This window comes from Myotis myotis, unplaced genomic scaffold, assembly GCF_014108235.1.
Source record: "Myotis myotis isolate mMyoMyo1 unplaced genomic scaffold, mMyoMyo1.p scaffold_m19_p_5, whole genome shotgun sequence".
In the NCBI taxonomy this organism is placed as follows: domain Eukaryota; kingdom Metazoa; phylum Chordata; class Mammalia; order Chiroptera; family Vespertilionidae; genus Myotis; species Myotis myotis.
Window position 1 is genome coordinate 429,825 of NW_023416357.1, and position 72,089 is coordinate 501,913.

General features: G+C 45.9%; 1 protein-coding gene and 1 pseudogene across 6 annotated transcripts; one reads left to right on the forward strand and one right to left on the reverse strand.

Moving 5' to 3' along the window:
• Positions 1-9,871: 9,871 nt before the first annotated feature.
• On the reverse strand, positions 9,872-58,159 carry GPBP1 (GC-rich promoter binding protein 1). Of its 6 annotated transcripts, none has more exons than XM_036307837.1 (14): positions 57,869-58,157; positions 56,167-57,116; positions 37,438-37,557; positions 30,608-30,731; positions 30,252-30,475; positions 26,862-26,928; positions 25,778-25,837; positions 20,313-20,497; positions 18,904-19,044; positions 17,187-17,354; positions 16,336-16,523; positions 15,126-15,221; positions 12,040-12,142; positions 9,872-10,341 (listed from the first exon to the last, which is right to left on the reverse strand). In XM_036307837.1, the coding sequence occupies exons 3-14, from the start codon at positions 37,498-37,500 to the stop codon at positions 10,183-10,185; spliced, it is 1,578 nt and encodes a 525-aa protein (XP_036163730.1). In that variant the 5' UTR covers positions 37,501-37,557; positions 56,167-57,116; positions 57,869-58,157; the 3' UTR covers positions 9,872-10,182. The 6 variants fall into 6 exon arrangements, with proteins under 6 accessions (XP_036163730.1, XP_036163729.1, XP_036163731.1 ...); XM_036307836.1 differs by having other exon boundaries at positions 56,187-57,116; positions 57,869-58,156; XM_036307838.1 differs by lacking the exon at positions 25,778-25,837 and having other exon boundaries at positions 56,187-57,116; positions 57,869-58,155.
• LOC118657256 lies at positions 14,118-14,253 on the forward strand (annotated as a pseudogene).
• Positions 58,160-72,089: the final 13,930 nt, after the last annotated feature.

Genomic DNA, 72,089 nt, shown 5'->3' on the forward strand with positions numbered 1-72,089 from the left:
ACCTAAAAGGGTGAACTAAACAAGCGGAATTAATGTTAGCAATCTAGGTTACTTAACCCGATAGACCCAGAGAGGATCAGCTACAACATGTAACTAATATAAAAATTATTGAGCTGTTTTACAGATGTATTTAGTCTTAAGTCTTTGAAATCAATGGTTTCACACTCTCGTCTCAATCTGGGATAGTCACGTGTCAGTGCTCCCGGCTCCGTGGTAAGAGGCGGCGTTGTGGGGCCGCGGGCTTTCCGGGCGGGGAACTGCTGTGTGGCGCGATGGTGGCGGGTACAGTCCCGACATGTGTGTCTGAACCCACAGGAGATGCATCCCAGACAGTGAGCCTCATGTCACCGGACTCTCGGTGAGGACGTGTCAGTGAAGGTCTCAGGTGTAACAGGTGCACCCCTAGGCGGTGTTGATAGGGGGGTGTGCAGGTGTGGGGGCAGGTGTATGTGAAAACTACCTTCTGCTCGGTTTTGCCGTAAAACCACTGGAGCACCCCAATCACTCCCTGCACCCCTAAGTGCCCTCTAGCCTGGAAGTCACCTGCCCACACTCGCCCAGACCAAACCCCCACTTTCTCCAAAGCCCGTGCCCAGGTCCCTCTCCTAGACGCCGGGCCTGGCTGGCCTGGGAGACACTCCCTCTGGACTTGAACACGCCCCGTCCCCCCCGCCCCCCCCCCGCCGTCTTCCTCATTTGGCAGATGGCGAAGCTGGTGTCACCCACCTCCGTGCGTGTGCGTGAGGCGAACTCCCAACCCTACACAGAGGCTCCGTTAGGGCAGGAGCTGACTCTACAGTCCTCCCAGCTCACACACCTGCCCATCAACGTCGCAGCGGGAGCCACAGTCACTTTTTTTAAAATATTTTTTTTTATTTCAGAGAGGAAGGGAGAGGGAGAGAGAGAGAGAGAGAAACATCAATGATGAGAGAATCATTGATCGGCTGCCTCCCACATGCCTCCCACTGGGGATCGAGACTGCCACCCAGGCCTGTGCCCTTGACCGGCATCGAACCCAGGACCCTTCAGTCTGCAGGCCGACGCTCTATCCACTGAGCCACGCCGGCCCGGGCACCATAGTTGGAAGCCACGCGTCTGCGATGGGCACGTGGGCTGCTCCCCGGTCTCAGCCGCTTCAAACTGTGCTGCTCGGAACACGGTGCACGTCCCTCCTGGTCGGAGCTCCGGGTCCCGTGGGCTCTGTCCCTGGAAGTGGGTCCCGGGTCCGACGGCAGCTCCATTTTGGACGTTGTGAGGAGCCTCCACGCTGTCTCCCCAGTGGCTGCACCCCCGGCCTCTCATGGTCTGTGTCAATAGCTTTCCCTCCGCCTGTGGCAGGAGAGCGAAACCTAAACTCAGGGCTTCCTTCCCGCTGGGTCAGTGGGTCACTGGCGGCCACAGGGGCCTCCGCCACACCCGCCTCCAGGGCCTCCACCGCTCCTCCTCCAGGGAGGCCTCTGTCGTCCACGAGCCCTCATCCGTCCGGAAAACCCTCGCCCGCGCCTGGCGCTTGGCAAACCCTCGCCCGCACCTACCCCACGGCCTCCGGCTCTGGCTCCTCAGCCAGCGAAGAGCCGGGTGCGGCCAGACGGTTACCTCAGCCGGTCCCGTAAACAGCCCGAGAGGCTCATCCTGTTTACACGCGGAACCCGGTCCCCGCGCGGGTGAGAGGCCGGCGCCCTGGGGGTCGGCTGCTGGAGGCCGTGTTTAAACAATCAGAACCAGTGTTTGGGGAGAAGGCGCTGTGGACCTGACCTTTCGTGCCCACTGGCAGGGCGGACGCACAGGGGGGCTCCTGTCAGTGCTCCCAGCCCTTCCCGAGGGGGGAGCCGCCTGCGTGTGATGATGGACCTTCTCTGGTGACCACACATGCACATGCGCGCGCACACATGTGCACATACACGCACATACACGTGCACAGACACACGCACACACGCGCATAGCGTGACCCCTGACCTCCGGCCTCTGGTCCGCACTTTGGACGTCGGACCAGACCCCTTCCTGCTGCAGGCGCCTGTGCCTCCACCGACGCCAGGAGCCCCTGCAGGTGTGACGTGACCACTGCCCGTGGAGGCAGCTCCGTGCTGCCTGAGTCGGAGCCTCTGAATTTCCAGGGACAGTTGTTCCCACAAAGAGGCCGAGCTGGGCACTGAGGCCCCCCCCCCTCGCTTCCAGCAGCTGCACGTGGTCTCCTCAGGGCCGGAATGTGATGGCCTGGCCACGAAACGTGGGGACACAGGCACTTGAGAGACTTTAAGAAAGATGCCCAGAGACCAGAGCCACCCCCTGAGTTCCCTGTGCCTGCCCCCCACGGCCCCCACGACCCCCACGACCCCCACGGCCCCCCACGTACCCCCACGGCCCCCCACATACCCCCACGGACCCCCCACCGACTTTCCCGGGACTGAACGGCTGCTGGACACAGTGCTGCCGCCCGGGCCTGTGCTCAAGTCCAAACCCGCCTGCAGACGCAAGGCCTGACCCAAAGGAGCCGGAGAAGGGGGTTCGCCGTGAACAGAGCGTGCTCACCGGCTTCCTCAGTGTCTGAGGGCGAATCCAACCGTGAGAAACAGGGGAGCGGGAACAGAGCGCGTCTCGGAGGGAAGGCCGGGGCGGTGGGGGTGAGCTGTGTGCATGGCCCGGGGCACAGACAGACGGGGTGCGGGTGGGGGTGAGCTGTGTGCATGGCCCGGGGCACAGACAGACGGGGTGCGGGTGGGGGTGAGCTGTGTGCATGGCCCGGGGCACAGACAGACGGGGTGCGGGTGGGGGTGAGCTGTGTGCATGGCCCGGGGGCACAGACAGACGGGGTGCGGGTGGGGGTGAGCTGTGTGCTTGGCCCGGAGCACAGACAGACGGGGTGCGGGTGGGGGTGAGCTGTGTGCATGGCCCGGGGCACAGACAGACGGGGTGCGGGTGGGGGTGAGCTGTGTGCATGGCCCGGGGGCACAGACAGACGGGGTGCGGGTGGGGGTGAGCTGTGTGCTTGGCCCGGGGCACAGACAGACGGGGTGCAGGTGGGGGATGAGCTATGTGCATGGCCCCGGGGCACAGACAGACGGGGTGCGGGTGGGGGTGAGCTGTGTGCATGGCCCGGGGCACAGACAGACGGGGTGCGGGTGGGGGTGAGCTGTGTGCATGGCCCGGGGCACAGACAGACGGGGTGCGGGTGGGGGTGTGCTGTGTGCATGGCCCCGGGGCACAGACAGACGGGGTGCGGGTGGGGGATGAGCTATGTGCATGGCCTGGGGCACAGATGGGGTGCGGGTGGGAGTGAGCTGTGTGCATGGCCCGGGGCACAGACAGACGGGGTGCGGGTGGGGGTGAGCTGTGTGCATGGCCCGGGGCACAGACAGACGGGGTGCGGGTGGGAGTGAGCTGTGTGCTTGGCCCGGGGCACAGACAGACGGGGTGCGGGTGGGGGTGAGCTGTGTGCATGGCCCCGGGGCACAGACAGACGGGGTGCGGGTGGGGGTGAGCTGTGTGCTTGGCCCGGAGCACAGACAGACGGGGTGCGGGTGGGGGTGAGCTGTGTGCATGGCCCGGGGCACAGACAGACGGGGTGCGGGTGGGGGTGAGCTGTGTGCATGGCCCGGGGCACAGACAGATGGGGTGCGGGTGGGGGTGAGCTGTGTGCATGGCCCCAGGGCACAGACAGACGGGGTGCAGTGGGTGCGGTGGGTGCGGGCAGCAAGGGGACACGTGTGGCCCTTCCAACAATAAAGACTAAAAACAAAATGAGTGCGAGGCCGGCGCGGGCGGGAGGCGGTCGTTTGGGTGTCGCAGCTGCCGGTCAGCTCCCGGTGGTGATGACGAGCAGGAGCCCCGCTCCAGGTCCCCCCAGGACCGTCCAGACCAGACACGTCAGAGCGGCCGCCGTCCTGCGAGGGCGGTGCTCCCGGGCCAGGGGCTGGGGTCCGGGCGGAAGGGCACGGGGTTCACCGAGGCCTCGCTGTTTTGCCGTTTTGACAAAACAGTTTATTTTAGATGTAAACACCCCCCGCTGCGCTAGAAAGAGAAACGGACCAGAAACCACGGCATAAACAGGCCGCTTGGAAGAGGCCGCTTGGAAGAGGCGGGTTTTCCGGCAAAACAGCCGCGGGGGTGACGGCAGGAAGGCAGCCCGGTGTCGGCGTCGGCGGGACCGGCACGAGGGGCCAGCCTGCCACCCGCCCACGGCACCCAGCGCCCGACCGGCCTCCGGCGCCGAGGGGAGGGTCAGGGACGTGGCTCCCAGCGCCCACCGGAGGGGCAGCAGCCACCCCCCCACGTGAGGGGTCTGTGCACCAGCCCGTCACCTCCCGGCCTCGCCCTGGGTGGTCAGCGCTGTCCTTACCTGTCCCGCCTGCAGGGGACGCCACCGAGGCTCAGCTCACGTCCCCGCACGGTCCCTCGGTCCCTCGCCCCGGGAGCTGCTGTTAGGAGCCGGTGCAGGTAGCGATTGAAGCAGGTTCCCGGGTTCTATAGGAAGCTGACAGGGCCCTAGTTGGTGTGGCTCAGTGGGGGGCATGCAGGAGGCAGCTGATCAATGATTCTCTCATCATTGATATTTCTCTCTCTCCCTCTTCCTTCTGCTCTGAAATCAATAAAAATATATTTTTAAAAAAGAAAACGTTGACAGAGTCCTCAGACACCCGCTAAAACGAATCCTGGCTGACACGGGCTTGTGCTGCACGCCCGTGATGTCACTTTTCACAAAGGTAAACATTCCTTCCTCCCAGGTCAGTCTGTGATGGACGGGAAGTTTACTGAGCTGGCCCTGCCTGCCCCCAGCTCAGGGGGTGAGGGGCTGACACCCCCCCCCCCCCAGCTCAGAGGCCACCAGGCTCATGCTGGGAGGAGCCTCTGCCCTCTGTCCTCAGCAGAGCTCGTGGTCTGAGAAAGCTGCCTGCCCCCCACCCGAGACTATCCCGAAAAGATGGGACCAGGGGGCCAGGGGTGTGGGAGCACAGGGCCACCCCTCCTCAGTGCTCTGGTGGTTCCAGAACCTTCCCCTTGGGTGGGGCCCTAAGATTAGGAAGAAACTGCCCCTGGGACGTTAGCAGACAGTGACCTGGATGAGGTCAGCAACGCCCCCTTCTGGGGGGGACTGTGAGAGGCAGGCACCTGGGCCTCTCCCCTCACCCCCCACCCCCTCCCCCGTCCACCCCCGTCCACCTGATGCCCACTCCTCTCGCAGTGAGTGCAGCTGTGCCAGCCTGGACCGCAACACACGGCGCCCAGGAAAGCAGGGCGGGAGGGGGAAGGTCCGGATCTCTGAGGCCGGGAGGCGCCCAGGGGCCCCGTGGGGACTGGGGGTGCCCTGTCCAGAGGGCGAGGGGGGATGCAGGACACGCTGAAGCCAGCGCCTCCCGGACTCTGCCGATTCCTAGGAAAGCTCAGGCCACACGTGCCAGAGCCCAGCTCACCACAGCCCAGCAGCTGCAGGGACGGGACAGCGGCCCAGGAGGTCCTGGCACCTGGTCCTCGGGTCCGTGGGGGTTGACCCCATGAACTCGGGGTGACGCGGGGTGACTGGAGCGCTGGCTGAGGCCCCGTCACTGTGGTTCCTGGAAGTGAGCACCACTGAGCAGGTGCAGGGAAACCGCCAGGCACCCGGCCGCCCCGCCCGGGGGACAGCCAGCCCCTCCTGCGCCAGGTGACCCCGACCGCAGGGTCACGGTTAGGGCTGACGCTTTTATAACTTAGTCCTCACCCTCACCCCTGGGAGAGCACCAGCGCACCCCATCCCCCACACACACACGCGCACACACACACACGCCAGGGCCCGGCAGCGTGCAGCCTCGGACGGTTCTAGCTGAGGCGTGTTCCGGTCGCAGGGGACGGGGGCCTGGGATTTGGAGTGAAATCTCCAGCCCAGCACGGCTTTCCCAGCCTCACACTGTCCCTCAGGCCGGGGCCTCGGGCGTCCGTGGACACACCTGGTGGACACACCTGGCTCCGGCTCCGGACTCTTCCCCTGTGGGGGCCTCAGCTGACCCTGTGAACCGAGGGACCGGGAGGGGGGGCCTCAGCCCCTCGGCCTCAGGATGCAGGCATCCGCCCTGGCCCGTGTGGCTCAGGGGATAGAGCACCGGCCCTCGGACTGAAGGGTCCCGGGTTCGATTCCAGTCAAAGGCCTGTATCTTGGTTGCAGGTGCCCCGGCCCTGGTTGGGGCGTGTGCAGGAGGCAGACAATCGACGTTTCTCTCTTTGGCCCCCCCTTCCACTCTCTCTGGACATCAATGGAAAAAACCCTCGGTGAGGGTGAACAAAAAATACATGAAAGTCAGATCTCTCAAAAGATGCAGGAATCCAACTCCAGTTACCTGTCTCGGGAGGAAGCCCAGGAGGCTGGGTGGGGCCTGGGGTGTGGCCGCCCACTCTTCCCGGGAGGCCCAGGCCCCGCGACAGGTGGGAGACGCTGGGAGACGCTGCCCCGTCCAGAAGGAACCTCCCAGGTCCTGCTTGCTGAGCAAACGCCCTTTGCCTACAGGTGTCTGCAGGCCCTTGGACGGTGGCTTGCTGCCCCCTGGTGTTCATTTCCTTTCATTAAAATAGCTGAACAAACCCCTTACTGGCGGGCCACAGGGGCCTGGCTGCGGCTGCGGCAGGGGAGGGGCGGCACCCTGAGCTCAGTGACAGGACCAGTGCCTGGGGCAGAGCTCGCTCTGGGTCAGGAGGCGGGAGGAGGACCCAGACCAGAGCCCAGGCACCGCCACGCCCTCCCCACCTCCCTGCCCAGGACCAGGTGATCCTCCACCCGAGAGAAACCGCCAGCGACCCCAGACTCGGGGAGCAGAGTTCAGAGACAGTCCTGGACCCCACTGCACTGTCAGGGGTGAGAGCCGCTGAGCACGGGTAACGGGTCCAGAATCGGCCGGGAGACAGGGTTCAAGAAGTCAGGTCTCCTGGCACAGACGGCGAGGAGGCCTCTCCTGGGGGTGGGGATGGGGTGGGGAGGGGCACCCACCCTCCCTGCCAGCCCCGGGCACTCTGGGGTCCGTTTCTCCCTTGGGTCAGGCAGCCACCAAGTCCCGTCAGACCCCCCCTTGTCTCTCTGGAACGTGAGCCTCGGCATCTGCAGCTCCCACTTCACCTCTGGAATCGAGGCAGGAGTGAGATCACAACAGGCACCTGGAGACGCCTGCTGGGGATCTGCACAGTGACCTTCTGACAGTGACGGGGGCCGGGGGGGGGGGCACCCCTTTCCGTGGCCACTGAACCAGGAGTGACCGGGGTCTGTGGACAGCAGCTGGGACAGGACATGGAGCCGTTCGTTGCTGGGCCCAGCCCGAGGTGCCTGTGGCCGGGCGTCCTCAGCGTTTGCTTTCCTAAGCTTGAGGCACGTACAGGCCGAGTTGGGTTTGCTTCCGTGGCCACAGGCATCAGAGCCAGGCACTCGGAGGCCTCCCTGTCCATTAGCACCTGGGCCCAGGCAGGAGGCCACAGGCACAGGGGAGAGCGCGGGCTGCCTCCTGCACACCCTCTACTGGGGATCGAGCCAGCAACAAGGGCCTGTGCCCTGGCCAGGAATCAAACCCGGGAAGCAAACCCGGGAGCCCACGCTCTAGCCACTGAGCACACCAGCTGGCACGTGTGCCTCTTCTAAGCCAGGTGTCTAAATTCTGCCGCAAGTGCATTCTGATCAGGCGCCGTTATGGAGCCTGTGAGGTCTAAGCAAGTGGATCAGGACATGCCCTCAGCCCTTCACACTGTTCAGACGAGCACGGGTCCCAAGACCAACACCACAAACACCCTCACAGGTGCTCCCCGAGCTCGTTAGGGTTCAGGCCCGTCAACACCCTGAATTCTAACTGGTCTAGAAGTCTGACGCCATCCAACCTACCTGACTATTGGTAACACTTCTACATTTGTTTCAACTTTAACAGAAATATTTATGAAAATAAAAATTATCCTATTAATAAACCTAACATACAATTTTTGAAATGCTACTTTAAACCCATTCCTGTAAGTTTTGCTCACACATTCCATGCTCCCCAAAAAGCACTGGGGGGAGGGGAGGTATTGTAAGAGGGAAGGATGGGGGGCCACACCAGACACCTTTTTGGGGTGAGACACGTTCACTACCTGACGGCCATGTTTCACAGGTCAACACTTGCCAAGCTACATGCCTTCAATGTGTATCTTACGTTCGTTTATACCTTGATAAAGTGGTATTTTAAAAAAAACTTGCCGCAAAAAGCTGAATTTAAAGTAAATGGCCCCTCAGGCCCCCGTGGCCGGAGGTCAGGTTTCCACACGATGTTCCCGTGCTGTGGCCATCCTCCTCTCGAACCCGGTCCAGACCCTGCCGCCCACTCCTGAGACAGCCCGGGACTCGTGGCTCTGCCACCCTGCCCTCCCGCCCGCAGGAACGGGACCCGCGGGGGCCTTTGAGGCGGACATGGCCGGCCCCGTGCTGACCCGCACCTGTGAGCGCCTGGCCACAGCCCGGCACCGCGTTCAGCATCTGCGAACGCTGAGAGGGGATTAGGGCAAAAGGCCCTGAACTGAAGGCAGCGTGCCAGAGACGAAAAGTGACAAAATCTCTGAGAGCTATTTAGAAAACACAATAGGTACATGTTAAATGGAAGCCACGGTTCTCGGTCCCTTCTGTTAGCAAACACCGTCTGCGTCTGGGAGGTTTCATTAACCCACTAACGACCCAACAGTGCGAGCGGAGCGCAGACACCGGTGCCGCCTGCGGCTGACGGAGCCGCAGCAGCCACGGGCTCCGCGCGGCCGACACTGCGCGAGGGGATGGGCTGGCGGCAGGTGTGACACACGGGCCTATTCCGAAGAGAACTCCAATGACTTTAATACTTTGTAACTCATCCTCCCAAGTTCTGTGGGATGAAACCGTGTCGTTTTAGCACCCTCACCACCACTCAGCGTGACAAATAATCTGGCTTCTGGTAAAAACTGAGGAGTCTAGGCAGGAGATGTATGTACTCGAGCGAGTGGAAAGGGAGAGAGGCAGAGAAAACATCGATGTCGGAGACACACGGGCTGGTTATCTAGGCAGGATACTGAGGTGGAAACAGCAGAAACACAGGAGTCTTCTGAAAACGCAATTTCAAAAAAAGAAGACTCTGACACGAAGCCTGGGACGTTTTTGCTGTGAGACTGCGCTCCTTACGATGAGGATATACTTACGCATGAGCGAGGGGAGGGAGGCGAACACAGAAACGTGAGCAAACAAGAGAGAAAAAATTCAAAATACAAACATCCTCTCCCAGCCAGCAGGGGACAGAGATGGCTGAAACCGATGTGCCGATGAGAACACAGGGTTCACCGGCATTCGACGCGGGAAGCCGCTAAGGCCGTTTCCCGACCTCTTGCCCTAAACTCGGAAAACGGCCGCCGCCTTGAACGAAGCAGCTGCCAGGACGAGCAGAGCGCTGTGTGGAGACCAACCCGGGACACTACAGAGCACGACAAGGTTCTGAAAATCCAGTTTATTTCCATGTTGGGGACAGATCCAGTCAGTGATCAGTTTTTCTGCTCAGGTAATAATTTATCAAAATAAGTTTTCCCACAACAACTCTTTCCATCAACTCTGAAAATCCTGGTCTGACAACATCCCCAAATAAAGCTCTTGAAAACCACGTCTTAAAATTTGGAAGAAAGTGTGGCGAGTCTTTCCTGTAAGTTACGGAACTACACATGGCTAAAGGGCAGCGTATGCTTTAGAAGGTGATAGTACGACAGCGGAGCTCGGGAGTGAATGTCTGAGTGCACTTGCTCCAGTTTAGCCGACATGCTACATTGTCTTGGGGGTGGGGCACAAAGTGGGGTGAGGATTTCCATTGTACGAACAGAGAGGCTCTGCAAGCAAACAGTGTAAGCTGCCTTTTTTCTTAAGACCCGGACATTTTAAGACAGAAGCTTTGCAAAACATTACACAATTTTTATTATTAAATGAGAACATCTCATCTGTTACATCGTCACATTGCTAGTCAGAGAAATGCCGTGGTGATGCAGAGTCCACGCTGGTCCACCACAGGCCTCATTTCTACAACATCCATGTACAAGAAAGAATGTTCAACACAGCCCAACACAGCATTCTTGGTTTTCTTCATACCGAAGTCCCCCAAAAACTCTCTAACGGGGCGTTTACTACATCAATTATAGTTCTTCACTTGGCACTCCCCCCGCCGCACGGGGACGGCCACACGAAGCCTCGGGGGCGCTGGGGCCTCACACGTCGTCGTCATCGGACGTGTCGCTGCTGCTCGTCTCCGAGTCGTCGTTCTCAACCGTGGGGTGGAAAGTGCTGCTTTTCCAGGGGCCAAACTTGAAGTCACAGATCAGGCCATTTTTCAAAATCCCATTTTTCCTCAGACCATTCTTCTGCAACTGAAATGCCAAAAATAAAAAGTTAAATAAACTGTGCTCCAGGAGTTCCTATCAAGTTAAGGATTGTGTGATAGCCCTGGCTGGTTTGGCTCAGTGGATAGAGCACTGGCCTGCGGACTGAAGGGTCCCGGGTTCGATTTCGGTCAAGGCACCTACCCGGGTTGCAGGCTCAATCCCCAGTAGGGGGCGTGAGGAAGCAGCTGATCCATGAGTCTCTCTCATCACTGATGTTTCTCTCTCTCTCTCCCTCTCCCTTCCTCTCTGAAATCAATAAAAATATATATTTTTTAAAAAGAATAGAGTAATAATTAAATGTAACCATGAATACAATAAAGTTAAAACTGTGAAGTCCACAGACGACGACATCGTTTCTGGAAAACTAGTTTAATACAGCAAAGTGACTGATCCAACTGGTCTAACAAGAGATCTCCTAGGAATGAACCCCTGCTTTGGGGGCACGGCGCTCACCGTCGACCACACCTCCGAAGAGAGGGGAGTAGCCGGCGCCGATGCTGCCCGTGTGGAGCCAGCAGCCCTCGGCTCCAGAGGCTGTTGTCCTGCCCTGGCCACCTGGCTGCGAGCACGCCCCCGTCTGCCTCGCTCACACTTTGTGGAACAAAGAGTACAAACGATTCGAGTATGCGGGATTCAATAGGAGGTACACAAAAAGGAAGGCATACAAGAATAAGGAATAAAATAGAGCCCGCCCCTTGCTTAACCACAGAGATTAAGAAACTCGAAAAACTTAGTTTCTATTTCTGAAAAGGAGAAATTAGAGCTAATTAGGTCACCGATGGGGCTTGGGAAGGGGTTGTCCCAGATTAGAAACTTTTTAAAGATACAAAGTTAAATCAATAACAAAAACAGTAATAACGAACAATAATGTACATTCTATTAACTTCAGTCTTTTCCCTTTCTTTCATAAAAACGTTTGACACTGGTAATTTTCATCAAAATCTCTAAGCACAGCTTTTATAGACCTCATCAGCCGTGTAGTAAGCCACTCTGGGATGTTTACAGTATCACCTACCAGAGGGAGAGAACTGAAGACAAGGGGGATGATGAGAGACTTTGGGGTGGCAGCTATACAGCTATATTCAGCCACCCATCCATGGCAGGATGCTCTCCAAAAGGCCCCATGAGGTGATGTCATTGTTGTGTAAACATCAGCGTGCGCTGCACACACCGGATGGCGCAGCCTTCACACACCGAGGCCTATGGCTGTTTGGTGAGCAGTAGCCCACTGGCTGCATTTACCACTCGGTGCATCTGCTGGAAGGCTTTGCTTTGAATGTGAAGAAAGGCGTGATGAGAACTTCACCGGGCACCAACAGCATACGGCAGTCGTTTCAAGGATTGTCTAATATTGCCTGACCCAGAGAATTGGTTGTGAAATCTTGTGATGACCAGGATGGGCAGATACAACCCTATTGATAACGAAATAACTAACTGATAAAAATGTTGTGCCCACTGGGTTGGAGAGCAAAGGAATGTAATATCTCTGTTCTTCTGATCTGATGACGAAGACATGTCTCTGCGAGTATTTATACTGATGACCTGTAATGTGATACCCACTACATTCCTGAAGAAAACTGTGTGACACACACCCCCCACCCTCCAAAAGTATTTTTTAAAATCCATTGTTTTGATTAAGAAAAGGCAATCGGAAGTGAACTTGTCTGATTCAGGTCTTCCTACCTGTTCACTAATAACTTGGAATTCTCTCATTTCATCCTCAGTTAAGGGAGCACACGTTTCATCGTTTTCACTGTCTTCTTGCCAGCCCATCTCCTTCAACAATCTGAAAAAAGGGAGGAAATTAATAAATTTAGAGCTGCACCCAAGTAGGATAATTCCATTTATGTCACGTGGCAGAAAACATTCACCATTATACAAAGTCCTCAAAATACTAGTGTATTAAAAAAGGGCCTGAGTTCCTGAACATGAATAAACAGATGCGATGAAGCCCAATAAAACACCTTAGACAATAAGACCAGAATGAACTGCTTGATTTCTGGTGTCAGAGGCTGGAAATCTGCAAAAGGCACTCCAGTCTAGAAACTTCCAATCTGCTAAATTCATGTATCAAAAGTAAAAGCATTTCGTACCCATTTGCTCTACCACCACCACAATTCACTTCTATTCTAGCTCATCACTAGGTTTGCTACTTCGAAAAGAAAAGACGGGCTATCTCGCCCCGATTTGCACTTTATAGTTCATTTACCCATTGATACCACCCCTTGTGCGTGCCAGTCCTCCTCCTCGGCACCTAACCACCGCGAAACGGCATGAGGCTCTGTAACAACAGGAAGAAGGCTGTCTGTCCTAGAAGCTCCCCTCCAGGATCTGAGCACAATGACTAAGGTGGTTCTTCTCTTTTCCTTCCGTTTTTAAAGAGAAGGGCTTCATCTTAGGCGCATCGGGCGAGAAAAGACCAGCGTGACCCCGCCCCAGCTGGCAAACGCGGACACGCCGCCAGAGCTGTGCACCTGGCTCGGGGACTTCAATGTTTCTTTTCCCAGATGGACATGTTTTACACAGATCTGACTACTTTGTAAGAAATTCATTCTATGTCTAAGTATTTGTTACTCCTAATTACACCGATCACCTCTCAACTGGAGCCTGCAACAACCTCACAGAATATCGGTGTCAGATTCTAAATAAAACGAACACGAGGCTGTGTTTTACAGATAAAGAATTAAGATTACAGAAACCCAACATCTTGTCTACTTGACAGCAGAAAAGGAAACAGTCTGGTGCTTTGCCTCCTCAGTTACTATATTTGGCCTCTGGACCAAAAGGTCGCAGTCATGACTAACTAATTACTATTTCTCTGTTCCTTTCACCACTAACATTTCCTCCCAATGCACTGTCTTCACCTGTAACCTCTCCTCCATCCCGATGCCACCCAGTCCAGAGTCTACCGATCAGACCACTCTCACTGCTTTTCCTAGATCTCCACGTTCACTTGTTTCCGTCAGAACCTGAACAATGCAGATGGAACAATTATTTCCATGTCACAAAAGTCCAGATTCCTAACTGCCCGTTTTCTCCTCTGTGCCCTTATTCCCCCAGACTGTAATTGATAACTATTTCTGGAATAGCTTTCAAAACAAATGATTTTGAAAGAACGAACAAACAAAAAATCGTAATGACCTTGTGTCCACCCACAATTAGAATCTATGTTAAAAGTCATCTCTAATCCAATGAAGGACTCCATCCTCTTGTCAGGCTATTCCATCCACAGCCCCTGAAACAAGCGAGGTCCGCACGCACCCACACACCCTTCTCCACGCGAACCGCACCCTTGCCGTGCCCATGTCTCACCCTTCAGCACAGTGCACAGCGCAGGCAGAAACCCTGGCTCTGCTGGGCGCTTGCTCATGTTGCGAAGCTACGCACACAGTGAGTGCCAGGTCAAGACACAGTACTGAGCAAAATGGACAAAGTTTTTCTATCCTCATGGAGCTTAGGTTACATTGAAATTAAAAAATAAATTTTAAAAGTTATCCTACAGTAGGTATAGCCCAGCTCCCTACTGCCCTGGAATTCAATCAAGGCAAACAGGCATTAAACCAAAAAAAGTCAAGTCGATTGGGCTTTAACGAGCATCACCTTACACTGAGCCTGGTCCCAGAGGATGTAAGAATTTTCACTGGAAAAACAATTCAGTTTATACACAGCAATTATAGTTACATAAATAGAAAATGTAGGTGCATAAATTATCTTTTCATTGCTTTAGCAGTTATAATGCTTCAGTTATTAAAAAGGAATTGATCGCTTCTCGGCCTTTTGGCTAAGATCAAGCGTAGTATCTGTTCTTATCAGTTTAAAAAGGAATTGAGGTCAATATACTTAAGAATTCTATCTAGTGTTGAAAAAGTGCACACATATGTCTGGAACAAAGCCTTTAAAAAATGAAAACTGCCAAAACCGGTTTGGCTCAGTGGATAGAGCGTCGGCCTGCGGACTGAAAGGTCCCAGGTTCGATTCCGGTCAAGGGCATGTACCTGGGTTGCGGGCACATCCCCAGTGGGAGATGTGCAGAAGGCGGCTGATCGATGTTTCTCATCAATGTTTCTAACTCTCTCTCTCTCTCCCTTCCTCTCTGTAAAAAATCAATAAAATATATTTAAAAAAATGAAAACTGTAGAATGAATAGGAATCTGATCGATCCTAAGTACAACAGAGGCAGAGAGTTTGGTGCCATAATTTCTCCCTTCATGGTGGTGTGTATTTCTGTGCCAATCTAATAAAATTTAAGCTTCAATGAAAGTTTGCTTAATTCATAACAAACGCACAAGTAAAGCCAAGAGCCTCCACTCCTTCCTGCAGTGATGCCGAGTCGTTGGTTTATTCCAAGACCATAGGAAGGGTGAGCCACTTCTGCCAAATACCTGCTCTGACTGGTAAGCCACCGGGGAAACCACCACAGTCTACTCTAGACTGAACACACCTCAATTCTGAGGCTCATCACTGACGAGGTCACTGTTTAGAAGATGCTTAAGACGATAATGATAAAAGCAGAGAGTGCTCTTGGACGTTTACAATAAAAAATAAATCAGATCTTAGGACAATGAATGAATAGCCACATGGGAAAGGATGACTCGAGAACCCCACTTCACAACACAGACAAGACATGCACAAGCAATAAAAAAAAAAAATTAGAAAGTGACTTCATAAAAATCATGTTTTTATATTTAAAAATGCACCATTTAGAAACTGAAAAGATCAATCAGAGTACAAAAAAATCTGTAAATCTATAATAAAAGCGAAACATCTACCGTAATAGGACCTGACGTCCTTCAGATGAGGCGGGGGCTGCGAGGGCAGCTGGGGAAGGAAGGCCCACTCTTGCACAAATTTCATGCATCGGGCCTCTAGTTATACAAGTATATATAAGAAACTTATATCCAAAACATATAAATAACTCTTACACCCGTAAGACAAATAATGCAATTTAACAATGGATAAAGAATTTCAACAAATATTTCTCCCATGAAGATATACAAATAGCTAGTAAGTACACATTAAAAAAACGCTCAATGCTGTTAGTCATTCTGCAATGCACATTAAAAACCACAAAAGAGCTCTAGCCAGTATGGCTCAGTGGACAGAGCACTGGCCTGGGAACTGAATGATTCTCTCTCATCAGTGATGTTTCTCTCTCTCTCTCCCCACCCCTTCCTCTCTAAAATATGTGTACGTATACACACACACACACACACAAAGATGATCACTTCATATCCATTAGAATGGCTATGATCAAAAAGGTAGACGGTCTCAAGTGTCCCTGAGATCCTGGAGAAACGGGCATCTTCCCATGATGCTGATGAGAATGTCAAGTGTGTATTCGAACGCATGGAAAGAGTTTGGCAGTGTCTCAAAATGTAAGCACGGTCCCAGCAATTCCACTCCTAGGCGTCTACCCAAAAGAAATAAACACAAGCTCATACAGAACTGTGCACAGGGATGCTCACAGCAGCATGATTCACAAAACGCACAAGTATCAACAGCCCAATCCCATCAGCCCATGAACAGGAGAGCCGCACAGGGTAGTGGAGGCAACAAGAGGAGCAAAGAAGTGACAGGTGCTGTCGTGTCTGTGGGCCTAGAAACATGCTGAGAGAAAGAAGCCAGACATAAAGGACAAGGTTTTAGGATCCCACTTATATGAAATACACTAAAAAGGCAGGTCTACAGATACAGGAAGTGGATTGGGCCGCCTACGACAGAGGAAAGGAGGAGCAACTACTGCAGATGAGCTCGGGGTTTCTTTTGGGTGCAATGGAAATTGTCTAAAACTAGATTCTGACGACAACTGCACAACTTTGAATAGACTAAAAAAATCAGTGAACTGTACTTTTAAAATGTGTGAAATGTATGGCTTATAAATTATATCTCAATAAGACTGTTAAAAAATGAATCACAGCATTTCTATAATATCAAAATCCTGAATATAAAAAATACAGAGAAGTAAAAATAAATATTAACCTGTGTTCTGCCTCAAGGGAACTTGAAAGAACATCAGTCTGTGGGAAGGTTGAGGACCGGATGATCTGCGGGGAAATGACCGAGGCATTGCCATTCTCCTGTGGAATTTCATTTTCATCAAAGTTCCGGTTTATATCTCTGTCTTGGTGAGTACTATTGCTGTTATGCAAATTAAATGAGTCTTCATCCTGATTTTTAGGGAGTTAAAAAAGAATGGGTTAGAGAATACTGTTGTTAAAAACTTTAATAGGTCCCAGTTCTCTTACATTGATAATATATAAATGTAATACTTATAATCATTAAATTTAGAAGACATTCTCATTAAAATAAAATCTGATGGCCTGGCCAGTAAGGCTCCGTGGTTGAGCATTGACCCAGAAACCAAGAGGTCGCTGGTTCGATTCCTGGTCAGGGCACATACCCTGGTTGCAGCTCAATCCCCAGTTGGGGGCAGGCCAGAGGCAGCCAATGATGGTTCTCTTATCACTGATTTTTCTACCTCTCTCTCCCTCTCCCTTATATCAATTAAAATATGTAAATATTTAAAACACACACACACACACACACACACACACACACACAAACTAAGCTGGATGGATACACACAGCTTATTAGCTAATATTTACATTTTTCAACAAAGGCAAAAGCCCAAAGGATGAAAATAGGCAATGTGGGGAAAACAGAAAGGCATATTTGAACAGGAATTTTTCAATTTTATTTTTGCACAGGAACTTCAGAATGAGAGAAATGTACTTTAGAAGAAAAAAAAAAAGTCATTGAAGTCGCTGCAAGGGTCCTAACTGGTATTTGCCCAGATATTTAAACGACCCATTATTCAAACCAAGAGTCACCTTCTCAGAGCCAGCATGGCTTTCATCCTCATGCTCCTCCTCCACTCTGTCCCGTTTCAACGCTTTCAGAAACTCGCTCTTCTTATCAGTGCGCATTCGTGTCAGCTTGGTTAGACGAGGCTGCTGATTCAGTTTGTCAACGGGTGAAGAGGAATTTGAGCGATTACACTAAGAAAAAAATTCAGAAATGTTGATAAATATGTAGACAGAGAACTAATGTCAATGTAAAGTTCAAAACAACCACAACTTCCTCTTTCACCTTCATCCACAATACAAAACTGATGCTAAGGTCTATGTCAAAGACTTTCCTCTATCCCCATGTTTTAACTACCCCATTGGATGAGTAAACAAAAGAATTTTCTCAAAAAAAAAAAAAAAAAGGAAAAATTTTCTTATTCCAGAAACAATTAAGGTCTGATAACACAAAGAACTATGACTCGAAGTTAGGAGTTTAAATACTATTTTATAAAACTTTAAAAAACCCTGAAACTGTTTAGGCCTGACCGGTTTGGCTCAGTGGATAGAGTGTCAGCCTGCGGACTGAAGGGTCCCGGGTTCGATTCCAGTCAAGGGCATGTACCTTGGTTGCGGGCACATCCCCAGTAGGGGCTGTGCAGGAGGCAGCTGATCAGTGTTTCTCTCTCATCGATGTTTCTAACTCTCTGTCCCCCCCTCCCTTCCTCTCTGTGAAAAATCAGTAAAATATATTTTTAAAAAATAAAAAAATAAAAAACCCTGAAATTGTTTAAAGCGTTTCTACAATACACAGAAAAGCAGGGTTTTATGCCGTCTCCCACAGTTCTAGGCTTCAAGGTCTAGTAACAGCGCCAGTAAGATCTACCTGCATGGACTGACATGCAGGCACACACAGGGTTTTATCGGGCAGGATGTGTTCACCAGGGGAAATCTGGATGAGCAGGGGGAAGAGAAGAATCATGTACTGACATTCTTTTGTCTTCAGTGTTTTGTCTTGACAGTGGGTTACAGTAGAATCAGAATGTTAGAACTCTGTATCAGATTCTTCACTAGGAAATAAACCGTAATGCCTAACTGTTGGCAAAAGGTCTGTAAGCCTGTAATGAATCTCAGCCACAGCCAACCAGCTGACACGCTGGTCCTTCCCCCAAAGCTCTGAAGGTCTACAATGGAGAACCAGTGCGTGAGAAGTGCTTCCACCCAGAGCCATTTCAAGTCTAAGGACAGAGTCACAAGTGTCTTCTGACCCTAAACTGGTCAGAAAACTCCCTGGTATTGAAGTTTCAGAACCTGGTCAAATGACACAGAAATACTTAGCTTAGCAGGCATCTCACGCCAGTGCAATAATGTGCATTTTCCCCTCACCCTCCCTCTGTCCCCTAAGTGTTAGCACCAATAAAGCTTCCATCAGCCCCTAAAGATGGTATCATACAAATCCTCGATTTCCGTGAAGGTTCAGATATCATATGCATAGCATAACTTTATCAAAAATGTCTAAATTGTCATTTTCCTAATTCTTAATTAGTCTTTCTGGTTGCTGGGTATATGGGTATTATTTTGTCTACACTTTGGGTTTTTGAAAATTTTCATTAAAACTCATTCCTACTTAATGTTCAAAAGTGTCAGCAAGTAGAGGAGAAATCTCTCAATAAAGTTTTGTAAAAGAACTTGTGAGTATTTCTGTTAATGAAACTCGTGATTACAACGTTACATCCCTCAGAAATAATTGCAAATGCCATACCTCTTTCACTGTCGTTGTTGATGGACTAAAATTCTTGGCTGTTGATTTAAAAGCATTGAAGTTGCCAACACCATATGTAGACTCATGAGAGAAAGAAGTCCCAACTTTATTTTCTTTAGTTTGGCTTTTCCATTGTGTAGGCTAAAGAAAAACACACAAACATTAATATATATAAAAATATATGGACAACAGGGGGATGGGATCGTGAGTGTGCAGGGCGGGGGGGGGGGGGGGTTGGGGGTTAATGGGGGTTAATGGGGGGGATGAGGACACATTTGTAATACCTTTAATAATAATAATAAAAAAGAAATAAAAAAATATAGATTACACAGAAGAGAGAAAAAGCAAACAATATAAAATAAAGGTGACTACATGTGGCTCATAAAGCAAATATTTTTGTATTAGATCGTAATCATTACCACACGATCCTCTTGCATCTTTTTCTATAAATAAAATCAAAGTGTGGTATTCAAATAAAAACATCTAACGACATTGCAATTTTTTTCAGTTTTATAAACCTAAAATGAGATTTCTTTTAGCTATTGTCAAGAAACCACTAGTGGGAGTTTCAAAAACCTAAGACAGTACACCAAGAAAACAGCATTATATATTATTAAGCAAATATATCATAGATCAGTGATGGCAAACCTATGACACGCGTGTCAGAGGTGACACGCGAACTCGTTTTTTTGGTTGATTTTTCTTTGTTAAATGGCATTTAAATATCCTATCTAATAATAGACAAACAGGGTAATTGACCATACCTTCGCTACGCCTCCCATTGGCTAATCAGTGTGATATGCAAATTAACCAACAAAGATGGCGGTTAATTTGCATACGTAGGCTCCAAGCGGCGGAGCAAAGATTGAAGGTGAGCCGGAGCCGCAAAGACAGAAGACAGAAGGTGGCTCCGACCAGGGCTGCGAAGACGGAGGAGGGAAGGCGGCTCTGGCCGGAACGAAGGCCTGGGTCCCGGGTGCCGGAGGAAAACCGGTGCCGGCAGCCAGGAGAAGGGGAGGCCTATTGCACGAATCTCTTCATGCAACAGGCCTCTAGTATAAAATAAATATCAAAAATATAAGTATCTTACTATGGTTGCAAATATCAAAAAATTTCTATATGTGACATGGCACCAGAGTTAAGTTAGGGTTTTTCAAAATGCTGACACGCCGAGCTCAAAAGGTTCACCATCACTGTCAGATGCACCTAGCAAAACAAGTTTTACAGATTTCATTTACTACTAAAACAAGAAAACACACGCCATTTAAAGGATAATTAAAATTAGTGACACACAAGTCAGTTCCCAACAAAACAATCCAATAATTCAGTGTAGATTTTCTAACACTATTTTCCCAAAATAATTCCACTGACGTCAACTGAAACTTGTCATGGTCACGTGTGGGGCTTACTTTTGTGGGCGGAGCAGCAGGCTTGGGGACCAGGCCTTTATAAACACTGGGGCCAGTCCCGTTCTTCACTGGCTGCGACGGGGGGGCCCCTCCGGCGGGGAACCCGGACAGCTGCAAGTCCTTGGCAGTGCCTTTCTTAATGACCAGCATCCTGGGAGCTCTAGATGTGGGGTTCGGAGGGTACTCTGCATAGACAAAGTACGAGCAGGAGTTACAGTTTAAATTTAACATAAAATTAAACCACCACAAGAATAGCATACTCTAAGCTTTGATTGTATTTTAAAAATAACAGCTGCTTCCTGGGTGAAGTAAGCTAAATAAGTATAAGCTATACTCCTGCATAAGAAATATAGCTAAACATAACTGAACAAATCATGGAAGAACTGAGCAACGTCAAGTAATACAGATAATGAATTCAGCTAGACAGTGGCCTGGAGATGTTAACTATCACCAAACCAAGATTAGCTCCCAATATATTTTATTTTCATCGCAATTTTCATCCTAATGGCCCTTAAGACTTGAAATATAAAGTATATTTTCTGCTTTTCCATTTTGAAAAGAGAATTTTCCTAATCCTTTTCATTCTCACTTATTGCCTCTATTTCTACTTGAGTTACGACTGATGAGAGTTCTGTTTTGACATACCAACCAATTCATTCAAATATTGACCACTACACTGAAGGCATTTATGAGGTGCAGGGTAACTGACTCAATCCTACTTCTGAGGTAGTACTAGGAATAACACTTGCTAACTAAAAGCTTTTCTCAAGACCACAGCAATTACTAAAACATGAAAGACTCTTAGAGTTTGATGGATGTATAATCACACAGGTGTTACCTGTGAGCGTGTTCCCAATTATTGCAATGAATATTTCTGAAAACATCAGTTTCATAAAGAGTTCAGAATAAAAGAGTTAACGCAAAGAAAGAAATCCAAGGAATTCTAAATTAAGGTTAGCTAGTGTTGCATATTAAAAGAGACAGGATCCTGTGGTGCAGAATGTTGCATAGATGTTTTATGATGATTCTCCACCTCAAACAACCAAACCCAACTTCCTCTGGGGCCATCTCAGAAACTGAACTAAACAAGGACCCGGGGGACATGGAGAGACTCTCCAATCACCTGAGGCTTCAAATTCTCCTTCCAAGTGAAGTGCTGAAGCTGCTGGATTCAAACCATATCCACTGTCTCCTACGCCTTTTCCATTTCCTTTGTCAATTGGTAAACTGTATGAAAACTACCCAAATTATTTATTCTTTTACTTTTTATTAACTTATTGGGGGACACTGGTTAATAGGATCACATATGCTTCAGGAGTGCTTTGTTATGATACATGGTCTGTATATTGCCCTTGTGTGCCCACCACTCAAAATCAAACCTCGTCAGTCACCATGGATTTGGCCCTTTACCCCCCGGGCCCTCCCCCCTCCCCGTGGTGGTCACCCTCCTGCCGTCTGTGCCTGAGTCTCAGCTTCACACCCCCCTTGAGTGCAATGGCATGGCTCTTACTCTTGATTATTCTCTTAAAGAGAAAGTGTCTGTGTTGATGACAGGCTCTAACACTGACCTACGAGTTAGAAAGTGAGTGACCTTAGAGAACGACTCGTTAACCACATGGCTCATTGCATCAAGCTCATTAGCAGGTGTTCTCATTCAAATTTAAGTTCAAGGCACCTGAAGGCAAACACGACTCTGAATCTTCATATCGTTAGTTCCCTGTCATCCTCAGAAACAACTGTAATCTACCAATAACTAATTTTCAATATCCTTTTACTATCCTGTTATTCATGCTCCCAATATCTGTGAATATAATAATTACTTTCATTCCTTCCATACAAAGTCAATGGTGGAAGAAGTGACTCAATTCTTTGGAAGAAAGATGAGAAATAAAATACTGCCGCATCACCCTAGCTGGTTTGGCTTCGTGGTTAGGGCTTTCGGACTGAGGGGTCAAGGGCATGTACCTCACTCAGTTGCAGGCGCCAAGCTCGGCCCCAGTAGAGGCGTGTGTGTGGGAAGCAACCCATCGGTGTTTCTTTCTCTCCTCTACCCCTGCTCTCTCTGCCCCCCTCCCTTCCACTCCCTAAAAAACTAAATGAGAAAATTTGGGTGAGGAATATATAGTCACATGTAATACAAAGCAAATTGGCCATATGCTTAATTTCTCATCCTTTCTTTCACTATACTCTCTACATAGCTGCCATATAAAATTACCGGCTAGCTAAAATTTTTGTTTCAATCACTTATTACTTTATTCTTTGATGTATCACCTAAAATTTTTTTTTTCTTTTTGGTCTCTTAATAAATCTTCTAGAATCTCCCTGGTTTATTAGATTTGGACAGCATAACTAGCTAACTTTTATTAAACACCTATTACATGACCAAAGATTATACATAGTAGACGAACATTAATAATGCTTTTCTCATGAGCATGATTGCGGTCATCCTCACCTAACACATGACAAAATTCACTCCGAGAGATTAAGTACAATCTTCCGGAGTCTAAATCACCAATACGTACAAGACCTAATGTTAGGGCCCAGGTCCATCTCATTCCAAAGCCAATGTACTGTACCCTGCACTGCACTACTGGAGAGCATGGCACTGCTGGCCAGATTCTTCAAAATGTTTACCTCCCCCAACGAAAAACACCAGGACCGAGTCTACACCGAGTTGTCAGAATAAGAGGCTTGAAGTCGGCACTGCCCCAGTGACATGAGGGCCCACCTTGCCTTCACCATCACGCTCATGCCACTTTTAATTGAGTTCCTCATTATCTTGACTCAAGAAAAGAAACAACTTTATTCTTTTTTTTTCTGTTAATCCTCACCCTGAGGACATTTTTCCATTGATTTTTAGGGAGAGTGGAAGGGAGCGGGAGAGACAGAGAAAACCATCGATGTAAAAGAGACACATCAATTGGTTGCCTCCTGCACGTGGGGCCAGGGATGAAGCCTGCAACTGAGGTACGTATCCTTGACCGGAATCGAACCCAGGACCCTCCAGTCCACGGGCCAATGCTCTATCCACTGAGCCAAACCGGCTAGGGTGAAAAGAAACAACTTTATGTGTGAACAAAAGCATACAGCCAAGTGAAGGGTAAAACAGTAAGCGAATTAAGTCTTCACACTAACTTGGGGAGGAACTGAGTCACATAAGACACGATATACAAATATTAAACTCAAAGAATCTGTACCACCGCAATTAAAAGAAATTGTTATTGTGAGCACACTTTTTTAAATCCTCACCCGAGGATATGTTTTTATTTTTTAGAGAGAGGGGAAGGGAGAAAGAAACATTGATGTGAGACAGAAACACTGAAATTGGTTGCGACCCTTATGAGCCCCAGCAGGGCATGGAACCTGCAACCTAGATATCCGCTCTGACCAGGAATTAAACCCACAACCATATGGTGTACGGGACGACGCTCCAACCAAGGGAGCCAGGCAGGGTATTGTGAACACTATTTTACTAAATAACCTGTTAAGATTATTTTTATAGAGACTGATGCTGTTTGAAATTTTTAATTTAATGAACAAATCTGTCTTGTTTTGCAACAGTATGAGAGTGTTAATCAAATGAATTTAACTAACTTATAATTTATGTCAATAGCAGGGTATGGCACTTTTCCTTTAACAAAGTCCCCTATGTTACTCATATGAAGGACAGGCTTAAAGAAATACACTTCTAAAATAAAAACAATTTCCACGTTGAACAAGTGATACTTCTAACTCTGACCAAATAAAATTTACTTGTGGCACGTTGTCCAATCAAACCTCCTTACTTTTCTTTTCTCAACCTTGAACCTTGGAATAATTTTAACTGTTTCCATATAAGAAGGACATCAAGGAAAGTGAAGTCATTTCAATACATAATTTACCCATATAATGCTTTTACAAAGACATTTGATACAGATTATTCCCTTCTCTTAATCCTGCTTACAAAGTTCCTTAAAAAAAAACAACAGAGCTTTTCAACATGATCTAGCTTATTTAATGGAATCATGTCTGTATGCTTGTGGTTAATATCATTGGAATTCTCTAGAAAACGTCCCATCTTTAAAAACTAGTCACCAATTTGCTTTGATTTTAAAAGCTAAACAAAATTCTTAAAAATGAACCTTGATGCCCTCAAGCAGTATATCAAGTATGAGCAAAAATCAGGTAAGTTCATCATCAAGTTATAAAGGAATAGACACAAATAAGAATGCTGAGTTGAAACAAGACTAAGTTTTAAGTTGATTACTAATGACACGTTTTCATGATTCAGTTTCTTAAGCACTGCATGTTTGTTAGGCTCTGCCAATAATATATTGCTGACATGTTGTGTGGTCACAAAAATAGCCAGTAGGAGTCCTGAAAACACAAAAACCAGTTTCTAATTATGTCTCAAATTGCATGCAAACCATAATAAACCTAACATTTTATCTCTTCTCACCCCCCAAACAAAATCACACAACTAAATTATTTTAAAATTCCCACAGGCACACTAAAACACCCTGAATCTTCGATTTAGTTTCACAGTATTAACGAATGGAAATAAGACTGATATAGAGAGCATTAACCCTGTGCACCAGCAACAGCGGCCCTGGCTAAGGTCAAGGGTACGAGCTGCATGGTGTTCCCAGTAAATCCAATTAGCTTCTAAATAGAATCAAGCTTATGTAACTACATTTTAAATGGCTTAATTACTTTCCCAAAAGGTCTTTTTAAAATTGAGATGTATGTTTAGACTCTTGCAATATTTGATCTATAAAAAATAATTTCAGGGACAAACTGATTTATTTTTAATAGGCATTTCATTTCCATTATTAAATTTTTACTTACCTGGAAAGAAGCACTAGAAAAGGTTCAACTGAAGTCTTTCCTAAATTCTCATGTCTTCCTCAGGAACACAATCGCTATTTTAAATGTTGCAATGGGTAAAACAGTATTTGGGAACCCGGGGGGAAGTGAGAAAGGAATAATAAAGTGCCATACAATGAAAGTTTCATTGTATTCCTATGGGAAGTACTGGGAATTTACCAATTAACCAAGCCACAATTAACCACTGTTTTCTAATGCAGATACACTTCTCAGTTTACCTAAGACACAGTAAAGAGTACATCTTCCTTTTAAACATCTTTCAACTAGTGCTCAAAATCCTTATTACACCAACCCTGAAATAGTAGACCCAAAATCCTTATATTAACACACTGTATTCTCAATATTTTCAAAGATGTATTTGCCTTTAAATCATTTCCTCTAAACTTATTAAATTAACAAAGGATCAATACCAATAGTATCTATAGGTAATTTTATATGACAAATGCTCGCTGACATTCTTGACTTTTTATGTACTTTCATTCTAATCAAATCCAAATCATTCCTAATTCCTTAGAGAATCTATTTAACACCTTCCAGGTGATTCTATATTCTTATGCAATCAGCTGTTCCCAGAAAAACTGAATAATAAGGAAACATACCTAAGAGAGGAGCTTGGGAGATTGTTTTGGTTGGGTATGTGTGTGTCTGGGCGTGTAGGCCTGGGGAGAGTGGTAGAAATACTAATTTGCAATACAGAAAAAACAATGCCATTCACATGGTTCTCACAAAAGTGTCTGACCACCCCCACCCCCACCCTCAAAAACCCTTAAATCAATCTGGAGATCAAAAGAAACAAAATAATTCCCCAGAGTATCACCCCATAAATACAATAAAGAACAGCACAGGAAGTGGCAAAGTTTAAAATAATGCCTTTATTGTTAGGACTAGTATGCTGCCATAGCCACAATCCTTGTTTTGATAAGTTGTTGATTTTCAGTAGAAACATACAAATGATCGTGTACAAGTTCCAAAGTGAATACACCACCTTTGAATTTGGTATCAAATAATAATTTATTTTTCAGATATCAAATCTTTATATTATAAATTTTTCCATTATTTTAAACTTCACTTGAATCTTTAAAATGCTGTCTAATTTATACTAAGTGCAGTTTAAATCTTTTGTAAGATGCTATCAAATTAACCTCTAAGCAGTTTTAAAGAAAACGGAATTACCAGAAAAACTGTCATTAAGCTTTGACAATCAAAAAGCAAATAATTTCAAACACAGACTAGTTCCATAGGCAAATTTATACATATTTAATACTCTATGTGTAACCATTTTCATAGGTATGACTGTAAGTATGTATCTTTCCAGTTAACTAAGTTTTCAACTTTGAAAAACTAAAAATTAATTTAAAACTAAATCTTTTCTTTAGATGATGATTGGGGTACTCTCAAAATGACATCCATTCATTACATTAACTTATGACCATTTTTTAAAAATTCATGTGAGTATACTTAATGGTACAAACATGGGCAAATCAATCACTTCGACTCAAAACCTTCTTTTATCTCTAATATCTTGTTTTTAAAAGCTAAGTGCCACCCTTTTGTAGCTAAGCACATCAAAACATATTTAAAATAAAAGATTTAATTCTGACCTATTTATTTTTAAAAATACAGAAAAGTAAAACCTACAAATAATATTTTATACCCCTCAAAGATAAATAAAAAATTACTTACCCCATACACCTGCAGCTAAAGACTTATTTTGATTTGGTTCTCTCTCATATTCAGGATTTAAAGACGGCTGAAAGAAAGTTGGAATGAAAACAACACAAAAAATGTTTAACCTCTCACATTTAAAAAAAATAAATCCTTTTAAAAGTAACCTCAAAATCATTCTGAAAAACCTGACATAATTATCTCAACGATTACAGAATAATTATAATCATAGCCCTAACTTTCAACTTAGTCTGCTCATTATTAAAATGGTTACTATCTATCCTCCCTCCTAGCACTAGAAAACAAGGAAAATGTCTTTAAATATTTCCCTCATCCCCAAATGCATCAGAGAAAAGTGTCAAAACAACAACCACCAACACAAGAGAATCAGTCTCTGCATCAATCTGAGAGAGACCCTTTCTCAGCATAAGGTCAAGAGCAGGGAAGAGGAAATCAAACTGTCCCCAATTCTTGCTTTCATTACTGGATGCTTTAGTGAGCAACTCGTTCTCAAAGCGAAGTGCAAATTCTTATTTTAACAAGTGATGCTCATAATATTAAAAAGAAACGGAGCCCTAGCTGGTTTGGCTCAGTGGATAGAGCATCACCCTGCGGACTGAAGGGTCCCAGGTTTGATACCAGTCAAGGGCACATGACCTGCTTGCAGGCTCAATCCCCAGTAGGGGGCGTGCAAAAGGCAGCTAATCAATGATTCTCATCATTGATGTTTCTATCTCTCCCTCTCCCTTCCTCTCTAAAATCATTAAAAATATATTTTAGCCCTAACCGGTCTGGCTCAGTGGATAGAGCATCGGCCTGCAGACTCAAGGGTCCCGGGTTCGATTCCGGTCAAGGGCATGTACCTTGGTTGCGGGCACATACCCAGTGGGGAGTGTGCAGGAGGCAGTTGAGCGATGTTCCTCTCTCATCGATGTTTCTGACTCTCTATCCCTATCCCTTCCTCTATGTAAAACACCAATAAACTATATTTTAAAAAATAAAATAAAAATATATTTTTAAAAAAGAAATGGAGTTGAGCCCTGAATGTGTGCTCTAAAGCTAATCTTAGTAGATATGTTTACCATCTCAAGTCCTAAATTTCCATTAGTTACATCAGATATGGTCCATATCATCTAGCAACACAGCCTGCCATGCCATAAAGGTGCTTAACATGTGTTGAAAAAAAAAAAAAAGAATCCTCTACTGACATTACCAAAAGCTCCAAAGGGCATGCATGCAAACCAGTGGATTCCTTGATACAAACTCAAGAGGACTGGCGGCAGTTACATGCGCTTTTCCAGGCTCCTCTGTATGAGGCAGCAGGTTACAGGTCTGTATGCCAGGACTGGATTGTAATAGCTGATGCCGGCCGTCTTGGAAGTGGGGGTGGGGTATAATAATAGCAGCAGCAGCTAGGTTGTGCTGAGTGCCTATGTGTCGGGCACTGTTCATGAAGTGATTTACTTATATTACTCATTTAACCCTCACAACACTAGGAGAGCATACGATTATCATTTCTGGTTTGTTTAGATGATAAAAATTCCATTTCATAGTAACTATCGAGTGGATAAAATGGGCTACCGAAACGGGAAGGTAGAGTGATTCCAAGGCTACCAGGTTACAGGACCTAAGCATAATTCCTGTCCTTCTCTTTCCCTCACCACTTCCTTGACCTCAATCCAATCTGTCATGTTCTTTCACTTCCACCCTCCCCCCAAACCATCACCAAACTACATCTCAAACCATGTATCTTCGCCTGTCACAGCTCCCACCCAGTCAAACTGTTTCCTCCTGATCAACTCCCGCCGGCCACTTCCTAACTGGTCTCTGCTCTCACTGTAACCCATTCAAGGTCTAACTACTGGAACCGTCTTCAAATCAACTAAAACCAACTCACATGGCTTCTCCAAAGAGGCTGCCTGGTGCATTTGTAATTAAACTAAAATGTTTTATGTTACAGGCAAGAGTCCTACTCAATTAAAACCCCTTCCTCTCTCTCTACTGGGACCGAACACTACTCTTTACCAGCTCTTCCCCATCCTACCAGTCGTAACAAAGCTCACTCCTCCAAGTCCCAGCTTAAGACACTTCCCTGCAGAAACCTCTTCTGATCTGCTAAACCAGAGTAGCCAATCACTTCCTGTCTAAATTCTCTGCAAAATACTAATCATTTTTTCTTTTTATGGCCTAAAGTCCCAAAAAGAATATAAACTCACTAACAGTAAAGGACCTTGCCTATCTTATTCACCTATGTATTCTGAAGACCAAGAACAGTTAGGACTCAGAACCACTCGAATGCTGAATGAAGAATGAACATATACACAAAAAGAAATTACCGGAATGAATCACAAGAACTAGATAAGAGTGTACACTAGGTCAATTTTTATGTAACTTGAAACATAGTGTTTAGATAAGCCAGCCACATGGTGAGATTTACCAATAGGAAAAATTAAGAAAATTCTGTTTTTAATTAGTTCATACTTATTTTTAGTAGTAATTGACCTAGGCTAACAATTAGTTTTCCTTTCCTGACCACAAAGAAACTTCTGAATGGAGAAAGTAGCTGAAAGAAAGGAGAGCTATCCTGGGATTCATTAAGAGTCATACATAAGTAATCAAGTGTAAGAGAGGCAATTTAAGTAAAATGTACTGGTAAAATAGTCTTTCCAAAAATGTACCAGCTTTCTAAAAATAGTATTATGATGCACTTGCAAACAGGCCACTAGAACTCAGCATTATTTCTGAGGGCAATTGCTTAAATTTCTATAGGGAGCCTGACTGGCATGGCTCAGTGGTTGAGCGTCAACCTATGAACAAGGAGGTCACGGTTCATCCCTAGTCAGGGCATATGCCCGGGTTGCAGGCTTGATCCCCAGCAGGGAGCATGCAGGAGGAAGCCAATCCATGATTCTCTCTCATCATTGATGTTTCTCTCTCTCCCTCTCCTTTCTTGTCTGAAATCAATAAAAATATGTATTTTTTAATATATTTTATTGACTTTTTACAGAGAGGAAGGGAGAGGGATAGAAAGTCAGAAACATCAATCAGCTGCCTCCTGCACACACCCCACTGGGGATGTGCCCGCAACCAAGGCACATGCCCCCGACCAGAATTGAACCTGGCACCCTTCAGTCTGCAGGCTGATGCTAATAAAAATAATATTTAAAATAAATAGGTTTCTATAAGGAATAAAATGACAAATTTATCAAAAGTTTTTAAAGACCAAAAAAAAAAAAAAAGAGAGGAAAAAAAAAAAGTTTTTAAAGACCCCATGGTGAGTAGGACACAGACAGGAGGAGGGCGGGACGGAAAGCTGTGAACTGGACCTGTGTTCTCAGTAGAAAATGAGCTTGTGCTACAACAGCACTTGCAAAAACCACATTTGCACTAAAATGACAAGACACTTACAAAATCCTCAGCCTCAAACTGTTTGCGTTCTCTCCTGTCTTCCTTCCTCCCTGGCTCACTGTCAGGGGTGTTGTTGTCGTGCAGTCCTTGGCCTTTTCCAGAATGGAAAATGCTGCTCCGAGAACGGGCACTCCCGCCATGGTATCCCCCACGATGATTTATGTTTTCAGTGCCATTTCTCCCATGCGCACGCCATCCATTTTTTTCTTTCCTTCCAAAGTTACCTTTTTTGATAATGGTAAAGTATTACAAATTCAAAGATGGTTATACTTACAGTCTGAATGACAATCAAAACGTTCCTAAAATAATATGAAAAAAAGTTTTCTTAAATTCTATCATTCCTTAGCAAATTTTACCTCCACTGGGACGTCCAATACCAGAATCAAAGCCGTCTGAAGAGTTGTGTCGCCGACGACTCACATCATAACGATTTTCTGTCCATGAAAAGTGTTCAGAATGCTTCTCAAAATTCAGTGAGGACTGAAACAAATTATAAGCATATAGGTAAACATATATATAAAACCTAAATACAACTTTAAAAACTAATACTCTCTGGCTTTATTTCCAAGAATTTTAAATGGTTAGAAAATGTTGTAGTTATGTCAATGTTTGGTAACTTGTAAGATGGACCCATTGTGGGTCTCCTTTCTTCTACCTTGTGAAAACAGGAACCCATTCAGAACGAGTTTGGCCACTACCTCTACTCACCCCAACATTTGAAAGGTAAAATGGTATAAAGAGAACGAGGCAAAATATGGGTTTTATAACAAAATGTAATACTCTGTATCATATAGTACTTGATTCAAATAGTTCAAGGTTTTCTTCAATATTGACAATTATGGCAATTAAAGCTACAGTTCTATTTTAAGTGCTGTCCTCTTTCCCCAAAACAAATGTTCAAAAAAATTATCAAAAGAATATATAAAAATGATTTTAAAAAATTAGAAGTGTATAAAACAACTATTTATAAAAGTTGCTGGTTTTTCCCACTACCAACTATTAATCTCCGTTAAAACTTGGAACTGTTTTGAATGCTCTGACCATTTCTCTGGGTTGTATTATGTGACAGTTTCCTCCAGGACAGGGAGGGGAGCTCCTCAGTTGCAATGGTAATCCACTACCTATCCCCAACGTGGTCCCTCTCTCTCACATGGCCCCATGGGACTTCCTGGTGCCAGCTGCCCTGCTGCCTCAGGCCTCGTGCTGTCTGCTATGCCCTGAAAGACAAAGTCCTTGACTATCTCCTGTCTTCTGCAGGCATCCTGGATGCGGGTTCAGTCTTGTGGGAGGCAACCGATCAATGTTTCTCTCTCTCTCTCTCTCTCTCTCTCTCTCTCTCTCTCTCTCTCCCCCCCCCCATCCCTTCCTCTCTCTAAAATCAATAAAAACCTATTTTAAAAATAAATAAAATAGCAACAAGTACTATAATGCACCTGCATACATCTAGCCAAATACATGTAAGACTAAAAAAAAAAAAAAGTAAAACTATAAGACATTTAAAATGACATATATACACGCATATAAATATATATGTGTATATTTCTTAAACCAATATGAAAACAAAGCAACCCAAAAGAAATAATAAAGAATGTGAACAGCCCTTGTGAGTGTGGCTCAGTGGATAGTGTCGGCCCACATACTAAAGGGTCCCAGTTCTATTCCAATCAAGAACACATACCTGGGTTGTAGGCTCAATCCCTGGCCCTGCTCAGGGTGTGTGCGGGAGGCAACCAATGGATGTGTCTCTCACAATCAACATTTCTCTCTCGTCTCTCCCTCTCCCTTCCACTCTACCTAAAAATCAATGGAAAGGTATCCTCAAATGAAGATTTAAAAAAAAAAAAAGGAATGTGAATAAGCAATTCACAGAAATGTAATCTAATGTCAAAGAACAATGAAAACGCATCTTATAGCCAAGACTGGAAAAATGTTCACTCTGATACTCTGACAAAATTTTGGCAGGAGTATAATGTAAATGGTTATATGCAGCATACAGCAGTGTAACTCAGTACACCACATGGAAGAGAATTTGGCAATATCTAATCAAGTCTCAGCAATTTTTCTTTTAACTACAGGTTAGAGCCTTGTTACGAGAAGTTTGGTCCACAGACAAGCAAAATCAACATCACTTTGAAGAGTTTAGAACTAGGGTCCTACCCTGAAACCTACTCCAATCAGAACCTGCATTTAAGAAAACCCCAGGGTTATCTTATCACACTTTATTAGAGCTTACGGAGCACTGGCCTAGATGATTCTTACCCACGTACAAGGAAACGTTACAAGAACACTCAACGCAGGGCTCTCTCTAGGAGCCAAAAGGTAGAAACCACCTCAACCGAACGGACAGATGAAAGGTGGCAGAGGCGCAAGGCAGAACAGGAGACAGAGTTTTCTACAATTACACTAAATCTGCAGGTATCAACATGGAAAAAAACCTCAAAGGCAGGATTAATGTAAAAGCAAGATGCAGACATATAAATGAATCATTTATATAAAAGCATGAAACATGCAAAACAATACTATTTATTAACATTCACATAGCGAATAGTAATTAAAGAACATGCATTGAGACTACCTGTGGGGGAGAAAATGAAGACTTTTAAAACAAGTGTTATAAAGAAGTAAGCTGGACTTCAACTATACACAATGTTTTATTTCCAGCTAATATGGCAAAATATTAAGATATGAGTATTGTGGGTGTTTAAGTGTTCTCTCAATTCTCTCTACACTTCTCCATACATTTAAATATTTCACTAAAACCTTCTACATTTTTAAAGAATTACCAAGACAAATTGTAGAAAAATATGTGCCATATTAATGGCAAGCAAATCCCACAATATGAAAAGCTATTACAAATCATTAACAAATGGACTGCATTAACGAAGTTCTTAGAAATTTTTCCTAGCCCTAACCGGTTTGGCTCAGTGGATAGAGCGTCGGCCTGCGGACTGAAAGATCCCAGGTTCGATTCCAGCCAAGGGCATGTACCTTGGTTGTGGGCACATCCCCAGTAGGAGGTGTGCAGGAAGCAGCTGATCAATACTTCTCTCTCATCGATGTTTCTAACTCTCTGTCCCTCTCCTTTCCTCTCTGTGAAAAATCAGCAAAATATTTTTTTTTTAAAAAAATAAATTTTTCCTAACACAAAAATATGCTCAATAAAGTACAATTTTTCACCCAATTTCACAGACTTAAAAATGTGAAAACATCCAGCATCACCAAAATTAAAAAAAAAAAAAGAAACCAGCCCCCTTGTAATATTTTGATGGGATTATAAATTGGTACAATTTTCCCAGAGTAATTAGGCACTATCTACCAAATATAAAAACATTCTGATCCAGTGACTCTACTGCTAGGAATTTACTCTACAAATATATTCCTGCAATTTAGTCCATAAATAGGTACTCATTGAATAATCCATGCAGATCCACTCAATACAAGATTATATAGCCACAGAAGAGTTAGGTCCCCGTGTACTGACTATAGAAAGATATTGGAGATGCCATCCTTGAGGGGGAAGAAAAAAAGCAATCTTATTTGTTTACTAAAACCAGGATAAAAATATATTCTGGTGCATGAATAAAAGCCCTAAGTGGGCCCTAACTGGTTTGGCTCAGTGGATAGAGCGTCAGCCTTCGGACTCAAAGGTCCCAGGTTCGATTCCAGCCAAGGGCATGTATCTTGGTTGCGGGCACATCCCCAGTAGGGGGTGTGCAGGAGGCAGCTGATCGATGTTTCTCTCTCATCGATGTTTTTAACTCTCTATTCCTCTCCCTTCCTCTCTGTAAAAAATCAATAAAATATATATTTTTAAAAAAAGCATCCTGGTATTTCGTTTCTAAAAATTAGTCTACTACCTAGCAATCAAGAAAAGAACGTTACTAAACTGACAGCACTTAAAGCCAGACACACAGGGATTCCTGTCCTCGCTCAAGACCTCTGGGACAGGTTACTCATCTCTCTCAACCTGTGCTCTCATCTGTAAATGAGGAAAAGCCGGAGTATCTACTGCTTACGATTTTTGTCATAGAAAGTATTTTACACAGTGACTGGTATGTAGTCACGCCTCAAGAAACATTAGATGATACAATGAACAAGGAAGAGACCGTCTCTCTCTCTCTTGCACATTTTCATTCTTTTTCTGGATTCCTTAGAATATCTGAGTCAGTTACAAAAAACTGCACATAGTAAACAGGAAGTTTGAATACTATACAAACTCTGATACTGTGAATAAACTCAGCTACCAGTCTGACTGGATTTTCTGATCTTCTGTTGGCCTAAAGTTTAAATAGCACGTATTTTTCATGCAGGCTCACATTGCTAACACCACTGACAAGTACAGAATCAATCATTGTTTTTTAAATGTTACCACGACAGAATCAATAAAGCACTATTGCTATGCTCTAGCCATTTAAATAACTACAGAATATTGACTACGAGTATGAAAATGTATTGACTATAGCAGAATCTCGTAACGTGTTATTTTGTTTAAAAAGAAAAAAAATCCCTATTCACTTTCCTACCACCCATCTACTCTTAATACCGCACCCCTGGCATTTTCTTTTTTCAAACAATTACTGCACTGAATCATTTATATGCCATAAGCATCTATAGACACAAGCGGCAGACCTTTTTAAATTAAATTCAAAATATTGTGGCAGTTAACTGGTAAAAGGATGCTTCAGCCTAAGGACCAATCACTTCATTGTATTTCCTAAGGTAAGATGATGGGAAAGAAGTATCGATAACAAGGCTTATCTAAAAAGGAACCTAAATTTTTAGTTATCTACAACCATTTCAGTTTGGCATTCCTATAATAATAAAAATGTTACTTTTCCCAAATTGCAGGTCAGAACCTATTAAAAGGTGATGAAATCTGTGCCAGTTTGCATTTTTTAATGGAAAAAGAACAAAAAACCTTAATAGCCCAGCCAGTGTGGCTCAGTGATTGAGCCTTGACCTATGAACCAAGAGGTCACCGGTTTGATTCCCAGTCGGGGCACATGCCTGGGTTGTGGGTTCTATCCCTAGTGGGGGAGGGCATGCTGGAGGCAATCTGATCAATGATGTTTCTCTCATCTGTTTCTTTCTCTCTTAAAAAATAAAAATAAAAACATGTATTTTTTAAAAAGACAACAGGAAATATTAGTGCACCACAGGTGTATGCTTTTTAGTAATACCTACGTGTATACAAAAACATTCTTTGAAATTTACTTCTGACTGGGTCCCAATAAACACTTCAAAAGTGTTTATGCCAGATATTATCAATGCAGTTTAAAATCTCACCACATGATGGCGCTAAAATTCTACACACCTCAGAAAACTACTAAAGTTCTGAAAATATTTTTACCCTTAAATCCTTGTATCATCCTTTCAAACAAATATATGAAAGAATTCCTTTAAGTTGAAACAGAGAACCCAGCAGTAATTATTATTTATTCCACTTATACAGCATAAGATTTAAAAGGGCTCTGTAGAAAACAGGTTAATTATAAATGTGAGTCCATAAATAGAGATTTTGAGATGAAAGTAAAAGACAGAAGGTAATAAGAATTCATATAAAAAGTTATTACTGGAAGGTGTGTGTTTGTGTTTATCAAAACTACTTTGGGTAAAGTATAAGGAGATAGTTTCAAATACTGCTGGTTAAGAGTTCTAATTGATGCCATTTTCTGAAGGCAATTTAGAATAAGTCAGTGAAAATTTAGAATAGGCGATCCCAATTCTCAAAGTCATCATCACTGTTTATGAGGGCCTACATGCAGATCAAGAGTCAGGTTCCAGAATGCAGGGTTTCACCAGACATAAAAGTCAGTCTCTGTCAACCACAGATTAACATTTGAATGAAGAATTATTCTCAAACGTTTTCATGTTTTGCAACTAACTTTTCAGGTGCTGGTAATTTTCTTGATCTGCTTACAAATAAAAACAAGTCATACTCATTTCAGAGAACATGCACAACAGAGAAGAAGGAAGCAGAAAATTTCTATGTATCCCAGCTCTGAAGTGAGCCTGGAAGGAAATGAGCCCCCTAAAGGGACAGATGAGAGCAGCTGAGGGGAAAAATTAAGCAGCAATTCCAGAAACCGACACATCAGAGAGAAAGGAGTAAACAGAGAGTCTGAACTAAGAGGTGATCCCAGTGGCTTAATCAGTAGAAGTCTCCATTCCCAACCAAGTTCAAATCCCACTTTACAGGACAGGAAATGGAATGCCAAAGATGAGTCCTATGGAAAGAGAACAGGAAAAGCACCCTGGCTCACACTAACTCATGACAAAAGGCAAGTCAATGAGCCTTCCAGTGAATCAACCTGCATAAAAAAGGTGTGATTACTAAGATCCAACTTCAAACATGAAAATTCTATTGCCTAGGAATTCTGTCACTCCAGTGCGGCTTTTTCAACATATCATAGCCAACACTATGCTCTAACAAGTCCTCATAAGGGAACAACTTTCCAAATTATAAAATTTTTCCCGTAAGAGCTATTTTAAATACTGTTCATAAAACCTGGTAGAGCTTTATTAATAGGCAGCAGATGATCAAGACCCTCTCTTGATTTCTTCAAATTAAGGAAAGAAGTGGATGACAGCTATTAAACCAAGTAGATTGCCTCTAACAATTCCAAAGTCCCTCATACAAACTATGCTGTTTTGGTAGTTTAGTAAAATGAACAATTCTTAGATTAGTGAGTCCTGATATTGTAACAATATTGCAAACTCCTCAACACTCCTGAAGTTTTAGTAATGTGCCATTCAAAGTCTCACTGATTATATAAAAAAGAAGTCTTCCAGTTATATGGAAAGACTTCAAAAACCTTCACTTACAAAGAAAACAACGAACATTATCTCAAAGTAAGGCAATTTATCAGAAAAATAATATAGAAAAAGGTAGGATGCAAAAGTAATATTCAATATACTAACAGATTTGAAATAGTTTATGAAACTTTTATTCGTACAAAAGACAACTTAGAAGTAAATGGTTTCATATGATGATGGTACACTGAAAACTGATTTTTTAAATAATAAAAACCAATAGATGAAATAAAAACTAACTTAAATGTTAATACAAAAAGTATTTCTCTGCAAAAATATTAGGCCTTCACGTTTTAACTACACTTGTGTAGAATGTGACCAAAGAGACAGACAGAAAGACAAAAAGAAGAGAGAAAGATGCGAGAAAGAGTACCTTTGTTGATGATGGTGGAGTGGGAAAATTAAGCCAGGCTGGAGCAAAGTCATGCTGCGCCATTTAGGTCCAGTCTCTCCGACTCAATGAAACAAGGCTTCAACACCTCATGGCAAGTCCCTGTCACATAAAAATGGAAGGAATTAGACCTGCAGCTCCTGGCCAAAATGACCTTCTTACTCTGTGTTCCTTTAAGTTACAATGATCTTATACTTCAAGGTTCCACTTATTATGAGATTCCAGAAAAGGCAAGTGATAGAAGCTGCACCAATAGGGTGGGTGGAGGGCCTTGGGGAGGGGAATGAGTGCATAGGGAAGGAGGGAATTTCTGAGGTAATAGGGTATTATCTAGGATTGTGGTGATAGTTATATAAATGTACATTTGTCAGAACTCATCAAATTGTACACTTAAACCTAGCTAATTTTATTGTAAAAAGTACATCTCAATAAAGCTTATTTTTTAACAATTAAAATGGCCTTATCACAGACTAGACATTCAGTGTCTCCTGATATCACACAATAGGACGCACATAACACCATCTATGGTTACTCTTGCCCCACCCAGCAGGGAATAAGAAATCTAGCCTAACTACCAATCTGAATTCTAAATTAAAGTTTTTGGGAGCCTCTCTCAACTGCATCAATAAAACTTTCAAGTTGCCAGTACAATCTAAACACAGTAAATTCAGTTTTTTTAAATAAGGCAGAAGCCAAGTAGACAACTAGACTCATTTCAATGAAGAAATCAGATTTTCTGAACATCAAGATGCCGAAGTTTAATAATAACAAGTGTTTTATATTCACAAATAATCTCAACTATGAAAAATGTTAAAAATGAAATGATCGCTACTACTGTTAATCTTCCTTTTTCAAGTCACCTGGCCAGTGTGGCTCAGTGGTTGAGCCTCGATCCATGAACCCCAAGAGGTCACAGGTTCCATTCCCAGTCAGGGCAAATGCCCAGGTTTCAGGCTTAATCGCCAGTGGGGGGTGTGCAGGAGGCAGCCAATTGATATTTCTATCTCTCTATCCATCTCTCTCTAAAATCTGTCAAACTACAGCGGGAAGGCCGGGGAGGGTTGGGAGGCAGGAGGGGAGAGTAAGAGATCAACCGAAGGACTTGTATGCATGCATATAAGCATAACCAATGGACATAAGACACTGGGGGGTAGGGGAGGCCAGGGCATTGTCAAGGGCGGGGAAAAAAGGAGACATATGCAATATTCTTTGTAATACTTTAAGCAATAAAACAATTTTAAAAAATAAAATAAAATCAATAAAAATATAGGAAAAAACAAGTCTTCTGTCAAATATTAAGTGCTATGCCCATCATTTTTTAAAGCTATTATCAATTTCCTATCCTACTTCTTAAAAACTTCTCAGAGTATTACAGAAATATTCTACATCTACTATCCCAAACTGTGCTGGTCTATTAAAAGATAGGTTAAGCCCTAACCGGTTTGGCTCAGTGGATAGAGCATCAGCCTGCGGACTGAAGGGTCCCAGGTTTGATTCTGGTCAAGGGCATGTACCTTGGTTGCAGGCACATCCCCAGTAGGTAGTATGCAGGAGGCAGCTGATGGATGTTTCTTTCTCATCCATGTTTCTAACGCTATCCCTCTCCCTCCCTCTCTGTAAAAAAATCAATAAAATATATTTAGAAAAAAAAAAGATAGGTTAAAGAGTAGCCAAATACAAAAAAACAGACATAACTAGTTAACTCACTATAGTAATAAAAATGTTTAAATGCTAAATGCTCATGAGAACCAGGGACAGAAAAACATTGATAAAATTAGAAAAGCCTGACACAATTCCAAGAAAACACTTATGAAACAAATGTGAGATTTTTTTAAGAGCATACCTAGTCAAAATCTATATATAGAAAAGCCTAATATGCAAATTGTCCCCTCAGGAGTTCGATCACTTGCTATGACGTGCGCTGACCACCAGGGGGCAGCACGGAATGAAGGAAGGCCCCAGCCACCAGCCGGCAGCCAGAAAGCCCCGATCGCCGGCCAGGCCTAGGGACCCTACCCGTGCAAGAACTTCGTGCACCGGGCTTCTAGTGAACTATATAAAAATTCAGACATTCTAATTCTACTACATCTTGTTACTTTTTAAAGTCTTCTGAAATAAAAATGAAATCTAAAGTGTTTTAGACTGTATGAAGGATTTTTATTATCTATTAGGGGCCCAGTGCACAAATTCATGCACCTTGAAAGGAACTGTGGACTGCGAGACTGCGGTAGGCACAGGGGAGGGTCTCGGCCCACCCTCCATGCCCCTGCCTGGACCCTCCTGCCGCGGCCCCCGGTCCCATCTGCTAACGGCGCAGAGCAATTGGGGCTGGCACCAGCAGCGTGTGCAAACAGGACTGGTGCCGTTAGCGGGTGCAAGCAGCAGCTGCTGCCCTGATGGCCCCTCAGGAGCGGGGGGGGGGGGGGGGGGGGGAATAAGTCCTCAGGGGCGATCAGGGCCAGCACCAGCAGCAGGTGCGAGCACTGGGCAGGACTACAGTGCATGAGTACAAAGATTTTTCGGTAACCACCAGAGGCTCGCCCCAATGACAGCAACCAGAGCCCCGCCTTGGTCTGGCACCCCCACTCACCTGCTCCACCATCCCACCACAGCCAACACCCGCCATGTTCCATACACGCCCCCTGGTGGTCAGCGCACGTCATAGCTACCGGCTGCTTGGTTGTTCCGCCATTTGGTCTATTTGCATATTAACCTTTTATTATATAGGATTTTGACATGAAGCTAAATACTAAACTGCTTTGTGATGGAATGTTACTTTTCCAACAACTTTTTGTTGTTGAAACTCTTAAGATTATAATCCTAATAACTCAATAGGAATGAAAATTTACTTTTATAACTTGTACCAAATGACAATTCACATGAAACTCCAGAGAACTTAAATTAACCAATAATTTAAAGCTTATCATTTTAAACAGGGTCTCATCCAAAATGATGGTTAAGTGAGAAATTGTGTACTGAACACTATCCCTAAGAGACAACCATCAACATTACCTACACATTTCTGCAATGTCTTCAATGAACTGTAATTTAAATCTAGTTCTTTTTTATATATATATATTTTTTTTTTATTGATTTTTTTAGAGAGGAAGGGAGAGAGATAGAGAGTTAGAAACATCGATGAGAGAGAAACATCGATCAGCTGCCTCCTGCACATCTCCTACTGGGGATGTGCCTGCAACCCAGGTACATGCCCTTGACCGGAATCAAACCCGGGACCCTTCAGTCCGCAGGCCGACACTCTATCCACTGAGCCAAACCAGTTTTGGCTAAATCTAGTTCTTAAAGAATAAAGTATGACTAGCTAATGGCAGAAGTTTTTTCATGCTCTGAAAAAAGCAAAGAGCAAATACTAGTTCATGTGATAGCATTTACAAAAGTGTTGTTGAGATCAAGATGTACCACTCCAAAATATACCACTTTGACAAAAGAATAGTTTTGAGCTGAAGGCATTTGAGTTTCCAAAATCCCCTATCTACCTAAAGCAGAGCCTCCCAAAACAATTTATCAATCCCCTACATTGGAGCAACTCCAACCTTCTCTCTGGGAGACAAAAACAATCTGCAATCACCCAAACATTGCCACAAACTATCATTTCTCTAGTCAGGTTCTCCAGCCAGGTTCTGTCTTTAGTCTCCTGTTACATCTGTATTTATACCAGATTATGTAGCTTAAGCATGATTGTTTGTAGTTTAAGTGATTAACTACCCACCTGGCACTTAGTTAAGGAGTTTTACTGATTTATTCCCTTCCTTAGTCCTGTTAATCCCCAACTCCAGGGAAAAATCCCCACCTGGGGAAACAACCTTTCTGGGGGAGGTGGTCCTGTTTAAAACACATAGCGCTAAGAAGGGGAGCAAACATATGCCATATACGCCAGGTCCCTTGAAACATAAGCTGTGCAGATGTTTCTTCCCTGCAGCGACTGTGTCAAGCAGCAAGGGTAGACCGGCTCCCGGCAGAGAGCATTATGCTAAGTGAAATAAGCCAGTCAATGAAAGAAAAATGCCACATGATCTTACTCATTTATGGATAATAATGACCATTATAAACTGATGAACAAAAATAGATACAGAGGCAGAGCAGCATCGAACAGACTGTCAAACTACAGCGGGAAGGCTGGGGAGTGTTGAGGGGCGGAAGGGGGAGGGGTAAGAGATCAACCGAAGGACTTGTATACATACATATAAGCATAACCAATGGACACAAGACACTGGGGGGTAGGGGAGGCCGGGGAAATAAATGTCAAGGGGGGAAAAAAAGGAGACATATGTAATACTCTTTGTAATACTTTAAGCAATAAAAAAAAAAAAGCTGCTGGGTGGGGGCAGCGGAGGAGCCCATGGCCTCTCCCATGGGACAGGCTCCACATCTCTCCCTCCTTCTCCCCAGCTCTCCTTGGAGGCTCCGCTTGGCAGGCACAGCGCCTCCCACACTGCCCGACCACGTCGCCCTTCGTTGAAGTAGAAATCCTGACCCTATTTTACAGACCCCAGTGGAGTGAGTGCGTGTGTGTGGGGGGAGGGGGCGGGGGGGGAACCGCAAAGACAAAAGAGGGTGTGAGGGGGGATAGGATGGATGGAGAGCAGCGTCGTTTCATTCATAGCCTATTTATTTTTATTGATTTTAGAGAGGAAGGCAGGAGAGATAGAAACATCAATGATGAGAGAGACTCGATCTGCTCCCTTCTGCAAGCTCTCTACTGGGGATAGAGCCTGCAACCCAGGAATGTGCCCTTGACCGGAACTGAACCCAGGACCCTTGAGTCCGTGGCTCTATCAACTGAGCCAAACCATCTAGGGCAGTGGTTCTCTACCTTCCTAATGCCGCAACCCTTCAATATAGTTCCTCATGTTGTGGTGGCCCCCAACCATAAAATTATTTTCGTTGCTACTTCAGAACTGTAATTTTGCTACTGTTGTGAATCGTAAATATCTGATATGCAGGATGTATTTTTATTGTTACAAATTGAACATAATTAAAGCATAGTGATGAATCACAAAAACAATATGTAATTATATATGTGTTTTCCGTTGGTCTTAGGCGACCCCTGTGAAAGGGTCGCGACCCACAGGTTGAGAACCACTGATCTAGGGCAACCCATGGCCTATTTAAAACCGCTGCAGTAGGCTGAGCAGGGGGCTTACTATGATGGTGTTACCTGATAATGAGGGTGTCTCCTTATGTTGGGGTAACAGGAACTGCAGTGAAGTAAAGACACACGGAGCCTGCAAAGGGTTACTTACACACACACACACACACACACACGATGCAATTTACTTCGTGTGGCAGCTGCAGAGGGTGAGCAGAGCCTTGGAAAGACATGAGGTCTCCAAGACCAGGGGCTGGAGGGAAAGTGTGTGCCGAGCATTCCGCACTCGACCAACCGGTCACTATGATGTGCACTGACCACCAGGGGGCAGATGCTCCGACCGGTAAGTTAGCTTGCTGCTGGGGTCTGGCCAATCGGGACTGGTGAGACAGGGCTGGATATGCCCTGGAGCCCTCCAGCAGTCCCTCCCCGGCCACCGGCCAGATCAGGCCTGGGCAAGATGGTCCTGATCAGCCCTGATCACCGGCCAGGCAGAGGGAACCCAACTGTGCATGATTTCATGCACTGAGCCTCTAGTATAATTATATTAACCAATGTCACCCCAATAAATTCAATAAAAAGGTTTAAAAAGAAGACTGCAACCTGTCTCAGCTGTGAGGATTTGCATACTTTACACAAGATAATATGCTAATCCTGGTGTATTTAAACTTTTATTTTTTGCACTAATTTCTTTAAATTTTTTTCATTAAAACATTATCCTTGTTAACAAAACAAAACAGCCCAGGCTGGTGTGGCTCTGAGCACTGTTCCATGCACCAAGAGCTCAACAGTTCAAGTCCCAGGCAGAGTACATGCCAGGGTTGTGGGCTCAGTACCCAGTAGGGAACGTGCAGGAAGCAAAAATCTATGTTTCTCTCCCATTGTTGTTTCTCTCCCTCTCCCTTCCTCTCTCTAAAATCAATAGAAATTTATTTTTTAAAAACAGCAACAACAAAAAAAAACACCACTAGGGGACCACAAGCTAAGAGTCAGAGGCTATCCAAGCCAAAGAATACAGACTCTGCCCTGGCCAGTTTGGCTCAGTTTGTTGTAATGTTGTCCTGCGCACCAAAAGATAGCAGGTTTGATTCCTGGTCAGGGCACCCAAGAAAGACAACTGATCAATGTTTCTCTCTCACATCAATGTTTCTCTCTTTCTAAAAATTAAAAAAACAAACAAAAACAAAAAAAAACCTAAAAAGGATACAGGCTTTACAAAAATAATTGAGAAAAGTTACTGAATAAACAACTACAACCCACAGCAGGCAACCGAGGATTAGGGGTAGAGAGAGAATATTCCATTCCCAGAGTCAACAAATTACAATATTAAAAATGTTCAATTTTCTACAAAAGAAAAAAAAATCATGCAAAGAAATAAGAAAGCATGGCCAATTCACAAGCAAAAAGAATTGGCAGAAACTGTCCCTGATGAAACACAGCCCTCAACTGTCTGAAATACAAAGAGCTGAAGAAAACCAGAACAATGTCTCAACAAATAGAGCAGCAAAAAAGACACAAATTATAGAAAAGAACCAAAGAAAAATTCTGGAGTCAAAAAAAAACGACTGAAATGAAAATTTCACTGGACAGTTTCAATAGCAGATTTGCGGCAGAAGAACCAGAGAACTTGAAGAGAGGTAACTTAAAATTGTAAGTCTAAGGAGCCGGAAGAAAAGAAAAAAACCCAACAGAGCTGAAAAGATCTGTGGGACAGCGTACACATAGAAGTTCCAGAAGGAAAAAGGAGGAGAAAAAGGCATAAAGAGTTATCTAAGGAAAGAATGGTTACAAACACTTATCAAGTTAGTTAAACACACAAATACATGTATCCAAGAAGCTAACCAAACCTCCAGAAAGATAAACACAAAAAGATCCACCTCTGGGTGCCATCCTGCGTCCCCACATGTGTGCACTTCTTGCTTGGCCCCTTTTCCTCTCCAACAAGATAACTGCCATGAGCCCAACTGCAAGCACAGGTGCACACTAGTCGGAAAGAAACTGCCCACAAAAAGAAGGTGGCTCACAGGACAGCTACAGCAGGCGATGAAAAACTTCAGTTCTCCCCACAATATTAGGGGTAAACAATATCTCTGGTATTGAACAGGTAATATCCACAGACCTAGAAACTGTGATCCATTTTAAGAACCCTGAAGTCCAGGCAACTCCGGCAACCAGCACTTTCACCACTACTGCCATGCTGAGACACAACAGCTGATGGCAATGCTGCCCAGCATATTAAACCAGCCTGGGACAGACAGTTGGACTAGTTTAAGGAGAATGACATGATCTTACAGATAGAAAATTATAAAGAATTCGTGGGAAAAAAAGAGAAAAAACCTATTAGAGCTAATAAATTCAGCCATGTTTCAGGATGACAGATAACTCAGAACTCAGGTGTACAAATGACAACCCAAAAGGAAAATTTAAACAATTCAATTCTACTTACAATAACATGCAAAAGAATAAAATATCTAGGAATAAATTTAACCAAAAAGGTATAAAACTTGTTCACTAGAAACTACAAAACACTACTGAAGGAAAATTTAAAAGACCAAATAAATATAAACACATCCCACATTCAAGGACTGGGAAACTTAATACTGTTAAGATATCAGTATTACCCAAAGTGATACACAGATTCAACATAACCTATATTAAAATTCCAACAACCTTTTCTGGAGAAACAGAAAAGTCATTCTCAAATTCATCTGAAACTGCAAGGGATCCCAAATATTTAAAAGTATGTGTGTGTGTGTGTGTGTGTGTGTGTGTGTGTGTGTGTGTGTGTATAGAAAAAGTTAGAATTGTGGGACTCACAGTTCTCTATCAAAACTTACTACAAAGCTACCATGATCAAAGCAGTGTGTACTACTGACAGAAGGCCAGATATATAAATCAATGGAATAGAATTGAGAGTCCAGAAATAAACTTTTACACATATGGCCAAATGAGTCTTCAAAATACTTAAGATGATTCAATGGGGGAAAGAACAGTCTTTTCAAGAAATGGTCCTGGGACTCCAAGTGACACCATATTCAGAAACAGATGCAATAATGGATCAAAGACAACTAGAAAAGCTAAAACTATAAAACCATCAGAAAAAAATAGAGGTAAAGCTTCATGACCTTAACTTTGGCAGTGGATTTTTAGACATGACACAGAAACGCAAGTTAACAATAGGAAAAAAAACTTTTATCACACAAAATGAACTTTAAAACAAAGGATATAAGGACCCTTCATGATGATAAATGAATCAATCCAACCTAAGGATATAAACCTTGTAAACATTTATGCCACCAACAGAGGAGCAACTAAGGATACGAAGCAAATACTGATGAACATAAAGGGAGAGATTAAACATACAGTCATAAAAGATGATTTTAACACCACACTGACATCAATGGATAGATTTCCAGACTGGAAATCAACAAGGAGTGTCTTTAAATGGCACACTAGAGTAGATGGACTTAATTGGTATTTTCAGAGCATTTCATCCCAAAGAAGCTGAATATACATTCTTTTCAAGTGTACATGGAACATTTTCTAGGATAGATTACATGCTAAGACAATAGCTAAAAGGACATACTGCATGCATACATACATACACACACACACACACACACACACATATACACAAACACACACACCTTGCTAGGCAATTTGCTTAGGGCTTTATAAGTATTATCTCATTCAATCCTCCCTGCATCCCAGGAAGTTATTATCTTTTCTTCAAAACAAGAAAAACAGGTTTATATATGTAGATATATATATATAGATATACGTGTGTACGAATATATATATTATACATATATATGACACATAGAGTTCCTAAGGTCACAATACTAATCAGTGGCAGCTGAAATTCTTAAGCACTATACACACCCACATACATACACTATGAATAACCCAGGATACATTAGGTAGAGACCTTTCTTATCTTATAAAATACTAGAGGCCCAGTGCACAAAAATTTGTGCACTCAGGAGGGTCCCTCAGCCTGGCCTGTGCCCTCTCGCAGTCTGGGAACCCTCGGGGAATGACCACCTGCTGGCTTAGGCCCGCTTCCTGGGGGATTGGGCCTAAACTGGCAGTCAGACATGCCTCTGGCAGCCCGGGAGCCCTCGGGGGATGTTCACTTGCCGGCGGGGAGCAGGCCTAGCTGCAGTCGGACATCCTTAGCGCTGCTGAGGAGGCGGGAGAGGCTCCCACCACCACCGCTGTACTGGCAGCAGTCAGCCTGGCTTGTGGCTGAGCAGAGCTTCACTCTGTGGGAGATCACTGACCACCAGGGGGCAGCTCCTGCATTGAGCGTCTGCCCCCTGGTGGTCACTGTGTGTCATAGTGACCAGTGAATCCTAGTCACTCTCCTGTTAGGGTCAATTTGCATGTTACCCTTTTATTATATAGGACTAGAGGCCCGTTGCACAAAGAGATTCGTGCAATAGGCCTTACTTCCCCTGGCTGCCTGCACCAGTTTTCCTCCGGCATCCAGGACCCAGGCCTTTGGTCCTGCCACAGCGGAGAAGCCAAGCCTCGTCAGTCTTCAGTCCATGCCTGAAAATTAACCCATCTTTGTTGGGTTAATTTGCATAGTTGCTCTGATTGGCTGGTGGGTGTAGCTGAGTGACACCAATTTACATGTTTCTCTTTTATTAGTGTAGAAGACTAGCTTTAATATCAAGTACTGAAGCATTTCCCTAAGGTCTGAGTAAGATTTAGTCTTACAACTATCTCAAACTACACAAAGTACAAATCTCAATCTCTTCCTAGGCAGGTAAAAGACAAGTACTTTGAGCTACCACTGCAGTCACAACTGGCTCTCCACTAATCTAGCCAACTTTGTCCCCAAATAGACTCTTGTACTCATTAAATTCAGCCCTCGAAAGGATAATTTAAAGGAGTAAGGTGAAAACATTTTCACTCCCTTTTCTCTGTTTACAAGTTCCTATAAAAGGAACTCATATTAGTGGAGGCGAGACCAAAGAGTAATTCATGTGAAAAATCTGAAACTATCAGTTGAGTTATAGAAAAAAACTAAGGCAACTAAGCTTGCATTGCAATAGTCCTTAAGCCATCTTATCAGGTGAATCCCACTTTTCAAGTCGTTTTCAACATAGCTAGTAATCCATGAAACTGATTTCATCATTCACCTGGTGGTACTGTCATACAGCCCCAAGTTTAGTCTTCTTCAGCTTTAGTAAATAAGCCCTCATACATGCTCTACGATTCAGAATAAGGGCTCTATTTACTCTATATTCACAGAACTTCAGAACAGACAAACTACATGAATTTAGGAATCTTAGTTTTGCCTTGTTTGCTACTAAAAGGCCAACACCAATAAAAGTGCAGCACAGCAGGCACTTAAACATCTGCTGAGGCAATGACCATCACTAACACAGACCAGCTCAAGAGATAAAAATCCTACATCCACTGCTGAGTCAATGTTTCACAGTAAATAAGTTGATACTTTGGACCCTACTTCCTCATTTCCAATACAGAAATACTGTCATTTGTTTTCCATTATGCTCAGGTACAAATTAGGTAACAGAAACATTTCAAGCCACTGGAAAGCAGATTGCTCTATGAATTCAAAATGGCATTCTTTTGCAACAGGTCTTTCTTCACATGCCCATAAAAAACAATTTCCCCTTTTAATCCAATTTCCTATAGCAGATTTGAGAAAACAAAAATATGTCAATCATGTTTTAAAATAAAGAAAAAATCAAATGCTATAATTTCTATCAACTGCTCAATAGAAATGACATAATAAATATATGCCAATGAAGAGTCCACAAATTTCCACACATATGGTCAACTGATTTTCAGTAGAGGTTATTTCAAAGTGACTGAATGGAAAAAAACGTCTTTTCAACAAATGGAACTGGGGCAAATGGACATCTACACTTAAAAAAAAAAAAGAACCTCTCAACCCTTTCCTCATATCACATGCAAAGAAGACAATAGACCTGTAAATGTGAGCGAAACAATAAAATTTCTAAAAGAAAGCAGGAGAAAATCCTGTGATCTTGGGTTAGGCAAAGATTTCCTAGGACACAATAAAGCACAAACCTTGAAACAAAAATTAACCGATTTTACCTCAAAATTAAAAAATGTCTACTCTTAAACACACTTAAGAAAATGAAGACAAACCACAGACTGGAGAAATTATTCGCAAAAGATTTGTATGATACACATACCCAAGTAGAATATAGAGTTCTTTCCCAAAAAAAGAATTGTTTCAACTAAGTAAGACAAGTGAATTTTTTTAAATGCACAAAAGATGTTTAACACCTCACCAAAGCACATAAAAAGACAGATGCGCAACATCATTAGGGAAATACAAATTCAAACTACAATGCAAATTCAAACTATACACCCACTAGAATGGTTAAAATTAAATTCTGTATCATTGATCTAGAGTTGTGCTGTCCATTATGGCAGCTAGTAGCCATATTCGTTATTCAAATTTAACTAAAATTAAATAAAACTTAAAATTCAGGTCCTTATCTGAACTAGCCACATTTCAAATGCTCGTTACTGGCTAGTTACAACAAGGAGCGGTGCAGACACAGAACACGTCCATTATCTGACAAAGCTGTACTGTACAGCACTACTCTGCGACTTACAACACTAGAAGTTAACTCTAACAGAAAACAGATAACACAATTCAAATTCTGGCTCCCTCTCTTACTGAGGACCTTGAGTAAATTATTTAATATCAGACTAAGTTTCTTAAAACCATTAAATAGCATTTATTTCACAAGGTAATTGGGAAAAACTGAGATACTATACAAACATTAGTTATGCCAAAAAGAAAATACTTCTGAGATCAAACCCATTCGAAAGGTATATTTGAAGAAAGTCACAACTATCATCAAAAGGAAAATAAAATGTAGTTGCTAAGAATATTTTCTAAGTTCCTGAAACAGAATAGTATGGTACTTTCCTCCAATCACCACCTTAAAAACTGAAACTATGAACCATAATGGTTGGGAGTCTAGACTCTGGATACAGAATGTATGCATCCAGAAATGTCACTTACTGGTCATATGGGAAGTAACTTAAAATCCCCTGACTTCATTTTCTCATCTGTAACATGAGGACAACAATAGGACCTTCCCACACACGGTGTGTATGGGGCTTACCTTATGTCATATACTTAAAAGACTTAGAACACTGCCTGGAACATGGTAAGCATTGATAAATATTAGTTATCAAGATCTGCTCATTATCATAGGTCTTGATATCCAGAACATAAAAAACTCCTACAACTCAACACAAAAACAATCTGATTTAAAAAATGGCCAAAGGACCTGAATAAACTTTTCTCCAAAGAAGGTATACAAATTGCCTAAGCACATGAAAAGACATTACTAATCATTAGGGAAATGCTAATCAAAACCACAATGCCCTAGCTCAGCGGTTCTCAACCTGTGAGTCGCGACCCCTTTGGAGGTCGAAAGACCCTTTCACAGGGGTCGCCTAAATACATCCTGCATATCAGATATTTACATTACGATTCATAACAGCAGCAAAATTAGTTATGCAGTAGCAACGAAAATAATTTTATGGTTGGGGGTCACCACAACATGAGGAACTGTATTAAAGGGTCGTGGCATTAGGAAGGTTGAGAACCACTGCAGCTGATTTGGTTCAGTGGATAGAGGGTCGGGGCCTGCGATTCCAGTTTAAGGGCACATGCATGGTCCCAGCTCAATCCCCAGTAGGGGACATGCAGGAGGCAGCGAACAGTGATTCCCTCTCATCATTGATGTTTCCATCTCTCCCTCCCCCTCCCTTCCTCTCTGAAATCAATAAAAAAATACATTCTTAAAAACCACAATGAAAAAAACGAGATACCACTTCAAACCCATTAGGATGGTTATCATCAAAAACACAGAGCCCCAGCCGAAACCGGTTTGGCTCAGTGGATAGAGCGTCGGCCTGCAGACCGAAAGGTCCCGGGTTCGATTCCGGTCAAGGGCATGTACCTGGGTTGCGGGCATATCCCCAGTGGGAGATGTGCAGGAGGCAGCTGATCGATGTTTCTAACTCTCTATCTCTCTCCCTTCCTCTCTGTGAAAAATCAATAAAATGTATTTAAAAAAAAGAATCAACCAATGAATGCAAAAAAAATAACTGAACAACAAATTGGTATTTCCCGCTCTCCCCCTTTTTCCTCTTTCTCTCTCTCTAAAAATCAATCAATAAATTAAAAAATATTTTTAAAATACACACACACAAAAATAACAGCAAGTGTTGGAAAGAATATAAAGAAATTAGAACCCTTGTAGACAACTGATAGAAGTAAAAAATGGTGCAGCCCCTATGAAAAACAAAGTTCCTGAAAGAATTACATAGAATTACCATATGATCCAGCAAATTTACTTCTGGGTTTATAACCAAAAGAATTAAAAGCAGGGATTTAAACCGATATATGAACACCAATGTTCACAGCAGCACTGTAAGCAGCCCAAGTGTCCATCAACAGATAAAAAGATAAGCAAAATGTGGTATATACATACATTAAATTATCCTGTCTTAAAAAGAAAATTCAGATTCTGACACCTGCTACAACTTGCATGAACCTCGAGGACATTATCTGAGTGAAACAAGCCAGTCACTAAAGAACAAATAGTGCACAATGAGGTACCTAGTAATCAAATTCATAGAAATACAAAGTAATTGCTAGGGGCTGGGGAGAGAGAAAAAATTGGGAGTTAATGCTTAATTGGGTGCAGTTCTGGAGATGGGTGGTGGTAATAGCTGTACAACATTGTAATGTGCTAGATGACACTGAACTGCATGCTCAAAAGTACCTAAAATGGCCAACTTTAAGTTTATGACCCTCATACACTGTTTGGGAGATTAGTGTGAAGGGGTGGGAAATTCCATCTCATACACTGGTTAGAAAGGTAGAAGGATTATACCTTCTAAATTCATTTAAATTTAGAACACACTTTTTTCTCTAAACTTATAATAGTTCAACTTCCTATTTGTGGGGTGAAAATTTTGGCTAGTTATATTGACAATTATGAGGCGTGAAGGATTACTTCCTACTGTGATTTTTAATATGTCACAAATAATTCTGATAGAAGATGGTGTCTGCAGCCTAGATTTAATGATTTGTTTCTAATGAAAAGAATGTGACTTCTAAGAATAGGTAGGTCATAAAAGGCACACCTCACCTATCCCTTTTCTCAAGTCACTTGCTCTGGGAGACACAGCTGCCATGCTGCAAAGAAACTCAAGCAGCTGGCCAGGCCCGCATGGCTCAGTGGTTGAGCATCGACCTATGAACCAGGAGGCCACGGTTCAAATCCAGGTCAGAGCACATGCCCGGTTGAGGGCTGGATCCCCAGTGTGAGGCGTGCAGGAGGCAGCCCATCCATGATTCTCTCTCATCATTGATGTTCCTATCTCTCTCTCTCCCCCTCTCCCTTCCTCTCTGAAATCAATAAAAATATATTTTTAAAGAAAGAAAAAAACTCAAGCAGCTGGATGGGGATATACACAAGGGTAAAGAACTGAGTCCTTCAGACAACAGCCAGCATCAACCTGCCAGCCAATGAGAACACCACTTGGAAGGAGGTCTTCCAGCCCGTCAAGCCTTTCATTGGCTGCAGCCCTGGTCAATTCATAAGACTTTATGAAAGACCCGGATGGAACCCGAACCACTCAGCTAAACTGCCCCCAAATTTCTAAAAACTCACTCATTAAAAGGATATATATTTATGTCCACTGAAAAGCAAACTAATTTCTTTAGCTAGTACGCATGTGTAAAGGTAACTTCCTGACGATTTTTCATTTTTAGAATTTTTAAAAATCTATTTGCAAGTTCTGTCTTTCAAAGGAAATAACCTATTTAACTAGGAGGTTAAAACTCTTTTTCTTGCTAAAAAGATGCAGAAACTAGCAATTACTCGAAGGGATACAGAGCAAAAGCCTGTAACTAATGGGTGGGGCGACTGACAAAAAGGAAAAAAGCAGATAAAAGTTTAAAAAAAGAGAGAGAGACCCAACCATTAAAGGTTGATCAGTAATTCTAACTTTGGTTTCTCGTGAGGGTTCTATTGAAAATTATGAACCTGATCCCCAGGAAAATACATTAAGCACCCCTAAAATTACCCATTTCAGAGAATTCTCTAGCTATACTGTCTCCCACACCCACCCATGCAGCCAAAAAGAATTCATGTTGGAAATTCCTGACACACAAAACACTGGGAGGGAAGGAGAGAAGGAGAGGCAGGGACCGAATCTCTTTCCAACCTACTTTCCCCTACACAACCTAAGGGCTGCTAAAGTGACAAAACAAAAGGCTATACTTCAGATTCTCTGGCCACAGGAGAGAGGATGGGGAAAAGGGAATGGAACTAAAGGCAAAAAGGTGAGTTAACAGGTGATTTCCTTGGCCAAGGACCAAGCTAGAATAATAAATGAAACTGGAAATGAGGAGGCAGGGCCTGAATAAGTATTGCAGGTCATGCAATTAAAAGCAACAAGAGCCCTAGCGGTTTTGTCTCAGTGGATAGAGCGTTGGCCTGCGCACCAAAAGGTCCCGCTTTCGATTCCAGTCAAGGGCACATGCCTGGGTTGTAGGTTCGATACCCCGTAGGGGGCATGCCGGAGGCAGCTGATCAGTGATTCTCATCATTCATGTTTCTATTTCTCTCCCTCTCCCTTCCTGTCTGAAATAAATATTTTTTTAAAAAAATAAATGCGCCCTAACCGGTTTGTCTCAGTGGTTAGAGCGTTGGCCTGCAGACTGAAGGGTCCCAGGTTCGATTCCGGTCAAGGGCATGTACCTTGGTTGCGGGCACATCCCCAGTAGGGGGTGTGCAGGAGGCAGCTGATCGATGTTTCTCTCTCATTGATGTTTCTAACTCTCCACCCCTCTCTCCCTTCCTCTCTGTAAAAAAATCAATAAAAGTATATTTAAATAAAATAAATAAACGCAACAAGAGAAAAAGTCATTTCAGAGACTATAAATACTGATTTGATATGTAAAATGTATTAAGCAGAATATTAAAATATAGAAGACTTTACATCTATATTACAGTCCATGATTAACAAAAAAACCTTCAAATGCATTATTTCCATCTGTTTTATTAAGAACTAAGGCCAAAAGAGGTTACGTGAATATACAAGGTCACATGCGCCCTTTTCTAGATATTCCAAATCCTAAACCAAAAACCTTTCCTAACTCCCAGACATTCCTCACTTTCTGCATCACTGCCCTTACCTGGATCTAAACTGTCACCTAAACATTCTCATCAAAAATTAAACAGAAAAGGTGGTTGCGTCAAATACAATTAGATAATTTGGCCTGGGTTTAGGTTCTCTGCTCACTTGCTAATGTTACTTTCAGACTAGAGATTTCCATCCTTATTCCCTTCTCCTATCTATAACTCCCTAAATCTTATTTTCTTCTTTCTGTTCACTCCTGTTCTTTCCTTATTGTTTCCCATTAGTCTTATTTTCCTACTAGTCCTCCCTTTCTCAATTCTAAAGTGTCAACAGCTATAAACACAAAATCCATGTAGTAATCTCAATTCAAAGCCAGAGAAAAAGTAAAACAGTTAACATGCATTTAGCTCCAAACCTGGGCAAAGAGGCAAGGGTGCATGAGATCTCAATATAACCTGACCCCACATTTTAATACTTTGCTAACCCAAGTTATCACTCATAGCTACTAACAACAGCAAAACCAACAAAAGTTTCTCTTCTATCTTTTAGCTTCCTCCAAATAGCAATCAAAACTAACTACAAAGAAGCAGCATATGAAAAGAAAAACAAAAATATCAGGATAATGCCCAAATAAAATTGAGTTAATAAAGTAAAATCCACAAAGCAGTGTTAAGTATGGTACAATAATGATTACTAGTACTAGCATGGGGCTTGGAGAGTTGGTCAAGATGCCAATCTATCCTTGGCCCTAACCAAGGTAACTTTGCCCGTCTCAGTCTCCCTAAATCTTAGTTTTCTCACCTCTGCCACTGTAATAGTACTTTTCTCATAGGATTATGCTAATTAAGACATACCTTGTAAAGTACAAGGCAAACACATGACACAATCTCCATCTACAAATGTTAGCCATTGTGATTGTTATTTTTAGACCTATAGTTTAGGCACTAGAGAAAAAAAAGGAAAAAATGGGATAGGAGAAAAAGAGGTACTTATGGGGGGATAAGCAGCAGCCCAGTCACTGTTCCAATAGCTACCAATACTATAGATTTCAATGCCCAGAAAATATTTATCAAAACAATCAAGTAAGGCCCAGCTGAGGTGGACCTGTGAACCAGGAGGTCACAGTTCCATTCCTGGTCAGTGCACAAGGGGGCGTGCAGGAGGCAGCTAATCAATGAGTCTCATTGATGTTTCTATCTCTCTCCCTCTCCCTCTCTGAAATCAGTAAAAATATATTGAATTAAAACCAAACAAACAAAAAAAACACCATTCAATCCCGTAAGATAAATATTAAAAAATAATTCATGCCCTAGCTGGGTAGCTCAGTTGGAAAGAGCTCCATTCTGATACACCAAGGTTTCATGTTCAAACAGGACCGGACCACATACAAGAACCAAGCAATGAATGCATAAGTAAAACAACAAATTCAATGTTTATCTCTATCTCTCTCCCTCCCCTTCCTCTCTCTCTAAAAATCAATTTTTTTAAATAAAAGGTAATTCACTCACCAAAAAAATTCTATTATGGCAATTAATATTCACCTTTTAAAATACATTTTATTGATTTCAGAGAAGGAGGGAGAGAGAGATAGAAACATCAACAATGAGAATCATTGATAAGCACGTCCCCTACTAGGAATGGAGCCTGCAACCCGGGCATATGCCCTTGACCAGAATCGAACCCTGGACCCTTCAGTCCACAGGCCGACTGCTCTGTCCACTGAGCCAAACCAGCTAGGGCGGAGCTGAGATCTTAAGGAATAATTTGAAATAAAACCACTTCAACAGGTTTAAAAAACTTAATTTCTGCCCTGACCGGTTTGGCTCAGTGGATAGAGCGTCGGCCTGCGGACTGAAGGGTCCCAGGTTCGATTCTGGTCAAGGGCATGTACTTTGGTTGCGGGCACATCCCCAGTGGTGGGTGTGCCAGGAGGCAGCTGATCGATGTTTCTCTCTCATTGATGTTTCTAACTCTCTACCCTTTTCCCTTCCTCTCTATAAAAAAACAATAAAACACATTTTAAAAAAAATAAAAAACAATTTCTATGATAGGTTCAAATGTTAAAACTTATGCCTTAAAACAAGCTACTTCTGAAATAGCATATTAAAAACCAGGCCCTATAAGATTTTAAACATGAATAACTTTTTGGGTTTTTTCTACCAATCTAGGAATCCACAAAGCCTAAGGTGAATAACAGCCATATGTACCTTCTTACTTTAGGAGCACAAAAAATTAAAATTTGGACTGTTTGATCTGAAATAGTCTTAAACCTTAACTCCTTCCTCATTTAAAATTAATAGTTGTTTTCAGATTGTCCAGAGCAATATTATTGGGAGACACTGAAAGGTTCCAAGAATAACAAAGGCTACCTTGACCCTTATTGCATTTTACAAAAGTCCATTTGACATGCTCACCATATATAGACAGTACTTACAAATTCCAACAGGACCGCACAAGAAGGTGTTGGGCTTTTCTCTGTGATCTTTGTGTTTTCCAGTTTGTTTTTTTATTTTGTATCCCCTGAAATAAAATCCAAGTTCTTTAAAGATACTTAACCTATGACTATTTGACATAGAGTTACTTCAAGTCAGCTACCCATACTTCAGGTTTAAAGTTTTCATATGGCTACCTCCAGATTAGCCAAGTTCCTGGGGTTTAAGGTGATCAAGTCTTCTTTATTATTCCATGTACTTGTCAGTGTTGTACTTATCCACTCGAGATGAAATATCCAATTTATGACCCAAAAAGCAAAAACAAAAAGAAAGCTTCACATCTGAAGCGCATTCCTGAGCAGCACTCGGAGACACGGCTATCTCAGCACGACCACGCTGCTGGGAAGCGGCACCATCTTAGGTTTCCACGTAAATAAAAGAGAAAAGGAAAAAAGCGGGTCTCCTTCAGTGTCTTCATTTAGAGAAGCCGCCCCATTGTGACACGCGCGGGGCTGAGGTCAGAAATTCCCACAAGTTTTGAGGAGGATAAGCTGCAGGGACCTTCGGCACGATTTCAACAGGAATCGGAAACTTCCGAAACTACCCGAGGCACGAACCAGGCATCGCTTACAGTTTCGGCTGACACCACCACGGGGTGGGGAAGGCCACAAAACACACAAACACACACACCGGAAAACACGCCGGCAGCCGAAGCCCGGAACCGGTTATGTAATCCGCGGGAGCCGCGCCGTCAGGACCGCCGGGCGCCCGTCTCGGCAGCGCGCGGAGCCGTTCGCTTCAGAGACGATCCTCGCCCATTCAGCCAACTTCTGGGGCGGAATGACCGAAAGCACTGTAATTCCAAAATGGCCACTGGAAGTCCCGGCCCGCAGCCTAGGAGAGGATCTTCACACCTGAGCGACGGCGATCACCTGGAAAAGTTGTGCAAAAAAACAAACAAACTTGCATTAGCCGGAGGTGTGCAGCGGAGCCAGGAATTCGCCCCGAGAGCGGGGCCCGGGAGCGGGGCGGCCCCGGGGCGAGGGGCTGAGCGGCCAGGGGGGCAGAGGGCTCCCCAGTGGGGGCGGGGGGCGGGGAGGGGCGTCGGTGCCCCGGGAAGGGGCGCGGTACCGCGGTTATGTAAGGAGCCCACACTCCGCGGCACCCGTCCCCCCCGGAGAGCGGCACCCCGCAAGGAGGACCGGTCCGCGGGGCCCGCCCCGGGCACCGGGAGGACAGGTGCGCGGCCACCGCCGTCCCTGCCGCTCGGCAGCCCGCCCCGCGCAGCCGCGGGGTCGGAGGCCGAGGGCCGAGAGGGGCCCAGGGGCGACGCCCCCCGCCCCCCCAGCCGGCCTCCGCGGGCAGATGCGCTCCGGCTCCCTGGACGCAGGAAACCGCTCCTTCCGGCGCGCCCGCCACGCAGGGCCGCTCGGACCCGGGCGGGAGCCGGGAGCGGCCGAAACCGCGGCCGAGGCCCCGACCCGCCCAGCGCCCGGCTCGGCCCGGCCGTCCCGCCGCCCGCCCCACGCAGCCGCTCACGGCCCCGCGCCGGCCCACTCCCGACGCCCCGCTCCCGCACCCCGTCCGCGGGCACCTCGCACCGCGCGTCGCCAACGCCGCCCCGACCCCGGCCCGACGCCCACACGCCACCCGCCGACGCCGGCGCGGCCCCGACCCCCGTTACCTTCGGCCCCCGCAGGTGCCCGGGCTGGGGTGCGGGCGCTGGGTCCGGGACGAGGCTCTCGGTACTTTGAATAATCCCCTTTTGCCGCTTTTCCCTCCCCCACAACCAGTCTCCGTCCCAAAATGGCGCCGACCCGGTCCGCAATATTCTGGGACAAGTCTCGCGAGATGAGGGACGGCGGCGAGGCAGGGACGGAACTGGAGGGCCGAGGGGAAGGGAGGGGAGGCGGGGCGCGGACCAGCAGGAGCGAGGCCGGGTGTGGAGACGCCGCCGCGAGCGCAGGAGCCGACTGGGCGGGGCCGCACGGGGAGCGCCTCCACCTCAGAACCTTCCGGCCCGCGCAGCCGCACACGCGCCGCGGAGACGCCCCGCCCTCTACGCCGGCGGCCGGGAAGGGGCGGGGCGGGGCGCGGCTACGTCAGGGGGCGGGGCTACGCCGGGGCGGGGCCGCGAGGAGGCCCCGAGGGCGGGGGCGGGGCCCGCGCGGTGACGTCAGCAGCAGCTGGAGCGGGGATTACCCCCTGCTGCTGACGTGCGCGCCGGGAACAATCGGGAAGGTTCGGTGGAAGGGGGATTCCCCGCCTCCCCCCGCCCCCCGGAGCCTCTCCGCGGGCCCTCGCCCCGCCTGGGGCCGCCCAGGGCCTACACGGCGGGGGACCCGTAGACCAGGTCGGAACGCCGCGCCGGGAGGCGGCCGCGCAGCCCAAAGCCGGGGAAGCCGCGCGCGCCTCGCGCTGGGCCGGGCGGACGCGGATCACGTGCTCGCGATGCGCGGTTCCACGCGGGGAAGCGCGGGCGGTGCTGGCCCGGTGGTCCGGCGCTGGTGCACACGCCCTTGGCCCGCGGGAGCCGGTGCTGCCGCCGCCAGACGCTCCTGGGAGCCGGGCGCAGACTCTCCGAGTGTCGGCAGGGCCCCGGGGCGATGGCCATGGTGCCGGGCTGAGCCTGCAGCGTCCGTCCCGCGCCGCCCACGCGGCTTTAAATGAATGTCCCGGTCTGGTGGTCACTTGGCCTCGTGGAAAAGCCTTTAGAGTTTAGACGCTGAAAATCGGTGGTTCTCAACCTTCCCAATGCCACGACCCTTCAATACAGTTCCTCATGTTGTGGTGACCCCCCACCATATAATTACTTTCGTTGCTACTTCATCACTGTAATTTTGCTACTGTTATGAATCGTCATGTAAATATCTGATATGCAGGATGTATTTTCATTGTTATAAATTGAACATCATTAAAGCATCGTGATTAATCACAAAAACAATATGTAATTATATATGTGTCTTCCGATGGTCTTAGGCGACCCGTGAGAGGGTCGTTTTGAAACAACCTTTGACAACCCACAGGTTGGGAACCGCTGGTTTATAGTAGTACGTGAGTCTCCTTTTTTCCCCCATAACCTCTCCCCCGCCCCCAAGCACAAGCCCTCACCCCCCTACTGTCTGTGTCCATTGGTTTTGCTCATCAGTTTATGTTGTTCATTATATTCCACAAATGAGTGAGATCATGGGATATTTACCTTTCTCTGACTGGCTTATTTTGATTAGCATAATGCTCTCTAGCTCCATCCATCCTGTTGCAAATGGCAAGAATTCCTTCTCTTTTACAGCAGCGGTACAGGTTTGAATGTTTTTACGTTAACATATATATACTCGTTAACTATTTCTTGTATCCAGTGTTTGATTTGCATACCATATATATCAAGAGCTCTTACAAATCATTAAGGAAAAGATAACTATCTCATAAAAAGTAAGCGAATATGAACAAGCTAGTCATGTATGTCAATAATTATATGAAAAAATGTTCTCTCTCACTAGAAATCAGAAAAACATTTAAAATAACACTAACTGTGTGAACCCTAAAGAAGACAGCTAGTGCCCTGGCTGGTTGGCTCTGTGGATAGAGCGTCGGCCCACGGAGTGAAGGGTCCTGGGTTTGATTCCAGTCAAGGGCAAATGCCCGGGTAGTTGGTTTGATTCCCAGTACGAGGCATGCAGAGGCAGCCAATCAATGATTCTCTTTCATCATTGATGTTTCTTTCTCTCCCTCTCCCTTCCCCTCTGAAATCAATAAAAATATATTTTTTAAAAAAGAAGAAGACAGCTAGTAAGAAGGACTTCTGATAGCTAACTGGGCTCAAATTTTAAAAAGTAGAATCTAGCCCTGGCTGGTTTGCTCAGTGGATAGAGCGTCGGCCTGCGGACTGAAGGGTCCCAGGTTCGATTCCGGTCAAGGGCATGTACCTTGGTTGCCGGCACATCCCCAGTGGGGGGTGTGCAGGAGGCAGCTGGTCGATGTTTCTCTCTCATCGATGTTTCTAACTCTCTATCCCTCTCCCTTCCTCTCTGTGGAAAATCAGTAGAATATATAAAAAATAAAAAACACCTAGCAGCCATTTCTGCACAGGGGCCTCTCATGCAAACTGCAGGGGATAAGGCTAGACCAAATGCTGTTCCTGCCATCTGAGCCAGCTCTTTTAAAGGAGTTCCTAGACTTCTACTTCTCCCAATAGGACTGAGGCCTCCTCCAACCAATGGAAACTTCGCAGCTCCAACCAATCACATGGCTGTATTCTGACCAATCGGGACAGTGCCCTTTGAATCAATCGTGAGGACAGACCAATCGGGGGTCAGGAGTGGGGACTTCTGTCTGTGTAAGTCAGCTTCCTTATGGCTCTGCCTTTCCTCTACCCTTATCCTGGGAAGATGTCCAGAACCTTCTTCATCCCTGTTCCTACACTTACTACCCTAGATTGAAACTGCCAGTTTTCTTATCTGTCTCTATCATGGACTGAGAAGTCCTTGAATACAGCAGTAGGTCTTCTTCATGTCTATTCATAGCCACTAGTACACTTTTAGGCAGCGTAAATTCTCCGGTGTTTATTTATTTTATTTTTATTTTTATTATTATTATTATTATTATTATTATTATTATTATTATTTTGTCAATCCTCACTGGAGAATATTTTTCCACTGATTTTTTGGAGAGAGCGGAAGGGAGGAGGAAAGACAAAGAGAGAGAAACATCAATGTGAGAAAGACACATTGATTGGCTGCCTCCCCCATGAGCCCTGACCAGGGCCGGTATGGAGCCCGCAACGGAGGTACTTGCCCTTGACCGGACTTGAACCTGGGACCTTCCAGTCCACGGACCAAACACTCTATCCTCTAAGCCAAACTGGCCAGGGCTCTCCAGTATTTATTAAATACATGACCTCCCCACCTTTAGTCTTGTTTCAGTCATTCACTACCTGTAGTTCTCAGAATTTCCCTTGTTGAACATTCTGCACCATTATTCCCTTTCATTATAAACTGCCTTTCCCCTCCCTACTCTCTACTTTGAAAATCTTTTTTTTAATATATTTTATTGATTTTTTTACAGAGAGGAAGGGAGAGGGACAGAGAGTTAGAAACATCGATGAGAGAGAAACATCGATCAGCTGCCTCCTGCACACCCCCACTGGGGATGTGCCCGCAACCAAGGTACATGCCCTTGACCGGAATCGAACCTGGGACCCTTCAGTCCGCAGGCCAACGCTCTATCCACTGAGCCAAACCGGTCAGGGCTACTTTGAAAATCTTATTCTTATCCCTAGAGACCCTGTTCAAAGAACACTCATGTAAACAACCATCCCATAAAGCTTAGAACTTACTTCTCTGGACTCCCACAAGGGTCAGCACTCACTTTTCTCACTATTTGTTCTTTCTGTTCCCCTTTCTATTTATATATGTATATATTTTTTAAAATTAATTTCAGAGAGGAAGGGACAGGGACCTTAAGTTAGAAATATCAACGTTGAGAGAGAATCATTGATTGGCTGCCTCCTGCACACCCTCTACTGGGGATCAAGCCCGAAACCCAGGTATGTGCCCTTGGCCAGAATCGAACCCAGGACCCTTCAGTCCACAGGCCGACGCTCTAGCCACTGAGACAAACCAGCCAGGGCTGTTCCCCTTGCTAGATGGTGAGATCCTGGTCAGGGACACTGCCCCGAAACCAAAGCTCAGCCTGTAAAAGGCTGGATGAGTGATGAAGCATCCAGAACCCACTTGGCTCTTGTCCCCGTGCGCCAGCCCAGCCCGAGGGCCTCTGGGCTCCCTGCCTGGTGCACAGGTTCTCTCCTACTCTCTGTCCACCCGGACGGTGGTCCTGCGTTTGCCCTCCTGGTTCACAGATGACCCGGGCTGATGCTCTGACATCCTACTTGGAGAAAATCAGAAACTGACACAGCCTTTCTCCTATAATCAACAATATTTGCATGCTGCTCCTTCTTTCTGGCAAGTGTCACCATTTTGTGGTGATCTGTTTAATGGGTCCCGCTCCTCAATGGGTTTCAAAGGGGAGAGCCCATGCCCTTTCGTCCCCTGCTGTGTCCCCAGTGCCTGGGACAATGCTGGGCACACAGGTATCCCATAAGTACTACCCGGATGGTACAGGACTGGAGGGTGACAATAAAAGCATCCTCACTCTACAAGAAATAAAATATTTTCTTTTCAATTCAAAAAAATGTTATGTAAAAAATGAAAAGTGATAGAGCGTAATTTTAACTTTGACAAGATCTGTGTCATATTTAATCATGATGACATCTGATGATAAATTTGATCAATTTGTTATTCATTAATTTCAATTTTTTAAGCATAAAAGTAGTATGTGCTTGGTAGAGAAAGCTTCACAGACACAGAGAAGCAAAAGCAAATGAAAATGACCCTATAATCCCCCACCCAGAAACGATGGCCCTTAAATATTAATGTGTCCCTTCACGTAGTCCTTGCATGTTTCTGTCTCATCAACGTGGATATGCAGCTTTATATCCATTTTTTATTGCATATGTTCTAACATTTCCCATATTTAATTTGTTTTTATTTTGTTTCTGTTCCATTTTATGGATGAACATAACCTTTGAGTTCTCTCCCATTGTTGGTGTTTCTCTCTTTCTCCCTTTCTCTCTGAAATCAGTAAAAACATTTTTTAAGTAAAGACTTGATGGTAGGAAGGAAAGAGAAATAGCTGTGAAACATCCACTATTACTGCAGCAATGGGCAGAGGACAAAGTGGACAGATAACCACGTAGAAATGGCGGAGGGTGCGGGCCATCCTGAGACAGTGAAGAGGGAAGTTTACAAAACACAGGACACCGGCCTCAGGCCCAGCCTCAGGCTGTGAGGGCCTTTCCTGGCACCACAGGCAGCTACGCGGACTGTGTGGGGAACAGCCCCACCCGGGGTCCGGTCCCCAGTGACCCCTAATGCAGATGTGTCCTCACTGAAGGCAACTGGACTCGCCCCGGGAGGACACCTGGAGAGGGGCAGTGGGTCCAGCACAGGTGGGTCCGTGGAAACCCTGGACTCTGTCCAAGGCAAACGAGGCCAGACAGACGTGGGAAGGACAGACGACAGGCAGCGATGCTGTTCCCGCAGGGGAGAGACCTGTGCGGACCAACTGGGCGTCCATTCAGGCCGTGGTGACCCGGCGTTTGAAGGGAGAAGGAGGGCTGGGGAGGGAGAGGAGACTCAGGGAGTCGGGGAAATGAGAGATCACAGGCATCTGGAGGAGGTGGGTCCATGGGAATGCCATCTGCACTGTAACTGCCCTTATCACAGTCCGACTCCTGCCTCCCGGAGCGGGGGCGGTGGGGCCGGAACGGCCAGCTCTCCTGGCCACGCTGAGCTTCCTCAGCAGGCACTGGCCATCCTGGGGAGCGGCCTTGAACGTCCGAACAGCTGTCAGCGTTCCTTCGTGTCTTTATGGGCCAAGGCCGAGGCCTGGCCAAGAAAGGGCTCCGAGGCGCCTGGCTAGAGTTTGGTCAAGGAGGGACTCCGTCAAGGCCAGGGGTGGAGGGCGGGTCACACGTGGCCAGGAAGAGCCTGCAAATACGTTCCTACAGTTAGGCCTGTCCAGAGGGGCGGGTTATGAGGCATCTAGAAAGGCAGTCTGGACAGGACGGGCCTGTGGCCGCTGTCTACCCCAGAGGCCTCCCTATCAGATCACAACCCCGCAAGTCCCACCGCCTCACAGCCAGGCCCCTCTCCCACCCCCTCCGAATTCTACAGCAGGAGGCGATGCAACCTCACAGCCCCCAGGGAGGAGCAAAATGGAGAAAAAACTGACCTGGCCCCTCCTCCCACCACAGGTCTAACACCTGAAGGAATGGAACTTGAGGGAGGAGAAAGCTTGAGGGGCTGAGTTCGGGGATGTCAGTTATTGGACAGGCTGGCCTTTTTCGTAGCTGAAAGTGACTGAAAAGGTGACAGATCAGGCCCAAGAGGCTGGCCGGAGGCAGACCAAAGCCATTCCAGAGAGAGGGTTTCCAGGCTCAGATCTGGGACGGGAGGGGGGTTTTCTGCTTGCACTCCACCAAGTCTAGCGCGTTTACTAACTGCTTGTGCACCCTCCTCTGCGACCGCCTCTCCCAGACACCCCCTGACAAGGAGCCTATTTGCATATATGAAACACGGGGTACGCTCACGTGTAGCAGGGAGCTGCCCTGGTTTTCATGATGTTCTGAGGGGTTAAGGATCCCAGCGTGAAAAGCTCTGATCCTGCGGCCGGCAGGTCCTCGCTCTCCATATCCACACCCTCCTCCCGTGTTTAACAATAATAGTTTGTGGTGCCCCTTTACTATAATAACCTGGAAGTGGTCTGTCATAAACACAGTCCAATGTGTACATGCGTAGCCCCCGGAACGCCCATGGGCACAGTCATATGTCTGTACGGTTGCAAAACAAGACAGTGGGCCCAAGGGGGCCGCACCGCTGCTGAGCCTCTCGTCACCAAGTGAAGACGTAACTCCTGGTAGTTTGGGCTTCTCAGAAACGGAATCTGAAACCAGAGGTCAGCAATGCCCTGGTCAGCACCAGGGAGGTCGCTGGGCGGATAGCCCTGCCCTCCCCTGCGGGTGTGACCTTGTAGCAACCAACCCGCTGTTTTAATCAGCGTAACTCCCTCGTTCCGCTGGCTCGGTCCACAAGGACAGCCCCCCAGGGCTCTTCTCTCCGGCAGAACCAGAGGCTGCGACTCTAATCAAGTTTGCGCTCAATAAACTCTTAACGTTTTGAATATGCCTCAGTGTGTCTTTTAAGAGTTCCCCTCTGTGGAGTCATTGTCTGCAAAAGCTACAAAGGCGGACGGTGACAAGTGTGCTGCACTGATGTGAACAGCACTGGCCGAGGTGCCACCGTGTTATTTTCCAAAGTTCTGCATGTTTCACCCGCCTGAGTGGCCCAGTGGTTGAGTGTAGACCTATGAACCAGGAGGTCACGGTCATGCCCGGGTTGCAGGCTCGAACCCCAGTGTAGGGTGTGCAGGAGGCAGCCCATCACTGATTCTCTCTCATTATGGTTTGTGGACGAAAGAGGCCACGTGCTAACCTGACAAGCTCAGAGGAGGCCTGCATGGAGGTCTCACAAACTCAGAGACCTTAACAAAGGATGGTCTGAAATTAAACTTTAACTAAAGCAGTGATGGTGGGCAGTTCCGTCCTAGGCCGGTATCTTCACTGACAAGGTTAACCTTTACCTTCACTGAGCCTGTCTGTCTTTTTGCATCTATGATAACATACCCTTGAAATGTCTGGGTAACTTGTAACCTCCCTTTTTCTGGAGCCCCTGGGGCACAACCAAATGTGCTGGGCGCCAGGACAGGGACCACAAATTCCTTCATTATCATGTTAATTGTTCCTGCACCCACCTAAGTGTGTGTCCATCATTTTACTTTTTATTTAATCCACCTCTCTAGTCTATCACCAATGGATTTCCTGTACCCCACCTACGTCCCCTCCTCTGATTGTAATGTATAAATGCAGATCTAACCTGACATTCTCCGGAGCATTATCATTGAGGTTCTGCTTCCCGGCATATGTCGACAGTTCGGTTCAAATAAACTCACAAAAATTCTTTACAGGTTTTAGTGGTTTTTTACGTTAGCAGGTTGTTTCTATCTCTCCCTCTCGTCCTCTCTGAAATCAATAAAAATATATTTAAAAAATAAAAAAGTTCTGCATGTTTCTTGGTACAGTTTCCCACAAAGGGAAGTACCATGGGGTTTTTTTTGTTTAAAATATATTTTTATTGATTTCAGAGGGAGAGAGATAGAAACATCAACATTAAGAATCACGGATCAGCCGAAACCAGTTTGGCTCAGTGGATAGAGCGTCGGCCTGTGGACTGAAAGGTCCCAGGTTCGATTCCGGTCAAGGGCATGTACCTGGGTTGCGGGCACATCCCCACTGGGGGGTGTGCAGGAGTCAGCTGGTCGATGTTTCTCTCTCATCGATGTTTCTAACTCTCTATCTCTCTCCCTTTCTCTCTGTAAAAAATCAATAAAATATATTAAAAAAAAAAAAAAAGAAAAAAGAATCACGGATCAGCTGCCTCCTGCACGCCCACACTGGGGATCGAGCCCACAACCCAGGCAGGTGCCCTTGACTGGAATTGAACCCTGACCTTCTGGGTCATAGGTCAATGCTCAACCACTGAGCCATGCAGGCCAGGTGAAAAGTACCGATTTCCTTCGCTTTGCCAGTACTTGCTTTCCTAGCAAATTCAATGTCCGTTACAGCCCAGCAAGGAATACTCGGTGCTTATCTTTTAAAAGAAGGCGGTGGACTGAACGTAAGTTTGCTAAACGCTCTCTTTGTAACAATCAAAACGCCCTCGCAGTTCCCAGCCCGCCCGCAGGGCAAGTCAGTTAGCTGCTGGCCTTGGGAAGGTGGGAAGGTCACGGTCACCTCCCCCACCTCCGGCCTCTGCCTCGGGCTCTGGTTCCTGCCCACCCGCCCTCCACTCCCTCCTGCTGGGGAATTCCGGGACGGAGAGAAACTCCTCACCGTCCTTTCCCTTCAGAAATGCTAACGAAAGGAGGAGATGTGATCTGATGATGGAGAAAGCCGAACCCTGGCTAACTCCGGATGCAAAAAACTCCCGTCCATCGCGGCCCTGCGGTCTCAGCCTGCCTTCGCCGTGGCCTCGCTTTCGAGGGAGCATCTCCCTGCGTGCAGGACTGTCCTGTGGAAAGGCCCAGAGCCATGCTGTTGGGCCCGACGACAGGTCGCAAGTCTCCAAAGTCGGGGATCTCTGGCTTCTGCGCCCGCTCCCCCCTCTCCCCCCGCCCTTCAGCACTGACGCCCAGCCCTCACCCTCTCGTTAGGCCTCCGACCCAGCCCTCACTGTGGCTCCCCAGCCCAGCACCCAGCGCCCAGTTCACTGAGATCCCTGACGCGATACAGTCCTTCCATCTTCTGGCCTCGCTCACTTGCCACAACAGCTTTCCTGAGCGGCAGCCGCTGGCCCCGTGAGGGAGGAAGCCCGCGGAGACCAAGTGGGGAGCCGTCCTGCAGGGTGGGGTCCCCTCTCCGCTGAGCCTGGCTCCAGGGCCTGAGTTTTGGGAAGAGAAAGTGGAGTCGTGTTGTCAAGCCCAAGCCCCACAATTGCACCCCCGCCCCCATAGTAGGGCCACGCGGCGGCTGTGGGCGAGCGCCAGGCAGGCTGGAGGGGCCTCTGCACCCGTGGGGTCCCTGCCTCAGGGCCACCCCTCCAGCCGCCTTTCAAGCCTGTGGAGTGTTTTTATTTGAGCCAAACTGAGGACATGCAGGAAAGCAAGATCGCAAATGCTCCAGACAATGACATTAGAAGGTGACATGAGCCCGGCCAGCTTGGCTCAGTGGCTGAGCATCCATCTATGAACCAGGAGGTCAGGGTTCGATTCCCGGTCAGGGCACAGGCCCGGGTTGTGGGCTCGATCCCCAGTGTGGGGCGTGCAGGAGGCGGCCGATCCATGATTCTCTCTCATCATTGATGCTTCTCTCCCTCTCCCTTCCTCTCTGAAATCAATAAAAACATGAAGAAAAAAGAAGATTCCATGAAGGTGGGAGAAGGCAAGGAAGGTGGTGAACAAGATAATGGCTCTGTGGAGGGTGGCCACGCCCCCTGGGTCTCAGAAACAGGCATCTCAAAGGTGTGTTAGCCTCCAGGCACAGGAATAAGGGAGGACATGAGGGACGGGCTCGCTCAGGGCAAAGGTCAAAGGTCGCCTTTCACTGCTGCCCGAGGCAGGAGTTTATGGAGCAGACCTCCCAGTGAGGTGACTGCGGCTCCCTTTACTCCTGAGCCCCTTTCCCAGGTGCCTCTGCTGCCTGCCCCGTGGCCAGACCAGAACCTGAAGCCTCCCTTCCCTGGACCAGCCACGCCCTCCCTCCATGGCTAAGAACCAGGAGCCAAAGCCACTCACCAGGAGGTGACCTGGGTCGGAGGAAAACCGGCAAAACTTCCTGTAGAAACTTTATTGCCTATACATTGGGCGAAGAAATAAGTTTGCCAAAAGCATTCTGCTACCTGCAGACCCAAAGGAAAAGTTAAAATTGCTTTATGGGAGTGAGTAGTTTCTGAAGTGGATGGTTCTGTTCATTAAAATGGCAAAGTTCTGAAAGATGTTCGTCTGAATTAAACGTGTTGCACAGGTGATCGCCATTCGTGTTATAAGGACCGGATTACCCTAAAGTCTTACCCCGTGCCTCTGTGCCAAGAATCCTTTACGGCCCCTGACTGATCTGGGGAATCTGATGTCGCTTTTCTCTTTTCTTTTATAGCAGATTGACGAGCCAGGATATAAGAATACTTTGGGAAAGATCAGAAAGATTGATATTAATAATGTATTTTGCCCTGGCCAGTTTGGCTCAGTGGATAGAGCAGGGGTGGGCAAACTTTTTGACTCGAGGGCCACAATGGGTTCTTAAACTGGACCGGAGGCCGGAACAAAAGCATGGATGGAGTGTTTGTGTGAACTAATATAAATTCAAAGTAAACATCATTACATAAAAGGGTACGGTCTTTTTTTTTTTTTTTAATTTTATTCATTTCAAACGGGCCGGATCTGGCCCGCGGGCCGTAGTTTGCCCACGGCTGGGATAGAGCGTCAGCCTGTGGACTGAAGGGTCCCAGGTTCGATTCTGGCCAAGGGCACATGCCCGGGTTGTGGGCTCGATCCCCCCGCCCCCCGTAGGGGGCGTGCAGGAGGCAGCCAATCAGTGATTCTCTCTCACCATTGATATTTCTATCTCTCCCTCTCCCTTCCTCTCTGAAATCAATAAAAATCTATAAAAAAAAAATGTATTTTTTAAAGTATATTTTTTATTTTATTTCAGAGAGGAAGGCAGAGGGAGAGAGAGATAGAAACATCAGTGATGAGAGAGGATCACAGATCAGCTGCCTCCTGCACACCCCCTACTGGGGATCTAGTCCACAACCTGGGCATATGCCCTGACCTCGCAGCGAACCCTAACCTCCTGGTTCATAGGTTGATGCTCAACCACTGAGCCACATCAGCTGGGCTGCTGGCGCTTGTTTTCAAATGAAATACTTTTCTGAGCTTTCGGATGCGGGCTCCTTAACCTTCATCAACCCTGGAGAAGATCGGCCAGTCCCCATCACTGGGAAATGGGTACTGACATCTTCCGGGAATTACTGCTCGGTTGTAAAATTATGGAAGATTACCCTACTCTTTTGTGTATTCCAGATTTGGAACAATAAACATGTACCGCATTCTTTCTCTTTTAACTTGGAGACACGTTAAAAGTACAGAAGCGTGCAGAGGAAGACGTAACCAAGACTGTGTCCCCACACCCACAGCTCACCTCTAGTCTGTAACTGAACCGTGCCCAGCACGGCCAGGGGTGAACCTGAGGGCGGGCAGTGAAGGATTAAAGCAGACAAACAAGAGAAAAGAGTTGGGACCAGGTGGACACTGTCCTCGGATGGAGAGACAGCGCCACGGACTGCAAGCCGAGTCTTTATTTTATAGTCAGATCCAGGAGGCAAAGCAAGGGCAGGTCAAGATGTTTACAACGTTCTCGCAGGTTTCGAATCCACTCAATCACATGCACCTGAACTCTATCAAGCTTTGTTTGGGCAGCACTTGCGGCACCTCCCGCAGCCCACATCACTCAGCCACCTGGGACCACAGGTTCGGACCATGAGGTCAAGCTCACAGCCACAGCCTTTGGCTGTAATGTGCTGGGAGGGCTTTGCCTGGAAAGGACCGTGCCCTCTCACTAGTCCGAGGCTTGAACCTGCCCCAACACTGTAGCCGCTCTCCCCAGTGACCAGCAAAGCAAACCCGGGTGAGCGGGTGTCCTGACCCTCGGGACAACGGGGGAACCAAGAGACACCCTAGGAAAATGAAACAAACAAGGGACACGAAAGAATGGAGGCAAGACAAGTTCTGATCAAGCCTCAAATTTTATTCTTACCGCGGCAGGATATATACTGTTTTAGGGACGGGGGGTGGGTGGGTGGAGAAGCCTACTAGCTTATCAGCAGGGTTGTAGCAGGCTCCGATGTGGCGGTAGTTGCTTCAGGGAATAGGATGGTTATCTTTAGCTGCTGGCCGAATCGCAGGACATACTTAGTTTCTGGTAATTAGGAGTTTCTGGAGGAACCAGAAACTTATAATTCTTAAGATAGCTTTGTCTAAGCCAATATCTCTAATGGCTCCCAACAAGCGGGGGTTACAGGCGGACGCACCAGATGAGCGCCCACCGGACAGCCTCAGAGCCTTGGCGGGGGTCATTTTTCCGGGGGGGGGGGAGCAACAGGGTTGCACTCGGAGACTGGTTCTACCTTTCTCAGCAATGTATGTAGCACAGGTTCGCAGTGGGAATTATAGTCATTTCAAAAGCCAATAACACACAGGACAGCATCTCTTAAAAGGTGAAATAAATAACACACTGCAAGCAAATGACCGGCTGGCCGCACCGCTGTTCCTGGCCAGGCGGGGAAGGGACCAAGTCCAGGTTGTATAGGAGGTGCTCCTGTTCCTGGGAGGATGCGCCTGAGCCCAGGGACAAATTCCCGCAAAAATAAAAGTGCTGTTGCCAGAGCACGTTCTTAGGGAAAGGGACGCCAGGGTGGGTGGGGGGACCCCTTTATCACCACCCTCAGGGACCCCAGAGTTTTCAGGTTAGTAAAGAGTCGCCTGGCTCAGATGGAAACTCTCCAGCAGCCCCACAAACTCTCACTTAGTCTGCAGGCGCCGTTGCCATAGTTACCCCTCCCGTCTTATCCCTGAGCGCTCAGTGGGCCTGACTGCTCTCAAGGGCAGCAGATGCAGAGGGACCAGGACAGACCACGTCCTGACACCCCCCCCCCCCCGCCCCCTGGATGCTCCTAGTAAAGCAAGTCTGGTCTTGGTCTTAAGCAAGTGGATTGAAACACCTGGAATCACAAGCAAGCGAGTGTGAATCACGTCCACCAACGCAGGTGGGCCTCCAGCGAGATCGCCCTGCCTATGGCCTTCCTGCTGCCGATGTCTTTTCACTCTTCCTCCCACTATAAACCCCCTAGAACATGAAGAGGCAGACCCACAGTGGGAGCTGAAGAGAGAGGGCATCATGAAGTGTGCAAAGAGTAAGGCAGGCCCCATCCGGGGAGCAGCGCCCCATCCCGGAGAGCAGGGCCCCATCCCGGGGAGCCGGGCCCCATCCCGGAGAGCAGGGCCCATCCCGGGGAGCAGGGCCCATCCCGGGGAGCAGGGCCCATCCCGGGGAGCAGGGTCCCATCCCGGAGAGCAGGGCCCATCCCGGAGAGCAGGGCCCATCCCAGGGAGCAGGGCCCATCCCGGGGAGCAGGGTCCCATCCCGGAGAGCAGGGCCCATCCCGGGGAGCAGCGCCCCATCCCGGAGAGCAGGGCCCATCCCGGGGAGCAGGGTCCCATCCCGGGGAGCAGCGTCCCATCCCGGAGAGCAGGGCCCATCCTGGGGAGCAGGGCCCATCCCGGGGAGCAGGGTCCCATCCCGGAGAGCAGGGCCCATCCCGGGGAGCAGCGCCCCATCCCGGAGAGCAGGGCCCATCCCGGGGAGCTGCCGGGAGCCGGTCCATGCTTGCTGTTTCAAGGGACCTGGCATATATGGCATACTGTTCTTAATATGTTTGCTCACCTTCTTGGCACTATGTGTTTTAACCAAGGTCTCTGAGAAAGGTTGTTTCCCCAGGTAGGGATTTTCCCCTGAAGCTAGGGAGGGAATAAACCCTCTTAACTAGTGCCAGGTGGGTAATTAATCACTTTAACTACGAACAATCATGCTTAAGCTACATAATCTTTACTCCCTGGAATGGAGATAAGAAACGCCCTAACCTTTGTAATAGAAATTGACAGGATTAAAATCAACTGGTATAAATACAGATGTAATAAGACAGTAAGACACAGAACTTAGAATACGGAACCAGGAGAGACGG

What these genes read in the sequence shown, in the direction of transcription:
- GPBP1 (XM_036307837.1), bottom strand. Translation starts at nt 37,500, where the DNA reads ATGGCGCAGCATGACTTTGCTCCAGCCTGGCTTAATTTTCCCACTCCA. An exon ending in TATTGGACGTCCCAGTGGAG is followed by an intron (nt 30,476 to 30,607) that starts GTAAAATTTGCT and finishes TTATCAAAAAAG; the next exon opens with GTAACTTTGGAAGGAAAGAA. An exon ending in TTTAGCTGCAGGTGTATGGG is followed by an intron (nt 25,838 to 26,861) that starts GTAAGTAATTTT and finishes CACTCTCCCCAG; the next exon opens with GCCTACACGCCCAGACACAC.